Below are 70,223 nucleotides of genomic sequence, written 5' to 3'. Positions count from 1 at the left end.
TACATTAATTCTATGAAACACATTTGTGTGTGTTTCTGTGTGTGTGTGTCTGTCTGTCTGTCGCCTCAGGGCCCCACATAGGGCTGCTAGGTGTCCAATATATAGAGGGCATTTCCTGTATTTAATCATTTTATGCTATGACCTGCATTACCGTTGGCAGGGTGCCCCCAAATCCTGTATTTAGATTTTTTTAAAATGAATTACAAAAAATTGACAGTTGGAGCTATTTTTCTGCCATAGTTATTGGTTCTTAAATCACTAAAATGGCAATACTACTTAATATCATACCTCCTCAAATAAAGATCTGGAATGTCTCTTGTGTCTCCTGCAGGTTTGGTTGAGAGAAAACCAAGAGCGGTGACTGAGAATTAAAAATACATATTGAAAAAAAAATAAAATAAAAATAAAAATACATATTGAATAAAGGAAAAGTCTGTTTCATGGCCAAAGTCCCAAGTTGTGAACAAGTAATCACTGTTTAGAGATAACTTTGGCTGATTTTCAGAGCATGCGTACAGATCCAATCAGTGATAGCCTCACTCCAGTGGCTACACTTCTGAGAGTTTAAAACTAACCACAACTTTAAGCTTGTGAAATTCAACAGACAATGGGGCAGGGGCACCTGGGTGGCTCAGTGGTTGAGCACCTGCCTTTGGCTCAGGTGGTGATTCCAGGGTCCTGGGATGGAGTCCTGCATCAGGCTCCTCTCAGGGAACCTGCTCCTCCTTCTGCCTATGACTCTGCCTCTGTGTGTGTGTGTGTGTGTGTGTGTCTCTCATTAATAAATAAATAACCTTTAAAAAAATAGACAACTGGGCAAAAGATTCCAACAGACAATTACAGAAGAGAATGCCTAAATGTTCAATAAATGTGAAACAGGGGCGCATGGCTGGCTCAGTTGGTAGAACATGCAACTCTTGAACTCTGGGTTGTAAATTCAATCCCCACGGTGGGTATAGAGATTTTTTTTTAAGATTTTATTTATTTATTCATGAGAGACACACTGAGAGAGAGGCAAAGACACAGGCAGAGGGAGAAGCAGGCTCCATGCAGGTAGCCCACGTGGGACTCGATCCCGGGTCTCCAGGATCAGGCCCTGGACTGGAGGCGGCGCTAAACTGCTGAGCCACCCGGGCTGTCCCTGATGAATTTACTAAACAGTAGACAGTTACTAAATGAGGAGATGTCCTTTTGAAGTTCTTTGAGCAGTATGCAATCAGTCATTCAGTATCAAAAATGGTAGGAATTGGGGGATCCCTGGGTGGCTCAATGGTTTGGCGCCTGCCTTCGGCCCGGGGCGTGATCCTAGAGTCATTGGATCGAGTCCCGCATCAGGCTCCTTGCATGGAGCCTGCTTCTCCCTCTGCCTGTGTCTCTGCCTCTCTTTCTCTCTGTGTCTCTCATGAATAAAATTTTTTTAAAAAAAATCTTTAAAAAAATGGTAGGAATTCCAATATAAACCAACATAGTACAGTTAAGTGTAAGGGATATATGATTTCCTCAACTTGTACTAAGGAAGCTAATAAAATGATAATTTTTTTATGATAAAAATTTTTATTAAGAAATTCAAGGGTGCCTGGCTGGCTTAGTCGGTAGAACATGAGACTCTTGATCTCAGGGTTGTGATTTGGAACCTCACTTGAATGTACAGATTACCTAAAAATAAATCTTAAAAAAAAGAAATTCAGTAGAAGAAAATAAATTAATCCCAGCAGACGTTGTAAATGGCTATCCACACTATATCACCATTAATTTTCAGCTCAAATAACTGCTTGGACATATTGCTACCAGAGTATTTTCTGATTCCAAACCTTCAAACTAACTTTTAAGTGCCAGGATGAAATCTACTGTGATAGGGATCCCTGGGTGGTGCAGCGGTTTGGCGCCTGCCTTTGGCCCAGGGTGCGATCCTGGAGACCCGGGATCGAATCCCACGTCGGGCTCCCGGTGCATGGAGCCTGCTTCTCCCTCTGCCTGTGTCTCTGCCTCTCTCTCTCTCTGTGTGACTATCACAAATAAATAAAATTTAAAAAAAAAGAAATCTACTGTGATAATAAAAAATGTAATAGCTCTACTTACTATTATAGATATCATGAAAAATCTAAATGCCTTATCTTTCATGATATAACTGTGAATTCAAGTAATCACAATGCAGAGAAAAAAAATTCCCTCTGCTTAATACAATATTTTTTGCATGAAAAAGGCTTGCAGGGGGATCCCTGGGTGGCTCAGCAGTTTGGCTCCTGCCTTTGGCCCAAGGTGCGATCCTGGAGTCCCAGGATCGGGTCCCATGTTGGGCTCCCTGCATGGAGCCTGCTTCTCCCTCTGCCTGTGTCTCTGCCTCTGTGTGTGTGTGTGTGTGTCTATCATGAATAATAAAAAAAAAGGCTCACTAATTAGTAAAATCCCTTTTGAGTAAAATCCCTTCTAGTTGAGATTTCAGAAATGAGAAAATTTCTACAGAGACTCTCTTATTGATTTAGGAGTTAATGAAAAAATTATACTGCTTTTGGTGGTAGAGACTTTCCATTTTTTAAAAGATTTATTTATTTATTTATTTATTTGATAGAGAGCACAGAGGGAAAAGAAGAAGGCGGCCCTCTACTGAGCAGGGAATCCAAAGAGGGAGTGGATTCCAGGACCCTGAAAGCCTGTCCCGAGCCAAAGGCAGAAGCTGAACTTACTGAGACACCCAGGTGCCCCTAGAAACTTTCAATTTTATTTTTATTTATTTATTATTTATTTTTTTAAGGATTTTATTGATTTATTCATGAGAGACACAGAGAGGCAGAGACATAGGCAGAGGGAGAAGCAGGCTCCCTGCAGGAAGCCTGATATGGGATTCGACCCCAGAACCCCAGGATCATGACCTGAGCCACCCAGGCACCCAAGAGATTTTCAATTTTATTGATGTTTCCCTAAGAACTGGCATTTGGTTCCATGGATATTTTTTCTCTATTTTTTGTGTTTTCAATTTTACTGATTTCTGTTGGTATCTTTATTATTTCCTTCCTTTGGACATAAAATTTCTAGTTTCCTAAGTTGGAAATTTAGATAATTGAGTTGAGAGACCTTTCTTCTTTTCTCTTATAAGCATTTTATTGCTACTAATTTCCTTCTCGTCACCACTTTAACTACATTCCAGAAAATCTGATTCATTGTATTTTTTAAGACTTTCTTCATTTATTCATGAGAGAGGCAGAGACATAGGCTGAGGGAGAAGCAGACTCCATGCAGGGAGCCCAATGTGGGACTCGATCCCTGGACCCTGGAATTATGCCCTGAGCCAAAGGCAGATGCTCAACCACTGAGCCCACCCAGGCATCCCAGATTCATTGTACTTTTATTTTTATCCAATTTACAGGAGTTTCTGATTTCCTTTCGGATTTCCTCTTTGATTCACAGATTATTTAGAAGTGTATTATGTAATTTCCAAATATTTTGAGATTTTCCATAGAGATGTATATGTTTCTGTTGCCAACTTCTAGTTTAATTCCATTATAGTCAGAGAACATATTTTCTGTGATTTCAATTCTTTTAAGTTTGTTAAAGATGGTTTCATGACACGGAATATGGTCTATTTGGTGAATGTTCCATGTGCATTTGTGAAGAATGTGTATTCTGCTGTTGTTCAAAAGACTCTATAAATGTCAGGTTAAATTGTTTAATATTGTTCAGATCTTCTATATCCTTACTGATTTTCTGCCTACTTTTTTTAAAAGATTTTTTATTTATTCTTTCATGAGAGACACACAGAGAGAGGCAGAGACACAGACAGAGGGAGAAGCAGGCTCCCTGCAGGGAGCCTGACACAGGACTCCATCCCAACTTCATCGCCAACCCCGGGGATCATGCCCTGAGCCAAAGGCAGATACTCTACCACTGAGCCACCCAGGTGTCCCTCTGCCTACTTCTTATTACTTTATCCTAGAAGAAAAATTTTGATGTCTCCAACAATAATCAAATTTACCTGATTATCCTTACATTTCTATCAGTTTTTGCTTCGTGTATTTTGGAGATTTGTTGTGAAGTACATATATATATACTTAAGATTGTTTCGGATGGCTCAGTGGTTGAGCATCTGCCTTTAGGTCAGGTTGCGATCCTGGGGTCCTGGGATGGAGTCCCACGTTGGGCTCCCTGCAGGGGTCCTGCTTGTCCCTCTGCCTATGTCTCTGCCTCTCTCTCTCTCTCTCTCTCATGAGTAAATAAATAAGAAACCTAAAAAAAGGAACAAGGAAAATGATCAAGGATAAAGAGGGACAATACGTAATAATAAAGTGGTCAATTCACCAAGAAGATGAAACAATCTTTTACTTTTTTTAAGATTTTATTTATTTATTCATGAGAGACACACAGAGAGGAGGCAGAGACACAGGCAGAGGGAGAAGCAGTCTCCATACCGGAGCCTGACGTGGGACTTGATCCCAGGTCTCCAGGATCACACCCTGGGCCAAAGGCAGTGCTAAGCCGCTGAGCCTCCCGGGCTGCCCCAATCTCTTTCTTTTAAGATTTTATTTATTTATTCATGAGAGACACACAGAGAGGCAGAGACGTAGGTAGAGGGAGAAGCAGGCTCCCTGCGGGAGCCTGATGCAGGACTCGATCCCAAGACCCCGGGATCATGACCTGAGTCAAAGGCAGATTCTCAACCACTGAGCCACCCAGGTGCCCCCATTTTCCTTGTTCTGATGTTTATTTTGTCTCCATCTTTTTTTCATTCTTTTAGTTTTCACCTATCTATACCTTTGAAGTAGGTTTATTATAGAAAGCATGTCACTAGATATTGTTTTAAAATGTATTTATAATCAGACAACCTGTTTGTTTTTTTTAAAGATTGTATTTATTTATTTATTTGACAGAGCACAGCAGGCAGGCAGAAGAGAAGGGAGAAGCAGGTTCCCCACTGAGCAGAGAGCCCAGCGTGGGCCTTGATTCTAGGACCTCAGATTATGACTTGAGCCAAAGGCAGATGCTTAACTGACTGAGCCACCCAGGCACCTCAAACTTCTATCTTTGAATTGATGAGCTTAGGCCAGGAGCCACAAACTAAGGCCTGCAAGCTGATTGGCTGTTTTTGTAAATAACATTTTATTAGAACACATAAAACACCTATGCATTTACTATTGTCTATGGTTGCTCTTCCACTACAGAAGCAGAATTGAGTAGTTTCGACAGAGACTATGTGACCCACCGGCCTGAAATGTTTACTCTCTGGCCCTTGTAGCAAAAATTGGCTGACCACTGGTGTAGATCATTTACATTTAACGTTATTATTGATATGGCTGGATTTAGGGCCAGCATTTGATTATTTTTTATTTTCCCTTTTTCTCTTTTGTTCAGCTGTTCCCCTTGTTTTCTTTTGGATTGTTTGAATATTCTTTAGTATTCCATTTTGATTTAGGTAATTGGAATTTTTTTTGTAATTGGATTTTTGGCTATATTTCTTTGTAGTAATTTTTAGTAATTGCTCTAGAGATTACAAAATATATATTAGTTAGTTCACAATCTTTTTAGAGTTGACATTTTACTACTTCAAGTAAAATGTACAAGCCTTGCAGCCATATAATTCCCTTTGCGCCATCCACTTTTGTCATGATTGTTGTGTGTATTACATTTTCATATGATGAAAACATTAACACGCAATGGTAACATTTTGCTTAGAACAGTCATTCATATTCTGAAGAATTTAAGAGGAGAAAAATAGTCTTTTATGTTTACCCAGATATTTATGATTTCTGTTGTTCTTCCCTCATTCTTGAAGTTCCACGTTTCCCTCTGGTATTATTTTTCATTATCATTTCTTGCATAGCACATCAGCTGTTGACAAATTCTCTTAATTTTCCATCATCTGAGAATGTCTGCATTTGTTTTTAAAGATTTTATTTATTCATTTGAGGTATATATATAGAGAGAGACAGAGCACAAGCAGGGGGAGCAGCAGAGGGAGAGGGAGAAGCAGACTCCCTGCTGAGTGTGGAGCCCAATGCAGGGCTTGATCCCAGGACCCTGAGTTCAGGGCCTGACCCACAGTCAGCTGCTTAACCAACTGAGCCACCCTGAGAATGTCTTTATTTTGAATTAATTTATGAAAATGATTTTCACTGATTGGAATTCTGGGCTGACTGTTACTCCCAGCACTTTAAAGATGTTCTACTGTTTTCTGGCCACTATATTCCTTCTTCTTTTTTTAGATTTTATTTATTCATGAAAGACATAGAGAGAGAGGCAGAGACACAGGCAGAGGGAGAAGCAGACTCCCTGTGCAGAGCCTGATGTGGGATTTGACCTCGGGACCCTGGAAACATGCCCTGAGCCAAAGGCAGACATTCAACCTCTGAGCCATTCAAGCATCCCTGGCCTCTATATTTCTAATGAGAAATCTGTGGAATTTGTATTGTTTTTCTCCTATGCATAATGTGGTTTTTTTGACAATTTGATTATAATATTTCTTGGCATAATTTTCTTTGAGTTTGTGCTACTTGGGGATCACTGCATTTCTTGTATCTGTTAATTTGTGCCTTTCACCCAACTTGGGGGGAGTTTGGGTCATTGTTTCTTCAATTTTATTTCTTTTTTTCTTTTTAAAGATTTTATTTATTTATTCATAAGGGGGCGGGTAGAGACCTTGGCAGAGGGAGAAGCAGGCTCCCAGCAAGGAGCCCGATATGGGACTCGATCCTGGATCCTGGGATCACACCCTGAGCTGAAGGCAGACACTCAACCACTGAGCCACCCAGGCATGCCTTCAATTTTTTTTCCATGCCAATATCATCTTCTCTTTCTAAGACTCCAGTAGCATAAATATTAGACGTTTTAATATTGTCCAAGAGGGGGATCCCTGGGTGGCACAGCGGTTTAGCGCCTGCCTTTGGCCCAGGGCGCGATCCTGGAGACCCGGGATTGAATCCCACGTCGGGCTCCTGGTGCCTGGAGCCTGCTTCTCCCTCTGCCTATGTCTCTGCCTCTCTCTGTCTCTGTCTCTGTCTCTCTGTGTGTGTGACTATCATAAATAAATAAAAATAAAAAAAGAATTTATAAAAAAATATTGTCCAAGAGGTCCCTGAAGTTCTCCTCCCATTTTTCAATCTTCTCTTTGTTTTTCAGGTTAAATAATAGATCTACTTTCTAAGTTCACGGATATTTTCCTTTGTCATATCCATTTTGCTCTTGAGCCCGTCTGGATAATTTTTTATTTCAAATGTTGTATTTTGGGTCCTAGAATTTCAAATTGGTTTTTTAAAAGAAACAACAGCAGCAATATTTTATTTTTAAAAAAATAATCTCTTGGGACGCCTGGGTGGCTCAGTGGTTGAGCATTTGCCTTTGGCTCAGGGCATGATCCCAGAGTCCCGGGATGGAGTCCCATATCAGGCTCCCGGCGAGGGTCCTGCTTCTCCCTCTGCCTGTGTCTTTGCCTCTCTCTGTGAGTCTTTCATGAATAAATAAGATCTTTAAAAAAAATAAAAATAAAAATAATCTCTCTGCCCAACATGTGGCTCAAACTCACAACCCCGAGACCAAGAGTCACATGCTCTCCCAAATGAGCCAGCCAAGCACTCTGGATAGGAGATCCTTTCCCCAGAATATGTGGTCTCTCAGCTCTTTGGGGGTTTTATCTGAATTAGGATTTATTTTAATTATTTGAGCACCTGTGACAGAGAGTTTGAGAACTCTGAACTGTGTGTGTGTGTCTAGTGGGTAAGGTCTCTGAGAACCTTTGATTTCTGTGTCTCATGACGTTAAGATCCCTAGGTTCTTTGGGGGTATATTTCCAGGTGTGAAGTCTGTTCCTTTTGGGGAGATCAGTCCCAACATGTGATATCGTTTCGGGATGCCTGGGTGGCTCAGTGGTTGAGCGTCTGCCTTTGGCCCAGGGTGTGATCCTGGAGTCCCGGGATCGAGTCCCACATCAGGCTCCCTGCATGGAGCCTGCTTCTCCCTCTGCCTGTGTCTCTGCCTCTCTCTCGGTGTCTCTAATGAATAAATAAATAAAATCTTAAAAGAAAAAGATATTGTTTCTACTGACTATGGTCTCTGAGCCATTTATGAGGCAGTATCCCAAGAAATGAGATCTCTAAGGTTTTTGTAGTTTGTGTACTTGTGTGCGAAATCTTTGAGCTGTTTTGGTGTTTGTTAAATTCTCAGAACTATTTTGGTATCTGTCTTGCATGGTGTGAGGTTGGTTCCTGAAGTATTTGGGGTATGCTTTTAGGCCTGATGATTCTGTTCTTTTGGGGAAATCTCACATCCAGGGCTGATGTCTCTGATTACTTTGGGGCTGTGTGATTAAGCAGGGTATTAGTTATCTGGGCCATTCATCAGTCTATATGGCACAGGATATGTGGTCTCTGGAACATTTGGGGTCTGTGTATCAGAGTATAAGGTCTCTGGGATATATGTAAATCTGGGGTGTGAAGCCTCTGCACTGTAGAGGTCTGTGTCCAGGGTGTGAAGTCTCTGGGATGCTTTGTGGTTGCTGTTGCAGCAAATGAGGTTACTTGACGTGTTTGGGGTCTATTCCCCATTGTTGGCGTATGAAATTATGTGTACCAGGCTGTGAGGGTACACACACTTACTGGCTCTGTGCCTCATTTTATGCGCTATCTGAGCTCCTTAGCAATGTGTGTCCAGAGTATAAGATATTGAAATTTTATGCATTCTTTTTCTCAAAGGCTCTTTTTTTTAAAAAAAAAAAAAGATTTTATTTATTTTATTCATGAGAGACACACAGAGAGAAGCAGAGACATAGGCAGAGGGAGAAACAGACTCCCTGTAGGGAGCCCGATGCAGGACTCAATCCCAGGACTCCGGGATCACACCCTGAGTCGAAGTAGACACTCAACCACTGAGCCACCCAGGTGTCCTTCTCAAAGGTTTGAGGCATTTGAACTCTGTGTAGGATTTGGTCCCAGGTTATGAAGTCTCTGAGGTGTCAGGAGTGAGGGCTCTGTTCCAAGGTATGAGGTCTCTGAGTGGTTTTGAATTACTATGTCCCTGGGTGTGTTCCACAGTGTGATCCCTTGGAGGTGGTTCCATGTTTGTGTCCTAATATATGCGGTTCCTGAGTTTCTTTCAATTATGTTTGTTCGTGGTATGAAGATTATGACTTATTTTTTCAGTCTGTGTCCAGGGAGTGAGGTCTCTTAGCTGTTTGGGGACCCGAGCTGTCTGAAGGGTATGAGGTGTCTGAGTTCTTTTGGGTCTGTGTTCCATGCCACAAAATCCCTGTCATTTGAGGTATGTTCCAAGGTGTGAGGTCATTCACATTTTTTTTGTGGTTTCTGTATAAGGATGTGACACCTATGGACTATTAGTGGTCTATTCCTAGGGTATATGGTCTCAGAATTTTATATTTGTGGCTCAAATAGGAGGTTTCTATGCTGATTGGTTTCTATGTAGTTTGTGAGCTATTCAGGAGCCTGTTCCTTGGTAGCCTGTTCAAAACCTGCTACCAAGATAGGAGTTTCTGATTAGTTTTGTGGTCTGTGTCCTAGATGTGAGGCATCTAAACTCTTTGAGTAACTGGTGACTGTTTGCAGGTTGTAAGGATTCTTTGGGGGTCTGATTTTTTTTCTGGATCTGAACCCCAAAACATGACATCTATTGGCTCATGGGTATCTCTGTTCATGGCATGAGATTTCTTTCTCTTTTTTTTATAATTTTTTTTTAAATTTTTATTTATGATAGTCACACACACAGAGAGAGAGAGAGGCAGAGACACAGGCAGAGGGAGAAGCAGGCTCCCTGCGTGGAACCTGATGCAGGACTCGATTCCAGGTCTCCAGGATCACGCCCTTGGCCAAAGGCAGATGCCCAACCACTTAGCCATCCAGGCATCCCACACGATGGAAATTCTGAGCCATGTGGGATGTGTTTCCACGTGTGAAGAGTCTGTTCCTATTGACAGTCACTGTCAAGGTTATGATGGCTGTGACCTCTGTTTCCGAGGAGTGGGGTCTCTGAGCTCTTTAGCCATCTGTATGACTGTGTGAGATCACTGTGTGTTCATGGATCTGGGTTCCAGAGCAAGAGACTTCTGAGCTGTTTGGGGTGTTGTGTCCAAAATGTCATGTCCTCTGAGTGGTTTTGGTTAGCTCTCAGGAGATATGATCTCTGAGGTACTTACTATTTATGCCCTAGGGTGAATTTTTGAGCCATTTTGGGGTGTGCATATGATGAGAATTGTTGGAGTTGTTTTGGGCATGTGTCCACTTCTGAAGGTCTTTGAGGTGTGTGATAGGATGTGAGATCTCTATGTTTTTGAGTTCTTCTGTTCTCTAGAGGTCTGTAAGGTTGGGTGGGAGTTGTGGGGGAGGGGTGGTATGGAGTTGTCAGTGTCCAAAGTTTCAGGCCTCAGATTTGTTTTGTGCTGTGCTCAGAGTCTGATATTTCTGAGCTCTTTGAGACACTGTGTCTTGGGGTGTGAGGTTTCTGCAACAATGACCTGGAAACACTACAGCCTCTGAAGCCTCTGAGCTCCTTGGGGGTCAGCATCCTCAGAATTGTGTTATGTCTGTTATGTCTGAGGGTGTGGGATTTTTGTAGTCTTGGGGTCAGCTATGACAGAATGAGATTGATAAGGAGTTTATATTTCTTTTTGCCTCAATGAATGTTTTCTAAGCTGTCAGGAGGGTCTTTTTCCCAGCATGTGAGATATTTGAACTCTTTGAGGCCGTAGGTCCAGGTCTTAAGGCTTCCCAACTTTGTGGGAGTTTCCATCAAGGATGTGAGACCTCATAGCTCTTGTGGGTCTAGATCCCATTACATGAGATCTTGAAGCCATCTGGCAGATGTTTCCAGGTATGAGGTCTTTGATGTTCGTGTGGGTCTTGGTTACAAGAATGAGGTATTTGATTTATTCTGGGTATATTTCCCAAGAGTCTGATATCTCTGAGGTATTTTTATGGGCATGTATGGCATGGCATGAGGCCACTAAGGGCCACTGAGGGGTTTCAGGATCCGTGTCCTGACCTGTGAGATCTCTGAGCTGTTTGGGGGTATGTGTCTGGGGCCTAAGTTCCCAGAGTTGTTTCAGACTTTGTGTTTCAAGGTATCTGAGCTCTTTGGATTCTGAGTTCCATGAAGTGCTATCCTTGAGCCATTTGGGATGTGAAATCTCTCTCCTTTTGGAGATGTCAGTCCCAGAGTGTGGTGTCTTTGTCCTATTAGGGATTACTTTCTTGATTATGATGTCCCTGCTTTATTTGGGGCTGATTTTCAATGATTTATGGGGGGATGTGTCACAAGGTATGATATCTCTATTCTGTATCCCATAGTATATAATATCTGAAATGCTTTAGAGGTCTGTGTTTAGTTTGTAAAGTCTATGAGGTGTTGGGTATCTGTGTCTGAAGATCTGTGCGTAGTTTGGGGGTCTTGCCCTTAGTGGGCAAGTTGTCCCAGCTCATGTGGATCCCAAGTTCCATTGATGTGAAGTTTTTGAGTAATTTGGGGTTTGTTTCCTGGCATGAGGTTTCTGATCTTTTTGGTGGTCTCAGTTCCAGCAAGGGATGTGTGTGATCTATTAGGGCCTATTTCCAGGTGGCAAGGTCACTTAGCTGAATCAATATCTCTTCTTTTTTTTAAAAATTATTTATTTGAGAGAGAGAGAGAGCATGGGCACTTGAGTAGGGGCAGGGGAAAAAGGAGAAGCAGACTCCCCACTGAGCAGGGAGCCTGATACAGGCTCAATCCTAGGATCCCAGGATCCTGCCCTAAGTAGACACTTAACTGACAGCCACCCAGGCACACCTCAATGTCTCTTTTCCAAAGTGTGAGGTGTTTGCGTTTTTGAGTGTCTGTGTTCTTGAGTGTGAAGTCTCTTACAATATTTGGGGTTTGTTTCTAGGGTCTGAAGTCTTTGATCTATCTATTTGTTTAAACCATGTGCCAAGTTATAAGGTCTCTGAAATGTTTCCAAAATGTTTCCAGGTCTGCATCTAAGGTATGGTGTCTCTATTGTTGTGAACTCCATGTTGCAGATTTTGGGGTGCCTGAGATGTTCTGGGGCCTTTGTTATAGGATGTTAAGTCTCTGCACTGTCTTGAAAACTTTCTTCCAGGGTGTGGAATCTCTGAGCATTTGAATGTCCATGTTTCTAAGTATAAAGTCTCATAAGCTGTTTAGAGATGTTTCCAGAGTCTGATGTCACTGGATTATTTTGGGTGCTGTGTCTTATCCTGGGGTGTGAAGTTCCTGAGTTGTTTGAGAAGTTATGTGCAGAGTGTCACCTTTCTGAGCTGTTTGGGGTCAGTATCCCAGGGAGTGGGTCACAAGGCTTATATCCTAATTCTTTGAGCTGTCTGGGTGTGGGGTCTCAGAATACTTTGCAGGGCTGATGCTCATCTTATCTCTTTGAGCATTTTCCCCCATTTGCTCCCCTTGCCATTAACAGTATGTCCTTTAGATAGTCCCTCCAGCAGATACAGATGTTCACCCTCATTGTTTATATCTAGGCCTCTGAATTATTTTATGGTCTATGTCAACAGTATGAAGTCTTTGCCCAGATGTTTTATTTTTATTATTATTATTTTTAAATATTTTATTTATTTATGCACGAGACACACACACACACACACACACACACACACAGAGGCAGAGACACAGGCAGAGGGAGAAGCAGGCTCCATGTAGGGAGCCCGATGTAGGACTGGATCCCGGGATCCCAGGATCACTCCCCTGGCGGAAGGCAGGCGTCAAACCGACGAGCCACCCGGGGATCCTCTGCCCAGATGTTTTAGGTTATATTCCGGGTGGTGAGATCTCTGAGCTGCTTTGGGGTCCGTGTCCCTGTCTGAGGTATGTAAGCTGTTTGGGGATTGCGTCTCAGTGTGAAAGGTCCCCAGGGTACTTTAGGGTTTCAGGGTGTGAGGTTCCTGTGATGTTCGTAGTAGTCTGTGGCCAGAGGATAAGGTCTATTAAATAACTGGTTGTCTATGTCTTGTTATGTGAGTCCTTGGAGCTTTTTGCCAGCCTTTGGTCAGAGTGTGAGGTGTCTAGGCTGTTCTGTGGTCTGTGTCTACCGTGGGAGACCCCTGAACTCTCTCGGACTCTGTGTCCCATGGTGTCAGGTCTCCAAGGTTTTCTGTGCCCTGTGTCCAGTGCTATGACGTCCCTGAGCTGTCTGCGATCTTTCAGTGGCAAGGTCTCAGTGGCGAGGTCTCCTACTGTTAAACGGCCAGCCTGTACTCCGTAGTATAACAGGAATCACCTTGATCAATTTACCCTTTCCCCTCTAGTCGTTTGCTCCTTCCACGCTTGTGCACACAGACCAGTGAATGTGTATTTTCTTAGAACACATATTTAGAAGTGGAATTGCCAGGTCAAAGAACTTATGCATTCAACAAACTCCCATGTGAGTACCTACTGTGAGCAGGGCAGTTTTAGGTGCTTGTGGAGACGCGGGGGCCTGGAAAGCCACGTACACTCTGGTGGTACTAGCGGAGAGGGCTGTCCATTTTCATTTTGATAGATGCTGCCACACAAATTCACACTGCCATCAGGAGATGCCAGTGCCTTTCTCGGGGCCAGGGCTCTGCAGCAAGGGGGTTGGGACACCTTGGCGACGCATTCAGCAAAATCATCAGGGTATGGAGCTGGGACGGTCCATTGCGGGGTGTGTGAGGGGGAGCCTGGAATGGAATAGGTGCACAGGGAAGAAGACACGAGACTCTGCTTAGGCTTAGTTGTGTTGGTGTGAACGGAAGATTGAATGATTCCTGGGACATTGAAATGGAACAGCCCTTCCTAGGCCACACGCAGGAGAGCTTGAAGGGTGGCAATGAAGAGTTAATGACGAGATGGTGCGACTCTGGGACATACCATTGTGTGACAGGGAGATGGAACGGTCCGCTCCGGGAGGTACCACGGGGGCGCGGGGGGTGTCGTGTGTTTTGGAAGAAACCACCGTAGGCGTAGGGACATGAAAGGTTTTCTCGTTTTGTTTTGCATCAAGCATCTGCCGCACTCCAAACAGAGAAGAGAATGGGGCCGCCCAGACCAAACTGAGCCCCAGGGAGGGGGATGGTGGATCCCACCTCTGGCCTAAAGCCTCCACCCATCTGGAAGCCACCACCACACGATCTTAGGTCTGGTTGGCTCTGACGATTCGGATCAACAGCTGGGGTGGTGCGGGGTGGAAGGCTGCGGAGCTGTGATTGGCTCTGCGATGAATAAGGCGGGATCAAGCCCTGTCCTGAGCGCTGATTGGCTGCCGTAAGACTGCTCACCTAAGCCCTTCCAGGGTACCGAGGTTTTCGGGAATCATTTATAGGCTACGAGCGGGTCGTCTGGCTCCGTGCTGCTATTGGCTGCTGACTTGGCGCAGGCGCTATGGCCCCTGCGTTAGCCTTCCCAGTTGCAGAGGCAGGGGTTTGGCTCCTGGAGACCATAGGTTCGAATCCCGTCTGGGAACATCAGTTTGCGCACCTGTAAAGAGGCTGGCATTATAGGCTGGCACAGAATGTGTCGGGTAACCTTTTCTATTCTCTTCTATCTGTTCTGACTCTTTTGAAAACAATGCTTATTGTGTCCCATTATATTGATTTCAGGACCCACTCACTTCACAGCAGCACTGAGAAAAATTCTTCACTGGGGCTCCTGGCATCTGTATTTCAAGGTACCTATAGGTCTGAGTTCTGCAGAGAAGGTTCAAGGTGATCTTAGGATCCTCTTCTAAGACGTCCCCTCCTCCCCCCAGAGAGGATGACTTGGAGGCTTCTTGCCCCCTCTGGACCAGGCCTGACTAAGGGTGTGTGGAGGGGTGTGTGTGTGTGTATGGAGGAATACGGAGAGGAGATGGGACATAAAAGCAACATAAATGCATGATTTTATGCTCTAGGATGGAGGTGTGTGTGGCATTTAAAAGGGGAATTTTGAAGGGGGCAAAATATAATTGCAAAGATAAACTTTTAAGTGATGGGATTTTAGGCATCAGGCAGGGGAGGTGTTTGCCTGAGAGTAGATAAGTAGGAGGAAAGTGGTTCTGAAGCCAGTCAGCTCATTATAAGGTAGTTACTACATGCTGTTTCCAGTTTGGAGGTCTATATCAGAGATTTAGATCTTCCAGGAGTTTGTTGGTTTCTGTCTCAGAGTGAGAAGGCTCTAAGCTGTAGGGGGATCTTTGTCTTGGGGTGTGCAGGGGTTCCTCCCCCTTAAAATTGAATTTCATTTTGGGTTTTTTTTTGGCATTTCTCTGACCACTGGAGGGGCTTATACTGTTTTCTGAGCTTACAGCAAAATGTGTTTTTTAAGTTTTACAAATTCCCTTTTACATCTTTTCATCTTTTTTCCTTTTTAAAAAAATTTATTTTAAAATCATTTTAGACTTAGAGAAAGTTGCAAAATTGTATACAGAGAGTTCCTGTATACCCTTAGCCCTGCTTTTCCTAATATAAAGAACTTACATAACCATAGTACTACTTTAAAACTGGGAAATGAATATTATTGTTTGTGAACTATTGTTCATCTGTTTCATGTCTGTGACCAAGGTGTGAAATATCTGAACTTTTGGGACCCACAGCTCTCTTGGGTTCTGTGTCCTATGCTGTGATGTCTCTGAGCACTTGGTGTTTGTTTCTAGATGCTAGATCTCTTATTTCCTTGGTGGTTTCTGTGCCAGAAAATGATATCTTTGATCTATTAGGGTCTCTTCAGGGCAGATTTTCTCTGAGCTGTTTGGGCTTCTGTGTTCAGGGTGTGAGGTCTCTGAGCACCTTGGGGTGTCTAAGTTCAAAGCTATGTGTACTCTCAGCTAGTTTCTGTTGGTCTCTGTCAGAGATTATGAGGTCACTCAATACTTTTGGATTTTGTGTCTAGGGCAGGATTTCTCAACCTCAGCACTATTGACATTTTGGACTGGAAAATTCTTTGATATGGAGGGCATTGTAGGATGTTTTACTAGTTTGCTAGGGCTGCTGTAAAAAAAAGTACCACAAAGTGGGGCAGGGTGGGGGGGGGGGGAAGTGGCTTAAGCAACAGAAATTTATTGTCTCACAGTTCCGGAGGCTGGAAGTCTGAGATCCAGGTGTTAGCAGGTTTGTTTCCTTCTGAGGGTGAGAACGAGAATCTGTCCATGCCTCTCTCCTAGCTTCTGGTGGTTTGCTGGCAGTCTTGATGTGCCTTGACTTCTGCTGCATCACCCCGATTTCTTCATCTTCACACAGTGTCCTTTGCGTGTGTGCCGCCTGTGTCCAAACTCCCCCTCCCCTTTTTTAATAAACACACTAGTCACAGTGGATTAGGGGCCCACTGTGTTCCAGGAATATGACCTCATTTTATATCTGCAATGGCCCTATTTCCAAATAAGGTCACACTCTGGGGTCCTATGGATTAGGACTTCAACATATGAATTTGAGGGAGGTGGATATAAGTCAACCCATAAAAGATGTTTGGCATGGGAAAGGAAGGAAAGAGGGAGGGAAGAAGGGAGCAGCCCCCCAACATCCAGAGTTGTCCCTGTACTTACAGTTAGGCCATGTATTCTCCTATTAGACATAAACAGAATCTCACAGAATACTAACCTTAGACAAGGTTACTCTGAGACCATGATAGGGTGAGACAAAGCAAAGCTAATTTATAATGTTGTCACAGCACAGACAAAAACTGGTCATTGTGCCACCTACAAGATACCAAACATCCCCCTCTCTTGGTTAAAACGAGTGACTGCTTTTTTTTTTAATACCAATTTCAGCTTTGTTCTCACTCTAGTCTGCCCTTGCTATAGATGAGATTTATTGAGATACCCAGTCATAAAACTGCCCTCACTTTCTGGCATTATCCAATCTAGAGTGAGCTCCACTTCTTTATGGCCTCCCCCAAACCACTTAACTAAAACCCAGATCCTATAATTGGTTCTTACTTCTTTTAAAAAATATTTTATTCATTTATTTATTTGACAGAGAGAGAGGGGGAACACAAGCAGGGGGAGTGGAAGGCAGAGGAAGAGGGAGAAGCAGGCTCCCAGGGAGACTGACACGGAGATCAATCCCAGAATCCTGGGATCATGACTCAAGCCCAAGGCAGATGCTTAATGGACTGAGCCACTCAGGCACCCCACTTTTTTAATTAAATAATTTTTTAGTAATCTCCCCCTATTTTTTAGTAATCCAACATGGGGCCTGAGCTCACAACCCTGAGATCAAGTCACATGCTCTTCTGACAGAGCCAGCCAGGTGCCCCTAATTGGTTCTTTCTGATACCCTCTTACTAAGGCATCTCTTGGCTCCCAAGGTGTGCATTCTCCCTCACTGAACTGAAATGAATAATGAACCCTACTTGTTCAACTATAGGTATGTTCCTGGGGGGTCTTTGGCTAAAGAGCACTGTCAAATGGCATCCCTGATCTCTACCCACTCTTTGCCAGTAGCACCTCTCCCCTCCCAGCTATGACAACCAGAATGTCCTTAGGTATTGCCAGATGTTCCCTGGAGGGGAGGGAGGAGCAAATTGCCTTCTGTTGAGAGCTACTGGTCCAGGGTATGAAGTGTTTGAGGAGCTTGGGGGTGTTTGTCTGAAGTTCTTGTTCTCTGAGAAGTGTTTGGGTCTGTTTCTCAGGATGTGAGGTCACCAGTCTATCTCAAGGTCTCTGCTCCAATGTTTGAGAGCCCTGAGCTCTTTGGGTTGCTGTATCCAGAAAGAGTGATCTCATCACGTGGCAAAATTCAGCCATGAGGCGTTTGGGGCACACACACAGTGCCCTGGCTATATGCCAGTTGAGAAAGGCAATGAGAAATCAGAGTCGTGTGGTAAGTAGTGAACTCCTCCACATGGATTCATAGCCACCCCAGCTTCCTTGTCTGGACCAGGAAATACAGGTGGCCACTTCCTTCAGAACTTCTATCTTTCCCTTTGTTCTAGAGGTCACAGAATCTCCCTTGATACCATTTGTGGAGACTGTGTTGTGGAGAGGTGGTTGTTGTGTTTCCTGATACCAGCCCCAGAGTGGAGAGCCCTGTCTTGGGATAGACATTGCTCAGATGGATGTTGGAATTTTTCTCCACTCTGGCCTCGTCCACACCCAGTACACATGGGTGTTTGGAGCCTAGTGGAACCTGTTTCAGAGCCTGGAACACAAGTCCCAGTTGGGTGGTAGGAGAGTCCAGCTTTTTGGAGCTGGACCTACTGAGGTTTTTGCAAGACTGCTCTGAGTCGGTAGGGCAATGTACAGTCCACATACTTGTACTCTCCATATTTCAGCCCCCTTCTCCCTAATCACACATCCCTTCTGAAAGCAAAATTCAGGGCTGGGGAAAGGGATGAGATACAAGTAAATGACATTTCTGGCCAGGAGCCAGCATGGGTCTGAGACTGTCTCAGTTGGAACATAAGAGTCATGTGCACATATTGGTTACTATAAATGTCTGTTAGGTTCAATAAAGAGTAAATATTCTCCAGAATTATGTTTCTATCTCTAGTTAACCCACAGTTTTACTTCAGCTGTTCCTTTGAGAACATACATAATGGGCTGTGCATCATAAGGCAAGCCTGCACAGTGAGAAAAAACATTGTTCTTGTGAAAATCCGGTTATAAGAGAGATAGGTTTGTACTTTCTCGCGCGCGTGCGAGAGAGAGAGAGAGAAAGAGAGAAAGAGAGAGGGGTGAGGGGAAGGGGAGAGAGAACGAGCATCTCAAGCAGGCTCTATGCCCAATGGGGAGCCACGCCCAGTGGGGAGCCCAGCACAGGGCTCGATCTTACAACTCTTGAGATCATGGCTTGAGCTGAAATCAAGAGTCAGAAGCCTAACTGACTGAGCCACGTAGGTGCCTCCAGGTTTGTACTTTTATGCAAGAGACGGGGTCTGAGCTCTGGAGAAAGGATTTGGGGGAGGCTCCAGAGCATTGGTGAGTCAAAAAAGTCATAAGAGAAGTTAAAAAAATAGTTGGTATCTTTATTTTTTTAAGTAGGCCCCATGCCCAGCATGGAGCCCAACACAGGGCTTGAACCCATCACCCTGAGATCAAGACCTGAACTGAGATCAAGAGTCAGATGTTTAACTGACTGAGCCACCCAGGCATCCCCAAAAATAGTTTGAACTATTTGAACAAATGAAAATGAAAACTTAAAAAATTTGTGGGATACAGCAAAGCAATACTTATATAGAGGAAATTTTTAAAGGCATTTTGGCTTCTGTCTTGCTTTTTCTTGGATCACTAGTGGAAGCCAGCCATCATGTTGTGAGGACACTCAAGCAGCCACATGGAAAGAGAGATCTATGCACCAAAGAACTGAGGCACCCCACCCAACAGCCATCACTAAATTGCCAGCAATGTGAGTGATCCAACTTGGGAGCAAAGCTTCCAGCCCAACTTGAGCCTTCTGATAACTGCATCCTGAAGGACTTAAAGTCAGAACCATGCAGCTAAGCTGCTCTTGAATTCCTGACTCCCCAAAACTGTGTGAGATGATTAGTGTTTGCTGTTGTCTTAAGCTGCTAAGTTTTGGGTAATTTCTGGCATTTCTGAGTTCTTTGAGGGTCTCTGTCTAGGGTTCGAGATTTCTGAGCTTTTTGTGACCTGTATGCATATCTGGGCATTTGGGGCATTCCCTGTTTTACATTTTTAGGTCTCTGATCTCTTTAGGGATCTCTCTTTGTGTTTTTAGGTCACTGAACTATTTGGGGATCTAAGCCTCAAAGTGTGGGGATTCTGAGCTGTTTTTGGTTCATGGCCAGAATGTGATCATAACTGTTTGGGATCCTTAATCCCCGGGTATGATGTCTCTAAGATACTTTGTACTTGGATACAGAATTTGAAGTCTCTGAGCTCCTTTGCAGTCTGTGTTCTGGATGTGAGGTGTTCTGGGTGTCTTAGTTTTCATAGCCATGAACTCTTTGGAGGGTCACGTACAGGTTTTGTTTGTTCTTTGAAGTGTATGGAGTTTTAAGTCCCAGGAAGAGATATCATGAAGGTGACTGGAATCTGTATCCAGGCTGATAGGTGATGGAGCAGTTTGGGCCAGTGAGTCTCTAGATATAAAGTCTCTGCTGTGTTCAAAAGTCTATGTCCAGATATTCGTATTTCTGGTTTTGAAGGCAGGGGAAATCTGTGTTTCTGGATGTCAGCTCTCTGAACTGTTTACAGCTATACGTCCCACGATACGAACTTCCTGAGTTGTTTGTGGGTATGTGTCCCAAATGTGTGGGGTCTCTGACATGCTCGTGGCTCTGTGTTGTAGTATATGAGGTCTCTGTTCACAGGTATATGTACCAGGGTGTGAGGTATCTGAACTCTTTTGAATGTGTGTACATGAGATTATGAGGTCTCTGATCTGTTTGGGTGTGTGTTTCCCAGGACGAGAGAGGTTTTACTTGTTTGTGGGTGTATATTCCATTATGTTAGTTCCCTAATCTATTTGGATGTGTATGTCTTGGGTATGAGGTTTCTGCTCTGTGGGTGTATGGTCTAATGGTGTAAATGTTTCTGATCCACTTGTGGGTGTATGTCGCAGAGTATGAGGTCTCTGATCTGTTCATCATTGTATTACTCAGGATGTGAGGTATCTCTTCTGGATGCATATCAAGGGTATGAATTCTCTAATCTGTTTTTGGTTTTATGTCCCTGGATGTTAGATCTCTGGTCTCTGTGGGTATATGTGCCAATGTGTGTATTCTCTGACATGTTTATGGTTATATTTTTCAGTATATGAGGTCTCTGAGATATTTGTGGATCTATTTTCCTGGTTGGTATGTTTCTGAGCTTTTTTGGTTATGTGTTCTGGGGGTTTGAGCACTCTGGCCCATTTGTTGGAGGTATGTTGCAGGATATAAGGACTGTTCTGTCTGAGGGTGTATGTCCCAGAGTGTGAGGTCTCTGCTGTGTTTGTGGGTGTATGTCTGAGTTGTGAGGTCTCTAAAATGTTTGTGGGTGCAGTTCCCAAGATGTAAGTTCCCTGAACTCTTTATGGATGTATATAGCAGAAAATGAAATCTGTGATCTATTTGTGACTGTATGTTCCAGAACGTAAGGTCTCAGTGCTGTCTATCCCTATATATGTCCCAATATGTGAGGTCTCTCCTCATGGGTGTATATCAAGGGTACATGTTCTCTGATACTTTTGTATTGGTACTTCCCAGGGAATGAGGTCTCTGAGGTGTTTGGGGTGGGAGAATTTCATATAATGTGAGTTCTCAAATATGTTTGTGGCTATATGACCTAGCGTAAAGGTCTCTGATCTCTTTGGATGTGTATGTTCAATTATTTGAAGTCTCTGAGTTCTTTTTTGACATACATCCTGAGGAGGGAGGTCTCTGATCTGTTTGTTGTTATATACCAGTATATGAATCTGTCTTCACCCATACGTCAAGGTCTGTTTGTGGGTGTATTTCTCAGGTGTGTATAAGGTCCCCTACCTGTTTCTAGGTATATGTTCCAAAGTAAGAAGCTCCTGATATGTCTCTGCATGTGAGATCTCTGACCTTCTCATAACTGTTATCAGGAGCTTGAAGTCTTTCATCCCTATGATTATAATTCCCAGGTATCTTGTCTATGTTTTGTTTGTGGCAGTATGCCCTAGAATATTATGTGTCCATGTTGTTTCTGCAAGTATGTCCCTGTCTTGAGGTCTCTGATCTCTCTGAGAGTACATTCACCAGAATGGGAGATCTCTGATCATGTTTGTGGGTATATATCCTGGAGTGTGTAGGTCACTGATGTTTGTGCATGTAAGCGCCAGAATTTGAGGTCTGTGATGTTTGTCACTATAATTATTAGTGTGTGAGGTGTCTTTCATGAGTGTATGCCAAGGGTGTAAGTTCTCTGATATGTTTGTGGTTGTATGAATGTGGGGGTGAGGTCTGTGGGTGTATGTCTCGGTGTGTAAAGTCTGTGAGGTCTTTTTGGATTTGCATCCTGTGGTGTGAGGTCTCTGATCTTTTCAAGGGTTCATGACCCACAGTGTGAAGTATCTCATCTATTCCTTGTGTGTTTCCAAACATGTGAGGTCTCTCACCTGAGTGAGAGTGTATGTCCCATCATGTGAGGCCTCTTATTTGTTTGTGGGTCTATTCCCAAGATGGGAGCTCTCTCCTCTCTCTTTTTTTTAAGACTTTACTTATTTATTCATGAGAGAGACACAGAGAGAGAGAGGCAGAGACACAGGCAGAGGGAGAAGCAGACTCCATGCAGGGAGCCCGACGTGGGACTCGATCCCAGGTCTCCAGGATCTCCCTCGGCTGAAGGCGGCGCTAAACCGCTGAGCCACCTGGGCTGCCCTTCTCTCCTCTCTTTTGAGCAGTAGGTCCCAATTTGAGAGGACTCTGCTTTGTGTCTAAGTATATTTCCTGCTATGTGAAGTCTCAGGTGTTTGTGGTATGTATTACAGGATTGGAGTTCCCTGATACACGTATGTATGTATGATGTATGTATGTCTCAGGCTGTGAGGTTGTTGATCTCTCTGTTGGTGTATATCACCCAATGGGAGTCTCTGATCTATTTGCGTTTGTCAAAGGTGTAAAGTCTGATCTGGTTGTGCATATATGTCTCAGGATGTAAGGACCCTAGCTGTTTGTGGGTATACGCCCCAGAATATAAGGTCTCTGATCACTTGTGGATGTATGTCCCAGAATGCCTTTCTTTACTTTTTACAGGTATATGTCCCAGGTTGTATAGGGTCTATGATTTGCTAGGAAGGTTATTTGCCAAGATTTGAGGTTTCTGATTTGTTTGTGGGCATATGTCATAGAATGTGAAGTCGTGGATCTTTTAAGGTGTGTATGTCCAGAACATAAGGCTTCTGACTTCTCTGTGGTTGTTTCAGGGTGTGAGGTCTCCTCTCTGTTCCTTCCTGTATGTTTCAGTACGTGCTGCCCGGTTATGAATTTTGTTAAGGATGTAAGTTCTCTGGTCTGTTTGTTGTATATTCTAGGACGTGAAGTCTCTGCTCTGCTTGGGAGTGAGTGTCCCAGTGTGTGAGGTGTCTGAGCTGTGCGTGTGTGTGTGTGTGTGTGTGTGTCCGTCCTAGGGAGTAAGGGCTGTAATGGGCTTGTGGGTATATCCCAGGTTATGAGGTTTCTGCTCTGTTTTGGAGTGAATGACAGCAAGTGCCTTATGTGAACTCTTTATGGGTGTATGTCCCAGGCTTCGAGGGCTCTCATGTGATAGTCAGTATATGTGCTGGGTGCAAGAACCAGAGTCTGTTTCTGGATGTACTACCTAGTTTGTGAGAGGTCTCTGAACTGTTTGTAGGTTTGTGTTGCAGGTTTTGAAGTCTGTTATTTCAGTCTGTTATTTCACCATGGGCTCACACTCATGACCCCAAGATCAAGAGTCACACTTTATGGACTGAGCCAGCCAGACACCCCCAGTCTATGATTTCCTTATGGCTATACTTTACAGGCTGTTAAGTCCCTGATCCATTTGTAGGTATATATAAAAGGTGTAAGCTCCCTGATTGGTCTGTGAGTGTATTTCACATCTCTGTGCCATGTACATCATGTCTGTGGTCAGTTTAACTAAGTACTGGCCTCCAGTGATACCTATGTCCCAATCCCTGGAACCTGTGATTATGTTAACTTTCTGGCAAAAAGACTTTGTCAGTGTAATGAAGTGAAACACTTTGAGACTGGGAGCTTTGTGAGAGTGATACAAGCGCATCAAAGATGGTGATATAAAGATAGAAACAGACTGCAATAAGGAGATACGACAAGTGAAGCCAAGAGAAGAGAGATTAGATTAGCGAGAGGTTTGAAAATGAAACCTGCTGGCTTTGAAGGTGGGGGAAGGGGCCACAAGCCAGGGAATGTAGGCAGCCCTTGGAAAAGGCAAGGAAATGGATTCTGTCTTGGAGTCTCCGGGAGGAAGGCAGGTCTGCTGACAACTTGTTTTTATCTACCTAGGACTCATTTTCAGTGTTCTGGCCTGTAGAAATATAAGATAATAAATGCACGTTGTTTTACAACACTAAGATTGCAGTGACTTATTACAGCAGCGATAGGAAATGAATACAGTGGCCCAGGTCGTGAGGTCTCTCTCTCGTGGTCAGCACACACCCCAGGATGTGAACTCCCCCATCTGTTTGTGAGTGTGTGTCTGATGGCGGGAGGTCTCTGATCTATGTGCAGGTGGATGAACCAGGGTGTGAGGTCTCTGACCTATTTGAGAGTGAGTGTCCCAACATTTGTGGTCTCTGAGCTGTTTGTTGGGGTATGTCTCAGAATGCGAGGTCTCTGATCTGTTTGTGTGTGCCTATCCTGGCATGTGAGGCATCTGAACTGATTTGGGGTATAAGTACAGTATGGGAGGTCTTTATGATGTTTGTATCTAGAATACAACTTCTAGATTATTAGGCCTCTAATGTGTTTCAGATATATTTCTGATGATAATGAACTTTCTACTTTCTTTGGTGATATATATGCCAGAATATAAGGTCTTTACTCTGTTTAGTTATGAGTGTCTAGGATGTGAGGTTGGAAAGAGCTTGCTGTGTGAGTGTATGTCCCTTGACCCTTAATTCTCTGATCTCTTGTTAAGTATATGTCACAGGATATGAACTCTCTGATCTCCTTGTGGATATATATCACAAGGTATTAGTTCTGTGGTCTTTTGTGGCTCTTTCTTCATAGCACATCTGGTCTCAGAAGCATACGTTGCAGGATTTGAGGTCTCTGATCTATTCATGGGCACTTCTGGTTGTATACAGTCTCTGATGCGTTTTGGAGTACATCCCAAGATGAGCCCCCCGATTTGTTTGTTGGCATATTTCTCAGAGTGTGAGGTCTCTGATCTCTTTGCAGGCATATATTGCCAGGTTTGAGGTCTGTGGTCTCCATGGCTACATGTTCAGGTTGTGAGCTCCTGATTCTGTTTGTTGAAGTACACCCCAGGATGTGAACTCTCTGATCATTTGTGTGTGGGAGAGTATATGATGTGAGGATTCTGGTCTGTGTTCTGCTAAGTGAACCAGGCTAAAAGGGCTAGCATGTTTGAGGGGGTTTTCCCAAGATATGAATTCCCTGATCAGTTTCTGAATGCATGTCCCAGGATGTCAGGTCTTAGCGCTATTTGTAAATATACATCCCAGGCATGAGTACCCTGTGCTGATTGAGGGTGTTCATCCCAGCTTGTTAGGCCTCTGATGCAAGTATATGAGATTTCTGGTTTGTATCCTTGAACGTGTAACGGGATGTGAAGTTTCTTATTTGTTAAAGTGTGTATATTCAAGGTCTGAGATTTCTGAGCTCTTTGTGGGTATATGTCTCAGGATTGAGGCTTCTGATCTATTTGCAGGTATGTGCCCCAGGACTTGAGCTCTCATTTCCTTATGGGTCTTATGTTAAGCATCTTTTTTTAAAAGATTTTATTTATTTATTCATGAGACACACACACACACATACACACACACACACACAGAGTTAGAGACACAGGCAGAGGGAGAAGCAGGCTCCATGCAGGGAGCCTGATGCGGGACTTGATCCCAGGTCCCCAGGATCACGCCCTGGGCTGAAGGTAGCGCTAAACCGCTGAGCCACCCAGGCTGCCCCAATGTTAAACATCTTTAATTATTCTGGTTGTATTCCCCAAGATGTGAAGTCTCTAATGTGTTGTGTTTTTTTTTAAGATTTTATTTATTTGAGAGAGAGCATGCATGAGAAGGAGGGAGTCTGGTTCTCCTTCTCCCTCTGCCCCTCTCCCTTCTTGTGCTCTCTCTCTCTTTCTCAAATAAATAAAATCTTTTAAAAAATGTTTTTAGGGATACCTGGGTGGCTCAGTGGTTGAGCATCTGCCTTTGGCTCAGGCCATGGTCCTAGGGTCCTAGGATCGAGTCCTGCCTCAGGCTCCCCAGGGGGGCCTGCTTCTCCCTGGACTCTCTTTCTCTGTCTCTCATGAATAAACAAAATCTTTTTAAAAATGTTTCTAAATTTTTTTAAATCAAAAAAATTATTTATTTATGAGAGAGAGAGAGAGTGCACAGGTGGGGGTAGGGTCAGAGGGAGAGGGAGAAGCAGACTCCCCGCTGAGCAGGGAGCCCAATGTGGGTCTCCATCCCAGGACCCTGGGATTATGACCTGAGTCTAAGACAGACGCTTAACTGACTGAGCCACCCAAGCACTCCGTGTGTTATGGGTTCTTGTTGCAGGGTTTGGGATCTCTAAGCCATTTTTGTTGTATTTCTCAGATGAAGTCTCTGATCCATTTGTGTGGGTATATCACAGTATGTGAGTGTTTTTTTTGGGGGGGGAGTTGTCTCTTTTGCTTGTAAACCAATGGTATGAGGTCTGTTCTATCTGTGAGTATGTGTCCCAATTTTTGAGGTCCCAGACCTGTTTGTGGGTGTATGTCCCCGAATGTGTGTCTCTCTGCTCTCTTTAGATGTGTATCTGAGGGGAGGAGGTCTCTGATCACTTTCTAGATGTATGACTGCAGACAAGGGATGGGAGCTATTTCTAGTGTATATCCCAGGATTTTAGGTCTCTGAGCTTCTTGGAGGTATGGGTTTTGTAATTTGAGGTCTCTTATTGTTTGTGCATGTGTATCTCTACTCTACTGACTTAAGGCCTCTAAAGATGCTTGTGTCCTAATCCTTGGAAGCTGTGAAGATGTAACCTTACATGTTAAAAGGTACTTTGAAGGCATGATTAAATTAAGCATCTCAAGGGGCGCCTGCGCATCTCAGTTGGTTAAGCGTCTGCCTTTGGCTCAGGTCATGATCCTGGGGGGATCTTGGGGGGATCGTGGGATCAAGTCCCACATCGGGCTCCCTGCTCAGCAGGGTGTCTGCTTCTCCCTCTCTCTGCCCCTCCCCCCTGCTCATGCACACTCTCTCCCTCTTTCTGTCTCTTCTCTTTCTCTCAAATAAATTTTTAAAAATCTTAAAAAATATTTAAGCATCTTGAGATGGGAAGATTTTCTTAGATTTTCTAGGTGGGTCCAATGTAATCACAAGAGACCTGAAATGAGGGGATCCCTGGGTGGCTGGGGATCCCTGGGTGGTTTGGTGGTTTGGCGCCTGCCTTCGGCCCAGGGCGTTATCCTGGAGTCCCGGGATCGAGTCCCTCGTCGGGCTACCTGCATGGAGCCTGCTTCTCCGTCTGCCTGTGTCTCTGCCCCTCTCTCTCTGTCTCTGTGTCTCTCATGAATAAATAAATGAAATCTTTATTTAAAAAAAAAGGAGTCCTGAAATGAGAGGGACAAGACACAAGGTAATGACACAAGCCAAGTCACATACAGTGATCTGATGATGGAGATGTTTGTGGGTGTGTGTCCCAGCTTGTGAAGTCCTTGAGCAGTTCATGGGGGTATGTCCTGGGATTTGAAATTTCTAATTGTGCATATATACCTTTACTAGCTAAATAATAGGACTCAAAAGATGTCCAGTGAAGGACATGTGACCAGGGAGCCCTAATTAGGGAAGAGATTGATGATGGAGGCAGAAATCAGAGAAATTTGAAGATGAAGCATGGAGGGCTTTCCCTCCATGTGAAGGGGCCAGGGGCCAAGAATACAGGAGCTCTGGAAACTGGAAAAGGCAAGGAAATGAATTCTCCCCTAGAGTCTCCAGAAGGAACACAGCTCTGCTCACACCTGACATTAATACTGTAAGACCCATTTTTGGATTTCTAACCTACACAAATGTAATATAGTAAATAAATTTGTGTTTTTCCATGACACTAAAATTGTGGTGATTTGTTCCAACAACAATAAGAAATAAATACAGTGTCCTGGGTTGTGATGTTTCTGTCCGGTTGTCTGTTCACATCCTAGGAATGTGTTTGTGAGTGTGTCTGATGGTGGAGGCCTCTGATCTATGTGTGTGGGTGTATGAACTAAGGCAAGAGATCTCTGACCTATTTGAGAGTGTGTATCCCTAAATTGTGGATTTTGTGGGGTGTACATCTTGGGATGTGTGGTCTCTGGTCTCTTTGTGAGTACATGTCCTTGGATGTGAGGTCCCTCTACTGATTTTGTGTGTCTCTTTCTATGAGGTCTGAGGTGGTTGTGAGTTATGTCTAGGTTGTTAGGTCTGATAGTTCATGGGTATTTCCAAGATTTCTGATTCGTTTAGTTATATATGTACCAGGATGAGAGGTTCTCTGATCTGTTTGGATGTGTATATCTAGGTGTGAGGTATACAGCAGGTTGGGGGTGTCCTTAATTTGGCTCGAGTCTCTGATCTTTCTGTGGGTCTATGTCCCAAGATATGAGCACTCTGAACTCCTTGTGGGTGTTTTCTGAAAAAGTCAAGCGTATAATCAGTCTTGAGGTATTTTTCCTAGACTATGAGGTCTCTTACTTGATTGTAGGTATATGTTACAAGACTTGAGATCTCTGATCTGTGAGTATGTTTCTCAGGCTGTAAGGTCTCTCATCTGTGTGTGGTTACATTTCTCAGATTTCACAGGTTTGTATTCGGACCTTTCTATCACGGTATTTTAATTTATTATCTCTTTGTGTGTGTAAGGGTGTGAGGTGTCTTCTTTTTGTGGTTATGTGTCCTAGTTTGAGTGGTCCCTACCTTGTGGGTGGGTACATGACACAGAACATGTGCCTCGTTCTTTTTTTTTTTTTTTTGGATGTATTTCCAAGGATGAAAGGTCTCTGATCTCTTCGGAATCACATGACATGGGACGTGAGGTCTTTGACCTATTTACGGGTGTATGTCTCAGGATGGAATGTTTTTATTTTTTTTAAGATTTTATTTATTTATTAATGAGAGAGGCAGAGACACAGGCAGAGGGAGAAGCAGGCTCCATGCAGGGAGCCGGACATGGGACTTGATCCTGGGTCTCCAGGATCACACCCTGAGCTGAAGGCGGTGCTAAACCGCTCTGCCACTGGGGTTGCCCTATTTTTTTATTTTTAAAGTAAACTTCATGCCTAGTGTGGGGCATGAACTCATCGACTGAGCCAGCCAGGCACCCCAGGATGGGATGTTTTTAATTGCTCATGTATGTATATCTAAGGTTGGTAAAGGTCACTGAAAGACGTCCGTATTCTAATCTCTAGAACATGTGACTATGGGACCTTCCATGTTAAAAGGTCCTTTGGAAAAAAAAAAGCCCTTTGCAGATGTGATAAAGTAATTATCCTGAGTTGGGAGAGATTTTCCTGGATTTTCCAGGTGAGTCCAATGTAATCACAAGGGTCCTTACAGGAGAGAGGCAGGACAATCAGTCGGAGAAGATGACAGATATAGAAATCAGAGAGAGAGATTTGAGGATGAAACACTGCTTTGAAGTCAGAAGGAAGGGTCCACCAGCCAAGAATTGCAGGCAGCTTGAGAAGTAAAAGGCAAGGAAATAGATCCTCTCCCTAGAGCCTCTGGGAGCGATACAGTTCTGCCAACAACTTGATTTTAGCCCTTTGAAACCCATTTTTAGCTTCTGACCTGTGGAAAGGTAAAATTGTAAATTTGTGTTGTTTTACAACACTAAGATTGCAGTGACTTGTTACAGCAGCGATGGAAATGAATTCAGTGGCCCAGGTTGTGAGGTCTATCTGGTGGTCGGTTCGTATCTCAGGATGTGAACTCCCCCCCACCCCCTTATCCATTTGTGAATGTGTGTCTGATGGCAGGAGGTCTCTGATCCATGTGTGGGTGGATGAACCACAATGAGAGGTTTCAGAATGTTTGTGTGTGGGGGGGCATGTCCCAGAATTCGTGGTTTCATAGCTGTTTGTGGGAATATGCCTTAGAATGTGAGGTCTCTGATCAGTTTGTGTGCACATGTCCTAGGATGCCAGGTGTCTGAGCTGATTTGGGGAATACATTCTATTATGTGAGGTTCATCAGATGTGTGTGGGTTATGTGCCAGTTGTTAGGTCTCTGATCTGTTTGGGGGTGCTTCTGGTGATAGGTTTCTGATTTGTTTGATCATGTATATACCACCAGCATGTTATATCTCTGATTTATTTAGGTTCATACGTCCAGAGCATGTGAGGTTTCTGAGCGTTTTCTGGGTCTATGTCCTTTGACTTGAGGCCTCTGATTTGTTTGCTGGTAAATGTCCCAGCACATGAGCTTGCTGATGTGTTTGTGGATCTTCATTGTAAGATTTCGGGTCTTAAAAAAAAAGAGAGAGAGAGAGATTTCAGGTCTATAATCTGTTTCTAGTATTTTCTTAGCCTCTGAGGTATCTGACTTGATTGTGGTTTTGCATTGCAGGATTTCATATCTCTGATCCATTTGTGGGTCTGTGCCTTGGGTACATGAGGCCTCTGCATTGTTTGTGGATTATATCCCAGGATGTGAGCTTTATGATCTATTTGTTACATATGACTCAGGGCTTGAGGTTTCTGATCTGTTTGTGGGTACATGTTGCAGAGTTTGAAGCCTGTGTTTTCTTTGTGTGATTGAGAGTTCTTTAATCTGTTTGTGGGTACGTATCCCAGAATTTGAGCTTCCTGATCTGTTGGATGGTATATGTTACATGGTGTGAGGACTCTGGACTGTTCATGGCGTTTGAAGTCTCTGATATGTCTGTGGCTATGTGAGGTCTGGAATCTCTGTTGGTGGATGTTCTAAGATGCAAATTCCCTGATGTGTTTGTGGGTAGTGTTGGATGGTATGAAATGTCTGATGTATGCCCTGGTCAGTGAACCAGAGTGTGAAGCCTCTGACCTGTTTGAGGGTATTCTCCCAGGGTCTGAGTTCTCTTACCTGCTGGCTTTTAGCATGCCCTAGGAAATGTTTGGTCTCTGAACTCGTTATGGGTGTATGTCCCAGGAAAGGAGTTCTCTGAGCTGTTGGGACATGCATATTCAAATCTCTAGCTTTGGGGGGTATATTTCCAAGAATAAGAGATTTCTGATTTGTTTGCTGATATATATATATGTATCCATGTCAATATATCTGTATGTTGATAAATATCTGATCTGAAGGCGTATGTCTAAGCTGTGAGGTTATAGAGCTCTTGGTGGGTCATTTGCCTTGGTTTGAAACCTCTGACTTGTTTGAGAGCATGTCCCAGAATACAGTGCCTCCAATCTTTCTATGGGTACATGTTGCAAGATCTCAGGTCTATGATGGCCTTCTGGCTCGTTTTCCCAGCCTTGAGGCCTTTGACTTGATTGTTGATATATATGGTAGGATTTGAGATCTCTGATTTGTTTGCAGGTAGCTAGCTATCTCAGGTTGTGAGGCCTCTAGTCTCTGTGTGGGTCTACATCTCAAGGTGTCAGGCCTCTGCACTTACTGTGGGTGTATGTCCTACATGTCAGGCCTCTTTCCTGTTTGTAGTTGCATGTGGTAAAATTTGAGGCCAGTGATCTCTTTTTAGTTGTATTTCTCGCATGAGGTCCCTGATCTGTTTGTGAGTGTGTATCATGGTATATGAGTGTCTGGTCTCTGTGTGGGCTTATCAAGGATGTGAGGCCTATTTGGTTTGTGGTTACATGTCCGAATGTGTGAGGTATGACCTGTGTGTAGGTTTATGTTCAAAAAATGTGTTTCTGGGTGGCTCGGTGGTTGGATGTCTGCCTTTGGCCCAAGGCGTGGTCCTGGAGTCCTGGGATTGGGTCCCACATCGGGCTCCCTGTGTGGATCCTGCTTTTCTTTCTGCCTGTGTCTCTGCCTCTCTCTGTGTGTGTGTTTCTCATGAATAAATAAATAAAATCTTTTAAAAAAAAGAATGTGTTTCTCTTTGTAGTTTGTGTGTGTATGACCTAGATGGTAGGTTCTCTTAGGTTTGTGAGTTTAATTTCAAGTGCTTAAGGACTCGGAGCATTTTTTTAGTATGTGTCCCCAGGTGTGGGTGTGTGTGTGTGCGTGTGTGTGTGTGTGTGTTCTTTTTGGATGTGTGTTAGAGGGTGGAGGGTGTCTCACTTATGTAGAAATGTATGGCTCTGAATGTGAGATCTGTGAGCTATTTGTGCATACATGTCTCTGGTGACCAAATAACAATACCCTGAAGATGTCCACTTCCTAATCCCTGGAACCTATAATTATGTTAATTTACATGGAGAGGGGGACTCTGCAGATAGGATTAAGCACCCTGAGATGGGGAAATTATCCCAGATTATCCAAGTAGGCACAATGTAATCATTCTATGAGGGACACGTGAAGGCAAGAGTCTGAGAACACAATGTAGGAAGAAACACAGAGGCAGAATAACTGACATTATGACAAAAGCAGAGATCAAAGAGAAATAGAGGTGGAGATTGATGGATGCAAAGAGAGAGATTTGAAGATGAAACACTGCTGCCTTTGAAGGTGGAGGAAGGAGCCACGAGTTTAGGAATGCAAGTGTCCTATACGAACTAGATTCTCCCCCAGGAACTTCAGGAAGGAGCAAATACCTTGACTTTTACCCTCTAAGACTCCTTGTCAGTCTTCTGATCTGCAGAAATAGAAAATAATAAATGTGTGTTGTTTTACAACAAGAAGATTGGAGTGATTTGTTAACAGCAGCGAGTCTAGAGCCCTCAGAAGGTAAAAAGGCCTGCATCTTCAAGAAATGGGATCAACGTGGCCTTCTTTTTCTTTCTTTCTTTTCTTCTTTTCTTTTTAGTAGGCTCCAGCCCAGTCACAGGCTCTGCTTGACTAAACCAGCCAGGCACCCTGTAGCCTTCTTTTCTTTAAAAAAAAAAAATTAAAAGGGAGGGGGTTGGGAAGAAAGGACTACAGTGTCCCAGGCTGTGAGGTCTCCATTTGGTTATTGGTACACATCCAAGGATGTAAACACCTCAGTTTATGAGTGTATGTCTAATTGTGGGAGGTCTCTGATCTGTGCGTGGGTGGATGAACCAGGGTGTGAGGTCTCTGATCTCTGTAATACAGAATTTGTGGGCCTAGCTGTTTTCGGGTATATGGCCTAGGAGAGGAGAATCGGATTTTGCAGACAGTTCCCAAGATGTGAATTCTCTGAACTGTAGGGGGTGGTGTTCACAGAGTAAGGATTCTGACTTCTTTGTGGGTACACTTGCTTTTGCTCAAAAACACTGATCTGTTTCTGGGATTCTGTCCTAGAATATGAGACTTCCAGCTGTCTGTTTGTCTCTGTCTCATGGTGTGAAGCCCCTGGTGACTGAAGCAGGAATGAAGCAGGGTGTATATCCCGTGATGGAAATTCCCTCATCTTTTTTGTGGGTATTTGTCTGATAGCATGAAGTGTTTGATCTTTTCACTGATGAATGAATAGGGTATGAGGTGTCTGACTTATTTGATGTTTTTGGTGGTTTTTTTTCTAGGTGAGCTCTTTGGCCAGTTTTAGCACGTGTCCTAGGATGTGAGATCTGTGATGTTTTGTGAATGTACATCCCAGAGTTTTAGGTCTCTGAGCTGTTTGTGGGTGTTATGTTTCAGGTCGTCAGATGTCTGATGTCTTATGTGGATATTGTGAGCATTTCTGATCTGTTTGTTGGTATATACGTGGTGAAGTGAAATTCTTATCTGTTAAGATCTATATATATCCAGGGTTTGAGACTTCTGAGCTCATTCTAGGTGTATGTTTCAGATGTGAGGCCTCTGATCTGGTGGTGCGTATGTGTCCCACATTGCCGGCTCTCTGATGTGACATCTCTGGGTGTATTTCTGTGCACGTGAGGACTTTCACCTCTTTATTGGGAGGATCTCCGTTTGTGGGCATGTATCCTAGGATCTAAGCTCTCTGATATCCTTGAGACTATATGCCCCAAGATTTCAGGTATCTAAATTTATCTGGATGCATTTACCAGTGTGAGGTCCATAACCTGTTTGTTGGTTCATGTTGCAGGATTAAAGGTGTGGTTTTGGTTGTATTTCTCAGATACAGGTCTTTGATCTGATTGTGCATGTGTGTCACATATGTGAGTGTGTTATCTCCTTGGATGCATTGGTAAAGAGCATTGAGGTCTCTTTTTGTTTCTGTGTCAAGTTTGTGAGGTCCCTGATGTTTGTGTGTGTGTGTGTGTGAGAGAGAGAGAGAGAGAGAGAGAGAGAGAGAGAGAGAGAATGTGAGATGCTTTTCTGCTCTTTTGGGTGTATGTCTCATGTTTAGAGGTCTCGTCTGTTTGGGGGTCCTAGAATGTGGGTCCCTGATCTTCGCATAGGTGTATATCACAGCACATCAGGTTCCTGTTTGCTTTGGGTGTGTATGTCCCAGATAGTGGGTTCTCTTATATTTTTGTAGGTCTAACTCCCAGAGTGTGAAGACTCTAAGCATTATCTAGTGATTGTCTCAGAATGTACCTCTCTCACATTATGCATGTATGCTCCAGGGTGGAAGGTCTCTGATCTCTTTGGAGGTGTAGAATTCCAGATGTAGAGTCTTCAAGCACTTCATGTACATATGTCCCAGGAGGTGAGGTTTCTCTTTGTGCACATATGTTCTGTTTTGTCATAATGGATCGCCAAATATGGGCTCACCCCATTCTTGGACTTTGTAAATATGCTGTCTTACTTGGAGAAAGGGATTTTGCAGATGTGTATTCATTAAGCACCATGAGATGGAACAGTTATCCTGTATTACCCAGGAGGACCCATTCTAATCACAAGGGTCTTTATGTTAGGGAGGTAGGAACTTTGGGAACCATAGAAAACTAAGTGACCGTGTATTCTGACGGGTAGAGGGCATGCGATGATGGAAGTAGTCACAGAAAGCAGAATGTGATGGCAGAAGCAGAGGTCAGAGAGCAAGAAAGATATTTGAAGCTGAAACAACGAATCATCTGATCCCCTTGTGGGTTATGCCGCAAGATATCTACCATCTGGTGTATTTTGGGGGTATGCTTTTAAGCATGCAGAGTGTCTAACTTGATTGTGGATTTGAAGTCTCTGGTCTTTTTATTTTGTATGCTCTAGAATGTGGGCTCTCTGAGATGTTTGTCCACGTATGTTACTGGATTGGAGCTCTCTGATCTGTGTGTGGATGCATGTGTGTGGGGCTGTGAAGTCTCTGTAACCTTTTGTCAGTGGACATCCTAGGATATGAGCCCTTTGATCTGTTTTTGCGTGTGTTCCCTTATATGTGAGGACTGATCTGATTCCATGTGCGATTTGTAAGTTTTGAGGTATCTGATCTGTTGGTGTATATCCAAGGATGTGAAGTCTCCAGGGTATTTGTGAGTGTATTTCCCCATACAGGATTCTTCTGAGCTGTTTGTGAGTGTGTGTTTCAGAATGTATGTCTTTCTCCACCTTGTGTATTTTGCTGGTAGGAGGTCTCTGATCTGTTTGTGGCTGTCTTCCCAGGATTTCAGGTCATCAGTATGTTTCCAAGGGTGTGTCTCGGGATCTGTTGTCTGTATTCTTTGCAGGTATAGTCCTGGATATAAGGTCTCTGATTTGTTTGTTGTGTGTGTTCCAGGATGCAAGGTTTGTGAATGATCTGGGGGTGCGTTTTGCAGGTCTTTATGTCTGGACTCTTTGAGGGTGTGTGTCCTAGGATGTGAAGTTTCTGTGCCCATTTCCCAGCATGTGAGGTCTGTGAACATTTTGTCACTCTGTGTCCTGGGATGTGATATTTCCAATCCCTTTATGTGTACTGTCAAACATTTGAGGTCTCTTATCTTTCTGTGGATGTATTCACCAGGATATTTTAGTGTATTTCCTAGAATGTGCATTTCTCTGCTCTCTTTCTATGTATGTCCCCGTGGGCAGTGTTTGATCTCCCTGTGGGTGTACATCCCATGGTGTATGCCCTCTGATGTTTTGCGGGTGTGTCTTAGGATATGAAGTCTCTGTTAGGACAGTGAGTATGTGTCCTAAGACATGAGTTCTCTGACCACTTTTTGGATTTGTGTTGCAGGATGAGAGGTCTTTCATCTAGTTCACCGTGTATTTCCAGCTTGCAAGGTATATTACCTGTCTGCAGATATCCATCCAAGGGTATGACATCTCTGAGGGTCTGTGCCCCACGATGTCAGATTTGTTTGTTGGGTGCACATCAAGATACAAATTGACTGATCCCTCTGTGGTTGTGTGTCTCAGGATGGGAGAATCTGTTCTTGGTCTGTGTGTCAACAGCATGTGGTCTCTGATCTGTTTGTGGCTCTATGTCCCAGGTCATCTTTTTTTTTTTTTAGAGATTTTATTTATTTATTCATGAGACACACACACACAGAGAGAGAGAGAAAGAGAGAGAGACAGAGACAGAGACAGAGACACAGGCAGAGAGGGAGAAGCAGAGGGAGAAGCAGAGGGAGAAGCAGGCTCCATGCAGGGAGCCTGACGTGGGACTCGATCCCGGGTCTCCAGGATCATACCCTGGGCTGAAGGCTGCACTAAACCGCTGAGCCACCCTGGGATCCCCCTGTCCCAGGTCATCTTGCTTTGCCTTTTCTTTGTCTCAGGATGTAAGATCTCTGAGGGGTTTTGGGTTTATGTCCTAGGCTTTGAGTATCTTTGTAGGTATAGGTCCCAATATATGAAGTTTCTGATCCATTCTTTAGTTTATTTCCCAGGATATGAGTACTCAAAAAATGTTTGTGAGTATATGTCCTGGCATGTAAGGTCTCTGGTATGTTTATATGGGGATGTCTCAAGGGATTGAGGTCTATAATCTGTGGGCATACATCCCTGGATGCTATTTCTCTGAAATAGCTGTGGGTGTCTCTCTCCACTCATGTAGTTTTTGATCTTTTTTTTTTGAATTTATATTTTTATTCAAGATTAAGCAAGTATATAACTGGTATATTTGGCCAATAATCTAAAACTATTTTTCCATTATTGAAACATAGGTAAGATTGGTATCTTTTTTTTATAAATTTATTTTGTATTGGTGTTCAATTTGCCCAACATATAGAATAACACCCAGTGCTCATCCCAAGTGCCCCCCTCAGTGCCCATCACCCAGTCACCCCCACCCCCCACCCACCTCCCTTTCTACCACCCCTAGTTTGTTTCCCAGAGTTAGGTCTCATTCATTTGGGGAATATAAAAAATAGTTTTTGATCTTTTTGTGAGTATGTCACAGGATGTGAGGTCTGTTCTTTAGGGGCATGTATTTCCTAGAATTTAAATTCTCTGAGCTATTTTGTATGTACCTCCAGGATGTGAGGTCCCTGATCCGTTTGGGTCTATGTGTTCCAGGATTTGAAGTCTCTGATTGTTGCTCTGCATCCAGCATATTCTCTGAATTATATTTTGAGGTCTATACCGTAAGTCTCAGAAAGATTTCTGAATCCTAGAGCCGAGGGTTCTGAGTTTTTTCTGGTCCTACATACCAGGAGTGAGTTCACAGAGCTGTTTGGGTGGCTGTGTCTACACATGACCTCTGAGCTGTTTGGTCCCTGTGTCCCAGAATACATGGTCCCTGAGCTCTTTTGGTTTGAGAGTTTCTCAACATGTTTGGGGTATATTTTCAGGTGCAGAGTCTCTTCCTCTTGGGAAGTCTCAGTCATAGAGTGTGATACATCAGACTCATTAAGGGTCTATTCCAGGGTCATAGTCTCTGAGCTTTAAATAGGAGGAGGAGGGTACCCAGTTAGTGAGTTTCCTGAGCTGTTTGGAGGTCTTCATTCAGTATGTAAAATCTCTTCACTTTGTGATGGTCTGTGTTGAGTATGGAGTCTCTGAACTACTCAGAACTCTCTCCTTTTAGGTATGAGGTGGCGGGGCTGTTTGGGATCTATGACCCTCAGAACTCAGGTGTGTTTGAGTATCTGTGTTCAACCTCTTCTGTTTTAAGCCCATGTCCCAGGGAATGAGTTATCTATGATGTGGGTTTTGTCCTCAGGTGTGATTTATCGGAGCAGTTTCAGGATCTGTTTCAAGTTTGATGTCTTTCTACTGATGTCTTTATACTTTTGGGGGCCTCTGAGGTGCTTTACCCTCTGTGACCCAGAGTGTGAGCTCTGTATCCCTTGGTGTTGAGATTCCTGTTGTGGTGTGTTTTCAAGGGTGAGGTAGCTCCTGTTGGGAGTGTCTCATCCCAGGGTATGGGGTCTCTGACCCATCAGGGGTTTGTTTTCAGGGTTTGAGTGGTTTGGGGTTCTATTACTAATGACATTTCCTGGGTGTTTGGAGGTCTTTGTCCAGGCATTATGTCCCTGAGCTGGGGGTGGGGGTGCATTTGTGTCCTAAAGGTTTGTTAACTCTTAAGCATTTTGGCATTGTATATCTGATATGTGAGGTCTCTGGCCTGTTTGTGGGTCTCCTTTCCAGACTGTGAGGTTAATAAACTCTTTGAGGGTTTCTGTCCCATAATGGGAGGTGTCGAGCTGTGTGGGCATATATCACCGACATGTACTGTCTCTGAACTCTTTTGTATTTCTCCCCCTACTTGGTTAGAAGTTCTTTGGGTTGTTTGAGAGCCTGTGTCCACAACGTGAGATCCCTAAGCTGTTGTCTGTGTCCATTACTGGATCTCTCCTCTGTTTGTGGCAGACTGAACAGAATGTGAGGTGTCTAGGCCCTTTGGTGATCCGTGTCCGTGAGCGTCTGGTGCCTGAAATCTTTCTGGATATGGGTACAAAGTGGGAGTTCCATAAATGATTTAGGGGTCTGAGTTCAGGGTGTGGTATTTCTGAATCATTCAGAGGTCTGTTGAGAGTGTATACCCTTCCTTTTGGGAAGACCTTGAGCTATTTGGGGATGTGAGCCTATGATATGAGGTTTCTAAGCCATTTGGAGTCTGCATCCAGGATGTGTGATCTGAGTTATTTGTGATCTGTATTCCAGGGCTTGCAGTCTCTAAGCTATGTAAAGGACTTGTGTCCGGATTTTCAGGTCTCTGAGCTCTTCTGTGAACCAGAGTGGAAGGCCTCTGAGCTGTTTGGGGATCTATCTCAGTGTATGAAGGCTCTGAGCTATTTGGGGGAAATCTGTCCAGTACATAACATCTCTGAACAGGAATCTATGTCAAGGGTGCAAGATCTCTGAGCTGGCTTAAGGCCTGTGTTTCAGCCTATGGGATTTAGGAGCTCTCTAGTATCATGTTCAGGGCATGAGGTCTCCGAGTTGGTCTGGTGGTCAGAGAAGAGGGTGTGAGGTCTGTCTGTCCATCTTTATCCCAGTTTGTAAGTTCTCTGTGAAACTGGTGGATCTTTATCCCTGGTTGTGAAGCTTTGCGGGGGTCTGTAATCAGGTTTTCAGGTCTCTGAGCTCTTTGGGTACGTGAGTTACAAAGTGGGAGGTCTCTGAAGTTAGGTAGTCTTTCCTAAGCTGTCCTGACTCTGAACTCTTTTGGGGTCTGTGTCAGAAGGTACAGGAATGGGCAGCCCAGGTGGCTCAGCAGTTTAGCGCCGCCTTCAGCCCAGGGCCTGATCCTGGAGACCCGGGATTGAGTCCCATGTCAGGCTCCCTGCGTGGAGCCTGCTTCTCCCTCTGCCTGTGTCTCTGCCTCTCTCTCTCTCTCTTGAATAAATAAATAAAATCTTTTAAAAAAAGAAGGTACAGGGCCACTGAGCAGTATATAGGTGTTTCCCAGGCTTGGTATTCTCTGAACAAGGTCTGTTTCTGGGCTGAGATCTCTCTGCTTTTTGGGAGTCTGCGTCTAAGACTTGAGTCTCTGAATTGTTTGTGGCACTCTGTTCTAGGGAGAGGCCTCTGGGATGCTTAGGGCTCTACTTTCCAGGGTATCTCTGAGCAATTTGGGGTTCTGTGTCTAAGGTAGGAGATTTCAGGATCATTTAGGGATTGGTGCTCAGAGCATGAGGCCTCAGCATTTGGGCAGTCTATGTCCAGGTGTCACATCTTCACTTCTGAAAAAGGGGGTGTCTACCCCAGGATGTGAAGTCTCATTTGGGAATTGCAAATCATGGTGTAAAGGCTCTGAATAGCTTGGGTGGCAGTATCCCAGGTTGTGAGGTCTGAGATGTCTGTACCTCTCCATCCCAGAAAGCTCATTCTCTGATGTGGTGTGGGGTCTGACTCCCAGAATATAAGGTGACATTCAAGGACTTGGGAGCTCTTGGGGAGTCTGTGTCCCATTGTTCCAGTACAGCCTATGAGTTAGTTGGGGTCTGTGTCCAGGTGCGAGATCTCTGAGCTGCTTGAAGATAGGTATCTCAGAGTATGAGGTCTCAGTGGCCTCGGGTCAACATCCAGGTATAAGATATATGGGCTGTTTGGAAGCCTGTGTCCTAAGTCACAACGCCTGACCCACTTAGGATTCTGTCACCTGTAAGGTCTTCAAAATAGTTGGGTATCTGGGTCGCCACATGTGAGGTTTCCTGAGCAAAGCAAAGGGCTCATATTCCAACAGAGGGGTGATGAAATCAAGTTAATTGGAAAGGTCATCTCTGTTCTTTCTAACCTGGGACATATAGGCACTCAATAAATATTTGCAGAAAAAGCTACCCCCGGCATGCAAAGACTTTTCTCTTTGAATGCAGTAGATAGGCTTTATTGTTGTTTTTTAGATTTTATTTATTCATGAGAGACACAGAGAGGGAGAGGCAGAGACACAGGCAGAGGGAGAAGCAGGCTCCATGCAGGGAGCCCCATGTGGGACTCAATCTCTGGTCTCCAGGATCACGCCCTGGGCCGGAGGCAGCGCTAAACCGCTGAGCCACCTGGGCTGCCCATAGATAGGCTTTCGGTTTAAAGCCTCTAAGAAAAGGGAGGGTCCAGCTCTAATTAGATCATATTTCTGTATTTCTACTGTATTTCTTTTTTGTTTATGGCAAGTGATAATGGTTTGTCCATTAAGGCAGCAAGATTTAGTTTTTTTTTTAAGATTTATTTATTTTAGAGAGCAAAAGTACACGCCAGTGAGCATGGGGGAGGGGCAGAGGAAGAGGAATAGAGAATCTCAAGTAGACTCTGCACTAAGCACAGAGCCCAAAGCAGGACTCGAGTTCATGACCCCGAGATCACGACCTGAGTTGATGTCTAAGAGTCGGACACTCAACTGACTGTACCACACAGGTGCCCCTGATTTAGTTTGCTTTTTCGGTACACTTTAAAAGTTTGGTTTAAAAAGCTTATTTTAGCTCACATTATGTAGATGATGGTGCAAATGGTACCCTATGGGGAACATTACAGCAGATGGCTGCAGTCTGGGGAAAATGTTCCTGGGCCCCAGCACCCACCATTTTCAATGAACCCCCAACCCCCACCTATTTAAGGTCTTCAATCCCCACACCTTGGTTTGTTCAATGATTTGTTTTATTGATGCCCACCCTGGGCTAGGTAGGGCCAAGGGATATACAAGAGGAGAATCAGATTCAGTCCATGCCTGAAGGTCAGTCTGGGGGCAGGGAGCACAGACACAGACACAGACACACAGATCTGGCATCTGGTGGCAGGGCACACAGTCTCACGTAGGGGCACTCTGAGCACATGTAGTCAGGGAAGGCTTCCTAGAGAAGACCTCATGGGGGAAGCAAGGGGCAAGGCAGCCATCAGAGCCTTTGCCTTGTGTATATTTGTGGACAGGTCACTTTTGAGACCAGTGGACCCAAGGTGAGTGCAGAGGGCTTGGGGGCTGAGGCCAGCAGGTGGCAGAGACTTCCCTCTTACCTTACCATACTCTCATGGGTAAACCATGGCTGCCCCCTGCCAGTCTTGGCCTGTACTTTGCCTTCTGCCACATGCACCTTTTCCTGGGGTCCACCTCCATAGTTTTCAAGGCTTCCCTGAGACAATCCACATGGATCAGGTGCTCTGCCCAGTGCCTGGCACCTCATCAACACCCCATCAATGCACATTTTTGTCCTAAGTGCTATCTACAGCCTAGCTAGGTCCTGGTTCCAGTACTAAGAAGTCCCAGCAGTCATCATGCCCCAGGTCAGGGCTCCCAGTACCCTCCACTCTCAAAAGCCCTGGGTGCCTTTTTTATACGCACTCCCAGAGACAGAGTTCAGACCCAGTCCACCTCAAGGGCTGGCAAAGTCTGGACTACGTGGTCAGTGGGCCGTGGGCACCCACTTCTCTTCCAGTGGCATACGAGTGTCCACTTCTCAGATGTGCAACCCTGAAAAAGAGACCCTACAGCTCTTAGGCCCAACACTAGCCGGCACAGGAGCATGAGCAAAAACCAGCCCCAGCCCCAGCCCCGGAGATCCTCTTTCTTTCACTAGCACAAAGTTTCTATGGTAGGGGAAACAAGAGGGCTGGGAACTCAGGGCTCTAATGTCAGCCTGCCCTCAGGCTGCTTCCCCACACCCTTGGGGCAGTAGGGAGAGGGCCTGCAACAGACCTCTCAAGCTCCAGGCAGAAGCAGGTGCAAAAACAAACATTCTTCTGTTCTGGGGCCAGGCTGAGGTTCACCCCTTAGACCTCCTTGATTAGGCCATGAATCAAAAACCGCAAAGTCCTGGTATTCAGAAATTACTTTTGAAGGTGGGTAGGGATTTGTAAGTGCAACCCACAGATAGGGCTGGGATGGGGAAAGGGGACTCCTAGAGTCAGTCCTCACCGTAACCCCACATCCCCAAGCATGGGGCAGGTGGGAACAGGTGGGGGCAGGTAGAGGCAGGCAGGAGGCCCTGGCAGTCATTCCTCAACAGGAGGGCAGCAGTGGGTAGGTGGGTGGGGCAGGCGGCTTTAGGCCCCCACTGTCTGGCCTCAGACTTCAAAGGGCTAGAAGAGGTATTTGCGGCAGGATTCAGTCCCACACTTGCATTCAATACGGACCCGCTTCTTGGGGGAGCCGGGGAGCCCGGCCAGGCCAAAGTTGGAGTCCATGCGGGTGCTCTCCATGTCCACGGGGTCCACTGTGGAGTCACAGCCAGGGAGGGCAGGAGGGGGAGGGGACTTGTTAGAAGGCCAAGGTGAAGTGTCCCGCTGCCCTTTTCACCATGAGACCCAGGAATCTTGGGTGCTGGGAGCACATCTGGGATTTAGGTCAGGAGGGGGTTGTGGGCTTGGTGGTTTGGGGATAGGGCCAGGGATCAGCATTGGAGGGGTATTCAGGTGTTGGGAAGATGGCCAGGAATTGGAGGTTCTGGAGGAAGGCAGGGGTCTGTCAGGGGAAGGGCCAAGTCAGAAGTCAGGAATGGTCACCTAGACATCCAGAGGGGCATCTAAACTCTCCTGTCAAAGATCCCCCCAACCTGGAGTATGTCAGAGGTAGCTAGTTTGTCAAGAAGGGGACTGGCTGGAGGCCACAAGAGTATCTAGATGCTTGGAATGAGCAAGGCCAAGGGGGTTAGGAGTGGGGAGAATTGGGAGGACTAAGGAAATTCAGATGAGTCAGGAGGAGTGTCTTAAGTCTTGAAGCAAACATCCTCCCCCAGGAGTCTTGGGAGAAGTCTGTGTGAGTGTCTCAGGGTTGGGGTCCAGGGGCTGGAAAGGAGGGGACTCCCGAGACAGGCAGAGGTCCAGGAGTCCAGATGGGACACTGGGAATCCGGAAGAGCATCCTAAAGCTCCCTGGGGAGGGGTCCTTGTGTCCCATGTCACTGTGTGCCCCTGCCCCCAGTCCCTTGCCACCCCCACCTTGCATGTTGTAATCAAAGGTGAGCTCCTCGCCTGCCCGGATGGTTCTTGTGGCAAAGAAAGCGATGCGGGGCAGTCGCTCATCAAGGTTGTCTATGAAGACGTTGTACACCTGGAGGTTGGGGTCACACTAGGCAAAAAAGAACAGCGGGAAGGTGAGGAGGGGCCCCAGCCTGCTCCTCCCGACCCCCGCCCACCTGCGGGGTACCCACACTGTGGTTGACAAAATGGGAGATGTTGCCATAATAGGCGGCATCCACGGTGTACACGTCCTCCACGTAGTCCAGGTCGAAGAGGTAGGTGGCGCCCTGGCGGTCGTAGATCTGGCCCCGCCGCTCCGCCTCCTCTGAGGTAATGATCTGGGGAGAGGGCCGTGGGGGAGGGGAGAATGGCCAAGAAGGCTCAGGAAAACCAGCACAGCTCCTGAGCCCAGGCCCAGCGGGGCTAGGAGGTATGGGCACATGGGGATCTGCAATGCAGAGGGTCTCTCAGCGCCCTGAGAGAGGGGCTGGGCCTCAGCTGCCTGTCACCCATCCCTCCTCAGGCCTCCTGATGGCATGGCGTCCCTCAATGGTGGATGGAGGCTGGCCACAAGGTCCAGCAGTGAGAGAGAGAGAGAGAGAGATCCATACTGAGACATAGTGAGGCGATCAAGGGCAAGAAAAGGACCCAGAGCTCACAGGGAGGGGTGGGTGTTAGGGGGAGGAAGAGAGAGGTGCAAGAAAGCCTGAGGTGCCGTGAGACCCAGTACAAGAGAAGGCACCAGTGCTAGACTGCGCACAAGGCGGTGAGGAGGACACAGAGAGGAGAAAGCGGCCTGGACCCGTGGGAAAGGGAGACAGAATGAATGGGAAAGAGACTCAGACAAGAGAGCTCGAGGCAGAGACTTAAAAGCAGACAGAATCTTATTATGAAAGAGCCTGGTCCAGAGAGAAGATCAAGACCCTTGCTGAGAGTCTGAGATGGCAAGAACGAAGCTAAGGCCAAAATCTCAGAAGACGAAAGGAGGCAAGAGCAGGGGTGAGAGCTCTTCCTCGGCCCTAATGCTGAGCAGTGCCAGCAACTGGGACCTAAGACCTAAGACAGTAGTAGAGATTTCCTCCTCCCCAGCTGGATCTCTGGCTGTCCTGGAAAGCCCCCGCCTCTCCGCCCCTCATGTCCCCTCTTCCTCCTTGGGTCCACCACAGCCTTCTGGTAATCCCTAAGAGGAGTCAACCATGCCCTACTCTGGAGGAGGGTCCCACAGGACCCGAGACTGCCCCCTCTTCAGCCTGGAGTGCCTCCAGACCAGGGCAGATCTCATTCTCCACCCCTGGGCTTCCTGCTACCTCTGCCCACCCCTCAGAGACAAGTGCCCACACAGTGAAAAGCAGAAACACCAAAGTACCCTTTATTTTTACTCTGCCGTCTAGCCCAGTGACCTATCCTCTCTTTCAATAGTCCTAGAAGCAACTCAAATACTGTTCCCTCCACACCCCTTCTTCCCTCTCCTTTCATCAGAGACCCATTGGCCACCACCACCCCTGCCACATGACACAACCCCAAACCTGCCCTGGCTTCCCTCCATGCTCACCCTCATGCCAGCTGCGACCATGCTCTTCCTACTTCTAGTCCTGGCCACCCTCCATTTTCTCTAGCCAGGACAGCTGCACTAGTGTCCTCACTGTCTCCTCCCTGCCTCTTAAACCAGCACCTCCACTCTCTGCTCCAGGCCAAATCCTAATCAAGACCAAGGTCTATCCCTCGGGCCACAAGGCTCACTGCCCTGGACTCCGGCTCCACTGAGGAACCTGGCCTCCCCCACACTCCAAATTTGTGCTTGTCATTCGTTAATTTATTCACTGGATTTTTATGAGGCCTACCCTGTGCCTGGTCCCAGCATGCAGGGGACAGTGTCTGCAGGGGGAGACACAGGGACCAGGCCTGGTCCTGGCCCTCTGGGTCACAGCCTGGTGAAAGAGAGATGGACTCAGATACCCTGATGCAAGATGCTGATCAGAATCACTGCTTAGGATTCCCAGGGCAGTAAGAGAGCAATACACTATCTAAAGCAAGCTACAGGTCATAAAAGGGCTTTGACAGCAGGTGAAGAGTGGGGACTCTCTCCTGAGGGTTGCAACAGGAGCCACAGAAGTGGTCTGAGGAGGAGTACATCAAGGTCTGTCTCCCTCCACCTCCTGAAAACACACTCTTTGTGGGGTCAGCACAACAGATGTTACTTCTCTGCAGCCTTCCTGACCCTCCTGATCCCCAGTGGCTATGAGGAAGCTGCTGCCTTTCTGAAGCTCTCTGAAGGCCTGGACTGAAGGGCAGTTTCTGCTGGCTCATGAGCATGCTGGGTAGCATCTAAGCCAGCTTTTCCTTTCTACATCCTCCCCAGTCTCCATCTTCCCGCCTGTTCTGCCTCTACCTGCTCCCTGAGTCTCACCAAGAGTGAGTCACACAGTGAGCCCTCCAGGGCATAAACGGCTCCTTCTCCAGTCTTCTTTCCAGTCCTACTCTGTGAGGGCGGGCCTACCCTGAAAATTTGGGAACAGAGCAAACCATGTCCCTGCTCCCTAGCAGGTCTCCAGAATGACTAGGGAAGACAGATGGGCTAGAAGCTGGCAGCCTGGAAAGGGGGTTGACAGTGAACAGGACTCAGAAGACTCAGGGTCAGGCTGCTGCCCTGCCCCCATTCTGGATTTGGGATCCTGAATGTTCTCTCCTTCTGCCAGTTTCTTCAGCCAAAAACAAAACAAAACAAAAAACCTTCTACCAGGTCTGGCAGCACACCAGTTTTAGACACTTGGGCCCTTTTTTACCCACTTTATTAGCTTGGTGACTCTGAGTCTGTTACTATACCTCTCTGGGCCTCGGCTCTCATCTGTAGAATGGGGATGACAATGACAGTAACATCAACCCAAAAGGAGCCCTTGTAAAGCTCCAACACAATCAGGGATGTGAAAGAGATTTCTGTTCTTGACACTGAGCACTGTTAGGAATGGTTATGAGTACCAGTCTTATCCCAGTAGAACATGCTCCCTTGTTTTTATGTGCCCTTTCCCAAGAAGGGAAATGCTGCTAATTAAAAGATGACACACCGTCATTTAATTAAACTAATTAAGTGGGATGCATGTTCATTTCAGTGTTGGTAAAATATGAAGCAAATGCTTGTCTTAGAATGGATAAACTAGGCTGTTGTTCTCTGCTGGGCAAAGGTGGGGATGTTCTGATGGAACATGGAAGGGTGCAAAGGAGAGGAAGGGCAGCTCACATGGAAGGACTGCTGGTGCAGAGCCAGGAGGGCATATGTCATGTCCAGATTGTAGGAGAGCACAGCAGCGGCCAGACATGGAGTGCATGCCCTCTATTATGTGACACCAGGAAGAGTCTGGGACAGCACCAGTAACTGAATAAATTAATACTTCTATAATGAAATCTATGAATATTCATCCCAAGTAGGATCTCAGTAGGCTACAAACAGGCCTGGATCAGGTCTGGTCAGGTTTTACAGCCAGATGGGTTACAAAAGACTGGGTTTTCTGAGCATTTTGGATTTTCTGAATTTTAGACTGTAATGGCTAATGTTTATCAAAAACTGTTTAAGTGCTTCTTCCAATTGCTTCACATATCACAACTCATTTAATTCTTAGAACAAGTGAATGGTGTGGGTGCTATCACCACTCCTATGCTACAGACTGGGAAACAGACACACAGAGGGTAAGTGCTGCTGAGCAGTGGAGCTAGGCTCCAACCTCAGGCAGTCAGGCTGCAGCGCCCACCCTCCCAACCATCCATCTGACTGTGCTGCCTCCTCATAGGGGATGCACGAAGAGGAGCTTGGCTCTGGCAGTTTTGGGGGGCCTGTGGTGCCATCAGGAGGCCCCGTAGGCCTGATGGTGTCAGAAGGGGGCCTGGAAGTCACAGAATGTGGCAGGAGGGAGGCTGAGAAAAGCTTGAGGAGAATGTGTGTGGAGCAAGGAAGACTGGAGACAGGGGTGAAAAGCCCCAAAAGCCCCCATGTTGACAGCATGAAACACTACAGATACTAAGGAAGAGCAGCCAGAACAGCATCCTGACCAAGGGGTCTAGGGGGCTGTGGACTCTCCCTCCTCTTTACTTGTCAGGATCCTCTGTGTTATAAAGAGCTTTTCCTCGAGAATGTCAGTACAGTGAAGCTGAAGACACTCCCTTCTCTGGACCTCCCCTAGAACTGGCAGGCTCCTGTGGGAGCTGGATGCCTCCTCCTCCAGACTGTCAGGGGCTCTAGAGTGTGCACATGTCCTCCTTCAGACTGGGGACACCCCTCTGGGCTGTTAACGTCTCTTCCACTGTTAGCACCCCTCTCAGATCTAGACACCTCCTCCAGACTGTCAGGATCCTGAGGGTGTGGACACTTTCTCCAGGCTGTCAGAGTTCTCTTAGGTGTAGGCCTGATCTCCTTCAGACTGCCTCAATACCTCTGGGGTGAGGACACTTCTTTTTCCGGACTGTCAGGATGGTATGGGTGTGGACACTTCCTAAGTTGCACTGCCAGGGTCCTCTGGAGTGTGGAGAGCTTGCTCTCTGCCTCCAGGTCACTCTGGGACGTAGACACCTCTTCCCACAAATTATCAGGACCCCTGCCCCAGACTGTCAGGAGCCCTCTGGGGTATGGCCACCTCTTCCTTCCTCCAGACCTTCGATGTGTAGACATTTCTTCCACCAGACCATCAGGATTATCTGAGTGTAGACTTCTTGTCTAGACTGTCAGGGTCCTCTGAAGTGCAGACTGCTCTACCTCTAGATTACCCCTGCCCCCTGGGATTATGACCCTCTCTACTTTATGGTTCATTTCTGGGACTCTCTCCTCTCCCATCAGTGTCATTACAGTGTGGACACCTTCAAGTGTGTGTCCCTTTGGCCAATTTCTGTCACTTCCCAACTATATCACACCTCTAAGAGACCTTTAAAAATATGAAGGTATTTGGGGTTGTCACCATTACAGCACACTCCTGGATTTAAATGGTCAAGGTCCAGGGATGTTAAATGTTCCCCCAATGCATGAGATGGTCCTACATAAAAAGAACTGCTCCACCCCAGATGCACATCACATCCCACCTTAGCACATGACACTTGTATTACAGACACTTGCTGGTTATTCTCACAAACTCGTTTTGTTTTCCACCAGGGCACATGACTCAATCACACTTCCTAGCCTCCCTTGCACCAAGGTAAGGCCAGTCACTCGGTTCCAGTCAGCATGGGCAGAAGTGATGGGTACTGTGTCCAAGCCTGGCCCATTAGCAACCTCCCCTTCTACCACGACTCTCAGCCTACTTGCCAGCAATGCTGAGTGAGGACTGCCAACGGCTCCAAGGCACAGCAAAGGCACAAGAGGGAAGGAGCCTGGGTGGCCACACCATTGGGTGGAAGGATACTACTCAAATAGCCATGTAGGACTGTTACATTTCTAATGTGTAAAGCCACTAAGATCTGGGGGTTATATGGTAGGTGGCTAGTCTGCCTAATACAGCTGACCCTTGAACAACACATTGAACTATGTGGGTCCACTTACATGAACATTTTTTTTTGATAAATACAGTATAGTACTGTAAATGTTACTTTCTCTTCCTTATGATTTTTCTTATTAACACTTTCTTTTCTCTAGCTTACTTTCTTGTAAGAATACAAAATACAATACATATGCTATGTATAATATATATTAAAATACAAATATAAAAAATAAAATACAAATATAAAATAATGTGTATAACAGTATATATAATACATATAAAATATGTATTAATCAACTATGCTATTGTAAGGTCAACAGTACACTACTAGTAGCTAAGTTTCTGAGGAGTCAGAAGTTACATGCAGATTTGACTAAGAGGGAGATGTCAGGGGAGGATAACTGCCCCCCCCCACCATGTTGTTCTAGGGTCAACTGTATACCCTGCCTTTCCCCAGTGTCCTGCAAATCTGGAGGAAGAGGCAGCCAACATAAGGCATGTCTATGTCCTACTCCAGAGTGTTCATGTTCAGATTAGTAATAGATGCTCCTCCTGGTCAAACACTGCTTGGTGGTAAGCTGAGCCCTTGCAAAACAAGTAGTGCCTTTTCAAGTAGTGCCTTTTCAGGTGACACAACCCTATGCAGACCACATGGGCTGTTAAAAGGAACACTCCCTAGATTTCACTTCCTGCTTTCCTATTCAATAGGTACCCTTATGAGGTCAACCAGTCCAGAAGTCTATTTCAGCATGCTTTCAACTACCAGCTGGATATCCGTGCCCCTGCCAGGATGTCCCTATCAACACTCAGGTTAACCGCCCCCACCTTTCCCTGAACAGGAAAAGCAGGAACATGGCCGGCATACAGTGAGGCGAGCTGGGCGCACACAATGGAAACACAATGGTGGGAAGAGCTGCGCGCGCGCACACACACACATTGGGTCCCGGCTCCCTACCTCTCCCACGTACTCCATGACGAAACTGTTCTTGCGGATCTTCTCCAGCGTACGGACGCCCCAGCCACGCCCGTCATCCGTGCGGAAGATGCAGAGGTCATAGCGGATGCCCTTCTGTACCACACGGTTGGGGCAGTCATAGCCACAGCGGCAGCGGGAGTTGCACTCGTAGATGGGCAGCCCGGCACGCAGCCGCACCTGACCCTGGTCATTGTAGGCAAACTTGTGCAGCGATGCCCCAGGGCAGCAGCCTCCAGCGGGGGCCCACAGACAGTCCTGGCACTCACAGCCCACCGCCACCTGGTTGAGGGTGATGCCCTCACCAACACGGTACTCATTGATGTATACGAAAGCCCGCGGGGGGCCGTCCAGGTCCACCTCATTCTCTACAGTGATGCGTCCCAGGTGGCTGCGCTTGGCATTGAGCTCCTGCTCCCAGCGCCGGAGCGCCCGCCTCTGCTTGGCTTTCTGTACCAGGTAGTTGGCCAAGCTTGGGTCCAGGTGCCGGGGGGGCTTTGATCGCTGATGCCGCCGGAGCAGCTCCCTTTCTAAGTCCTTGTGGAACTGCTTGAGAATGCGTACACACTTGAGATTCTGCCGTGGCTCCCAGGTGCTCTCTGAGTCTGGGTATCCACGCCATTTTACCAGGTAATACTCTTGTTCCTGTTGGGGGACCAGGGGATGGGGGCACCATAAGTGGCGATACCCTTGGACCAGCCCTTGTGGGACTTTCATCTCAAAGCTAGTGGATAACACCCAAACTATTCCCGTCGCCTTTTCTGGAATGACTCCATGTGGTGGTTAAAAAAGCACTGGTTTCGGGGCGCCTGGGTGGCTCAGTCAGTTAAGCATCTACCCTCAGCTCAGGTTATGATCCTGGGATCAAGCCCCATATCTGGCTCCCTGCTCAGCAGGGAGTCTGTTTCTCCCTCCCTCCCTGCCCCCCCCCGCCCCCCTAGCTCCTTCTCTCAAAATATTTTTTTTAATTTTTTATTTATTTATGATAGCCACACAGAGAGAGAGAGAGAGGGGGGGGCAGAGACACAGGCAGAGGGAGAAGCAGGCTCCATGCACCGGGAGCCCGATGTGGGATTTGATCCCGGGACTCCAGGATCACGCCCTGGGCCAAAGGTAGGCGCCAAACCACTGCGCCACCCAGGGATCCCCTCTCAAAATATTTTTTTTAATTATTTTTACAAAAAGCATGGGCTCTAGAGTGAGGATCCCTAGGTTCAAATCTCACTCTCCCCCTTATTACAGTCTAAATTCCAAGTTTTAATTTAATCTACTCCCTCCTATCTCTTTCCTCTCATCAGTCCCTCCTTCTAAGCTGTTCAGGCCCGAACTCTTGGAAGTCATAACCTTGACTTCTCTTTCTCATTCCCCACATCTACCCTCAGCAAATCCTGGCAGCCTCACCTTTCAACTACATCCAGAATCCAACCACTTCAAACCACTGTCACTGCTACCACCATCATCACTTGCCTGGATTACGGTAGTAGGCCTCCTCACTGGTCTCCTCCGTTCCACCCTTGCCCCCTACAATCTGTTCTCCACTCAGCAGGCAGAGGGATATTTTCTTGCAGAGAGCAGCTATAGGATACAGTTTAACTACATAGATTCTACAGGTAGAAACCCTGGGTACAAATTCGGAATCTATGGCTCCCTGGCTATGTGGCCTTAGGCAAGTTATTTAACTTTGCTGACCCTTGGTTTCCCCATCTATACATAATGAAAAAAAAAGCTGACATTTTTGTAGCATTCAGTATGTAGCAAGTACTCTTCTAAGTAACTTCTACATCTTATTAACTAATCTAACCCTCACAACTCTTTATGAGCTAGATGCTGTTTATTAGTTGTCTCCATTTTATAAATGAGGAAAATGAACCACAGAGAATTTGGGTAAGTATCCCAGGGCTATAGGGCCAAAATTTGAACCCAACCATACTGGTTCCAATCTGTTCTCTTTATCCTGCCATTGCCTCCTCTGGCAATGGCAACAGTTCCCCACAGAGCTGTTTGGGGGATTAAATGGGTTTCTGAGAGGAAGTGCCAGCATACTGAATGTGCTTCAATAATCACTAGCTATCAACATCTCCATTTCTGCACTCAACATCTCAATCTTTGCACTTGGTTTGTATTCCTATGGAGGTGGGAAGAAAGACTTATTTGGGGATTCATTCTGGCTCCTATCCCTCTGAGAAAGCCACTTAATTTCCTCACCTGCACAATGAGGATGATAAGAAGTCCTACTAAACCTAATTCTTTAAGATCAGAGAACATTCCCTTTGGAAACAGATGCAGGAAGTGGGGGTGGAGGAAAGAGGGAAGTAAGCCAGCTTCCTTGAGACACCCCTGCCCTGGCCATGGGCACCCCAGACTCACACGTATCTTCTTGTAATCACACAGGTACTCGACTTCAAAGTCATAGAGATTCCTCTTGGAGATGCCGAGGGCAGGGCAGGAGAGCTTGGCCAGACGGCACAGGTCCTGTAGCTGATTCCAAGACGACTTGCAACACACACTGCAGCCTAGAACAAGGAGGCCAGAAAGAACTTACTGGGTATCCTGCTGAAGGCACCGATCAAAGGGGACCCCAAATCCTTTCTGGGATTCCAAAGAACTGCCTCAGAGTCAGTGAGATTTAATCCACAGGCTTTCTCCATGCTGAGACCCTTCTACATCAAAAATGTGCCACTTCCTTCAGCCCCAGTGCTCATTCCAAGGCCACCCTCCCCCCCAGCTGTGGCCCTCAAAGTGGGATCTGCTGCAGGAATTGTCCTAAAGGAATCTATTCCTAGAGCTTCCAACTCCCTCCATACTATTCCTAAAACTGCCTGCAAACCTGCAGTTGGGTTCAGGACCTAATCATCCCTCTCCCCACTTTGCAAAATAAAGAGAACAACCCCCCCATCTCAGTAGGGTGCATTGCCCTGAGGGAACTGATGGGGTTGGGATTACAACCCATAGGCCCCAAACAAAGGCTTAACTGGAAAGACAGGTCTGGAATCCCTTATCTGAAACTCCTGGGGCTACTTGTGTTTAGGAATTCAGATTTTTTTTTTTTATTTTTACAAGTGTAGTCCGAGGTATGCACTACCTAACACCCGCTATGTGGTCAGGGGCATCAAGCCATAATCAAACACATTAGTAATTCTGCAGCAAAAAATCTGAATTTTCTATATTAAATAGGAGAAATAAAGAGGCAAGATAGTCCCACTTTATAGTCTAGTTTTGCCCCTAAATGGCGCCAAACTTAAGTTTTCAGAGCTTTTTATATTTCAAAATTATGAATGAGAGACTGTGGAATGGTATTAGATTTCAGGAAGCTTCCTTGAATGATTAGCCTGGGTGCCTTAAACCTACACGGTATATTTTTTCACACCGCATTTTAGCTTGCTGTCTCATCTACATTTCTGTGAAGGGTAAAGCTCACCCAAAGGAGTACGCTCTGAATTCAGGAACCAGCAAAACAGTATAGGTTATTGACGATTCTTTTAAATATACCTGGAATGTTTCTGGTGCTATCAGAAATTTTCAAGACGCCGATTTAAAGGAAAGAAAACGACTTCTGATTCAAGGCACAATGTGCTTTAAAGCCATTTTATCAAATAATTCCATAGAACACTAATTCCAAATGCAGTCAGTACTCATCCTATTTTTAATATTGTCTACCTCCCCTTAAAAACATCAGACATTTGAACTCCTAATGAAATATTGCAGACGTCAACCTGAAAACGTACAAGAGCATTGCAAAATTATTTCGTGTGCACAACCCCCCCTCCACTGAGGCAGGCCTAGTGGAGACTCAGCCTGTGCCCACGCTTTCCTCTCCCTGTGATGCCTCTCCCTTTCAAGCCCCTTAACTTGCATTTGAAACCCCACTAAAGTGGTCCCAAACTAACCTCTCCAGCTGCTGGCTCCGCACTGACCACAGGTGGATTCCTACCTCTCAGAGGTCCCCCCTCACACTGTGGAGGCCATCCTCCCCGCAGCTATCCTCACCCAGAGGAGCCCACCCTCCCCAACATACTGGAAAAGTCACCCCTCTTTCCCTACACACGAGGGAGTCCAGCTCTCCTATCAGAGAAGCCCCCTTTCCCCTCTTCCCTGGGGAGTCTTCTCTACAGCAAACCCTTTCCCCATCACGCGGAAAGGAGATACCCTCACCATGAAGAGTCCTCTGTCCCCCACTCTGAAAAGGAGGTCCGTCCCCTTCCCTTCCCTCCCCTTCCGGCGTCTCGCGTGGACACCAACCGGGTAACGGTCACTGGCGGCCGATTTTCCCGCGCGCGGGTGCGGCCTCCCGGACAAGCCCCCGCGCGTGCGCGCCCCGACTGGTCGCGATCAGAGGCGCGCGCCCCCCTGCCGCGTCCCCACTTAGCCCCGCGCCCGCCGCGTTCGGAGGCACGCGCCCCCTCCCCTCAGCCCCGCCCAGCCCCGCGCGCCAGGCCCGGGTTCCAAGAGCCCCATCCTTTCCGCGCCAAGCTTCCGGCTCCTGGCTCCGTGGCCTCAGACGCCGGGGCCCCAAGCCCGCGACGCCACCCCTCTAGCCCACCCGGCCCGGCCAGCAGGCCGGCGCCGCTACCGCCACTGCTTCACCTTTTAAATTTTCCGCCATCTTTCCCCACGGCTAACGACATTCGGGCCTAACCGGCCTCGCGAGAAGAGAGCTCGCGCGGGCGTGGCCGAGAACGCGCAGCCTATTGGCCGCACGGCGCCGTGAGCATCGCCCGCGCGGACCAACCGGCGAGCCGTGACCGGACCCCTCCCCGCTACCCCGCTCGGTCCCGAAGGCGGGTGCTCGCCAGCGCTTTCCCAGAGTGCGTCTGGGCGGCAGCGGCAGCGGCGGCAACTGAGGTTGCCGGAGGCCCTACCCGTACGCCGGTCTGTCTGTCACGCTGTCAGCCAATCACGTTGTCAGCCGGCCGCACGGGGGATTCTCTGTCCTGTCAGACCCCCAATTACCACCGTCACTCGGTCGTCACCACATTTTAACCCCAAGCGGGCCGTGACTCCCAAGATGGACTGTCACCACGTACAGCTGCTCAGCCAGCCAGTCCCCAGACTTAAATCAGACAATGGGTCCATCACCACAGACAACTGTTTAGTCAGACCCCGGTCCCCCACCCCCATTCACAGGGTCTGTCAGTAAACGGCAGCATCCGTTCGTGGCCAGCTGCGAGTCTTAAGGCAGACACGCGTTCCTAACAACTACACTGTTAGCCGGCCTATCATTCCCTCCGGCTGCCCCTTTTTCACACAGTCAAGCAGCCGGTCTCTCCATCTCTTGCTCTGGGGGCAGCCCTGAATCCCCCTGGGGAAACCCTCTCACAACCACCAGCCGTGGCTCAGGTGGGCCGTGATTAGGTGAGGACAGGCTGTCATTGTCATCTGATGTCGCCCTCTCAGGCAGTCACACTGTCCAGTGTTGGTCAATATTTAATTCCCTCAGGTTACTCCTCATTCACGCCATGATCAGGCAATTATTCCCTCAAAGAAATAGTCACAGCAACTAAAGCCTCCATGCCACCTGACAGTGGGTCAGCAGTCTGTCACTTCTCAGCGAGGTATGCCCACCATTGGTCAGTCATTTGGTCAGTCTCCGTGGGGCTCCCTCCAGGCGGCTGTGATTCCAACCTGATACAGCCATCCAGTCAGGCAGCTACACTGGTATTTCAACTGGTCAGCTGGCCTGTGAGTCGTTCACTGCTCTTCATCGTTTTGTCAGTCGCCAGGCAGCCATTCTCAGCATATGACTGACCACACATGGTCTATGTGGTCAGGGTGGACAGTCACTCACCAGATACAGTTGCCTATCAGGCAGTCACAGATCTGTCCCTCAGTCAGCCCGAAATTCCTTCAGGGTAGCCCTCCTTTACACTGCATCAGACAGTGTAACATCCAGACACTCCCTCAGGCCAGATGTGACTCCTAGCAATAGTCAGCCACGCACAACATCCCGCCGCCCAGGCAGCAGCAACAGCACACACCACCAGTCAGCCAGCTTGTCAGTCCCTTGGGAGGCTGCCTGTCTTCTACACTATCAGACCACCAGTCCCAGCCAGTCCCAGGTGGGCATAATTTAGTGAGATATTCAGTACCTCCTACCATCAGGCAACTGCACTGTCAGTTCCTCAAAGCGCCCCTTTCCCTGTTGGTCCATGAGTTATGTGGTCAACCAAATGATTACAGTTAAGCAGATGGTTGTTCTGTCCACCTGCCAGTCTAGCTCTGAGCTTGCTGGAGAAATAGACGGTCAGTCTGAAGTTCCATCAGCTCCTGCTTACCATGACTGGAACAATCAGCAGCATACGTCCCACCACGCATCCTCTTCCTTCCCCTATTCCTTCTAGAACACAGTCAGATGCTGGTCCTTGCGTGCTCCCAGTCTCCCAAAAAAAGGTAAAACCCTCCTATTCCCAGGAGCCTAGTCCAACCCATAAGAATGGCTTAAGGCCCGACTGAATCTGGAGGGGGTGATGTAGGAGCATGTGGGTGTTGGGCAAACATCCCTTTGCCAGTTTGAAAGATAAAACTGCCAGTTATGTTACCAGCAAAAGATGGGTTTATTCAGGAATAGCTGAGAATTGCAACGCAGAACAAGCAAGTTATGGCAAAACCATATGCAAGTCCAATAAACAAAGGAGAACATTATGTTATGGAGAAGGAAGAGGTTGGGAGAGGTTTGGAACAAAAATCTATTGGACAACAGCAAGAGTTCATACTGATGATGGTTTCTCATTGGCTGAGTTGCAGGAGTAGTCAGTTTCTTAAAGGAGATAGGATGTACATCTTTCCTTTGTTGGGGGCCTATAATTAAACATTCTTTCCTGTTGAGATACTTCTGTTGGGTGTGTAGCTGAAACTTTTTGCAGTAGACATTGTGCTGTAGGCTTCCTCTACCAGCCTCCCCTTCTAACATCCTGAGTCCATTTAAGTAAGGTTTCCCTTTCTTAATTTTCACACCGTGGTCCTCCCCAAACAGTATATATAATGTAATGAGTAAAGGCATGGATCTTGGAGCCTAGCTACCTGGATTCAAATGGTAGCATTTGCTAAATTGTGTGACCTTAGGCAGTTTCTTCATCTGAAAATGTCAGATGAGTGGCCTTGGGGTGGGTATCTCCCACTCATCTGGAAATCAATCTTTCTGGACTAGCATCTGTCCAGGAGACCTCAAAAGGAAGAGGCCACCCTATTATTACTGTGTCCCAATCCCAGCCATTTGTTCATTCAGCACTACTTTAGTGCCAACTGTGTATATTGCCTTGCCCAGTGCTGGGGCCAAATAAGGTCTTCTCCATTCCAAGCTGTATAGGTTTGACCTGTTTTCAATGCAAACTCCATCTTTGAGTGTACCACACATTTAGGAGAGGTCACAGGCCATGGGTGATCAGTGTCATGCGTTTTCACAAGCAAACATAACTGTGGGACCAGAACAAAGGTTAAGAAACATCTCCAGCCAGAGATCCAGGAACACTTAATTCTGGAACATCTCTGAATTCTGGCTGCATCTCCCAAGCACTGGTGAGTCATAATTTAATTCGCAGTACCTTTTTGGTCTTCCTTGGTGATACATACAATAATGGTGCATTTTATGATCAGTGGTGACTCAGGATCAACCAGTAGTAGGAAGATTAATAGCAGCAGTGGCATCTAATGTTTGTAGTCGCCTCAAGGAGCCAGGCACTTTGCAGACACTTTAATTCTGCAACCTTGCAAAGTATGCATTTTTTTTGTCTCAAATTAAAGATGGGGAAAACTGAGGCCCAGAAGGGTCAAGCAACTTGCCCATGGTCAGTACTGGTTTGCCAAGCCCATGCCTGCGGTAGGCAAGTGCTCCTGAAGATTCAGGGGTTGTAGGATACAAGGTCTTCTCCATGACAAAGCCTGCTGAGGGGGTCCCAGCACACTGGATTTCTAGAGTTTCCTAGCAGGGAGTGGGGAGGTCGGTGAGTGATGCTGACAGGCCCTTCCTAGACTCAGCTGGCCCCTGGTGACCTGGCTGAGGTGGGGTGGGGAGTGGAGTGGAAGGTGAAGAACCATGAAAGAATTAAAAGGAACTTGAGACTCCCTCCTTCTTCAGCTTCTGTGACTTCAGGGCAGTTCTTAAGGAGCAAAGTCAGCCCCCACTTCCCACACCTTCACCCTCACCGTGGCTCTCCTTTGCTGCTTCTCCTAGCCCCCAGCCTGCACCTCTGATATTTCAGAAATTCATCCACTGGTCTTGCAGATGAATGAAGCCTGATCTCTCCAGATTCCTCCTCACTGTTCTCTTTCTCCCCCACTCCCCTCTTCCTCCCATAAAGCTAGGATACCTGAGATCTCCTTATCCACCAGATTTCAGAAATGAGAAGGAGGAGATACCTCTTCCAAGGCTCTGATGTGCAAGAGCGTCTAATCACTCCCCTTGGAAATAGCTTTATACACCAGGGACAGTTTTGAGTTGCTCCTTTTTTTCTGGTGAGTAATTTCCTAGAAGAGGAGGGGGGAATCAGTTACATACTGTTATCCGGCCCATTGTATAAATGAAGAAACAGGCTCAGAGGTGGGGGGTCTCGGCCAGGTTCTAGAGCAGATCTATCTTATTACCAAGTCTTTGCCTCTTCGGTTGCCACTGGTCAGGACTTGGTTTGCTCTGAGAACTGGGCAGAACCAAATTTTAAAATTGGGAAAGGGATCCTGCCCATCAAGATCCTGGTGTGTGAGTTGTGTACATGGAGAGTAAGTCTGACCATCCAGTATTCTCTTGATCTAATATTGTGTTGATTAGACTTTTTTTAAATAAGTAAGTAAAGGAATAAATAACTCCTGATCATTCACCATGCTCAACCTCACACCAAGCTTTCCCTACCTCAAGGCTTTGCACAGGCTGTTCCCTCTGCCTGGAATGCCCTCCCCACAAAGGTTTATTGGTTGACTCCTCTCTCTTTAGATTCTTCACAACTGTCACCTCCTCCGGGTGGCTTTCCCTAAATGTTCCATCTGAAACTGTTCCCCCTCAGCCTATCACAGCACTTGTCATGATCTGAAACTATCTGTTGTTTCTGTTTGATTCCTGGTTTTGTATCTGTCTCCTCCAATAGAATGTTGGCCTCACTAGGTTTTCTTCCCACTGGTTTAGCTCCAACCCCTAAAGTAGTGCTGGGCAACAAATGTTTGTGGAAAGAAAGGCAGAAGGAAACAAAGAAATAAATGAGGGAACAAATGAGTGAATGTACACGGGTAAGGCTAAATAAATGAAATGGGATAGGTGAATAAAAGACACTTTGGGGGAAAAGGACCCCAAATTTCCACATTTGGAATATAAACCAATTTGAGATTAGAGAAACAAAAAGACAGTTATTTTATTTTGGTTTAAAACTCATTATGTGAGAAGCACTGAGAAATTCTGTATAAAAAGGGGCCCTGGCTACTGCTAGGGTGAATGTTTGGGGACCAGTCAGAGATAACTGCATTGGAAGGGTTGGTGGGGAAGAAACGGGACCTGAGGGCCTGGAGGCCAGGAGTGGAGGACAGCAAGCAGCAGCTGCCAGGGGAGGGGAGGAGGCTCAGAACAGGTGCGGAAGGTGACTCAATCATCCCATTCATCGTCGTCATCCTCGTCGCCGGCCTGGTCCTCCCCTTCATCTGAGAGGGAGAGAAAAAGCGGAACTCAGGATGGGCAGAAGGGTTCAAAGGCCCTGGGTGATGTAAGGTTCTTGGGGTCTGAGAGGTCAGGACTCAGGGTCTGGGGCAGGGGGCTGAGATCTCCTGCTGGGAAGTCAGATCTGGGGGCCTGTGCAGTTGGATGAGCAAGGGGGCCACCCAGAGGAGGGAGAGTTAGGGTGTAGGTTGAAGTTGGAATCAAAGTTAATACCATTGTCAGAAATGTAGTTAGGTGGGTTACTGCCCAACTATGTGGTTACTGCCACACAAGGGTTAATGTTATTAACAGGCTTGTTATTTACTGGGATGAATTTTAAGTATTATAAACAAAGGTGGAGTACATTACAATAGTGCTGTTTCATAACAGGCTAATGTTAATATTGTTGACCTATAATGGGTTATTGATATCACTGTCAAAAGAGGAAGTTATAATATTGTCATATAATGGATTCATATTAATCTGTGGGCTTACTCTGGGATTAATGTTAATACTGTCAGTAATCTGTTGAGGTTCACATTACCCTCATCTAATTGTCATATAATAGTAATATTATTGACACAATTAGGGGATGAATGTTATTATGATAGATTGGGTTGGTTATGATATTATTATCACATTACAAGCTAATGTTCATCTATTGACACAGAGTTCAAGTTAATATTATTGTCTATGGTGGGGTCCTTTATAATATCATCACATATGGGCTAATGTTATACACTACTGGACATACAGGATTAATATTAATATTGTGGCCATGCCTTGGCATTAATGTTAATGTTATTGTCAAAGAGTGAATTCTATTATTGTTCCATAATGACAGTGTTAATATTGTCACAAAGAAGACAAACGTGAGAGTCATGATGGGGTTAATGTTACTATGGATACAGGACACCTGGGTGGCTCAGAGGTTGAGCATTTGCCTCCTGATCAGGGCAGGAATCAAGTCCCACATCGGGCTCCCTGTGAGGAGCCGGCTTCTCCCTCTGCCTATGTCTCTGCCTCTCTCTCTGTCTCTCATGAATAAATAAGTAAATCTTTAAAAGAAATGTACTATTAATGGTAACCGGTAGGGTTGTTCTTAGGCCAACACTAGCCCTAGGAACTGGGCTCACTGTCCTGGCAAAGGGCAGGCTCTCACCTGAGGAGTGGATGGCTCTGCTTCTCTTCTGCATCACGTGCATCAGGGCTCCCACCAACCCTTCTGAGCTCTGAGGTGGAGGCTGCAGTGCTGAGCTCTCTGGGGCCCCAGGGGTCTGGAGCAAGCAGGATCCAGCATAGAGGGCTCAGGGCCCATGATAGGAGCACACCTCCCTGCCCCTTCCTCATTATTTCCCCTCCCATATTCTCAAGTCCCCTTCTAGGTTCCCAGCCTGTCTCTCCCCTCCAGCCTCCCAGCCCTATCACTGAAACCCAAGAGCCTGGGACCTCCATCAGTTTGGCCCTGGCCCCCTAATATCCAGACATGCCCAGCACACCCAAGTCCCAGATCCCCAATCCTCCATCTTGCCCGTCTTCACCTTGTTAAGCTGAATTCCCTGCCGGATTTGATCCAAAAGCGCCCCCCGACCTCCACCAGGAGTCGGTCCCACAGAAGGCCCCAGAGCAGGAGGAGGGGGAGGGACTGGCCCCTCCCCAGAGCTGGGTGGTGGTGGTGGTGGTGGTGGTGGTGGTGGTGGTGGAGGCACAGGAGGCCCTCCAGCTCCAGGGGGTGGAGGGGGCAGTGGTCCAGAACGTCCAGTGGCTGGCGGGGGTGGTGGTGGAGGGCCCCCTCGGCCTGAGGGTGGGGGTCCCCGGGGAGTTGGTGGGGGTGGAGCATTTCCCAAAGGAACAGGGGGCAGTGGACCAGAACGACCCTTGTTGCTCCCTATAGTAGGGGGCCGGGGAGCCTGGTTTCCTCCTCTGGATGGTGGTGGGGGTGGTGGAAGCGGCTCTGAGGGGGGAAAATAACATAGCTATTGTTATAATTATCTTCAGAGCCTCAGTTTTGCTCATTTGTAAAATGGCACCCCAACTGACCAACTCCTGATTCAAGCACTATAAGCGTTTCCAAAAGAACTGAATGACTAGCAGTGTATCTCTTAGAAACCAGCTACTAGGGCTGGAGAAGATGGGGGGGGGTGCTCACCCTGGCGCCTCATCTCTTGCCGCACAGCCTCCAGCCCACCCTGGTCCTCAATGAAGTCATAGATAAGTTTAGAGGTCTCGGCATCTGTGAGCTGGGCCTCACTGATTCCTGCCCTGGAGAACAGTCTCCGCAGATCCGGGTCCAGGTTGTTTACCTGCCCAGGAGGAGAAAGGCCAGGGCAGGAGTGGGGGAATAAGGTGGATAGGGGAGGGGCACCGATTATCACTGGGTCCATCTCAGAGGGAGACCTGAGAGGAGTGTAGAAAGGGTGGGGTCTGTGGGTAGGTCTGAGCCAGGGGACTTTGGATGGGTAGGTGGGTATTTAAGCAGGTCAAGGGGTCTTTGGAATTACTCACGTCAAATCCATTCTGGGGGTCCCACCCCACGTGGCTGACATGTCTGGGGAGGTGAGGAGATCCCAGTGAAGCCCCACTGCCCTTCCTTCCCTCCTTTTCTAGTGAAGCCCTCTTGCCCTCCCCTGCCCAGAGGGACTCGGAAAGGCCAGAATTAATGGATGAGTCATAAGTGAATGAATGAATGAGTGACTGAATGAGAACAGTTCATAGCTTGTAGTGCACATCTATCCATCCATCCCTTTTACTACTATCCATCAACCCATCCATTTGTCCACCTAGCCATTTGCATTCACCTGTCAGACCACCAGTCTATTGTATATTTGTTTTTCCACTCATCTGCCCACATATATTTGTTTACCCAGTTGTCTGCCAATCTGTCTTCACACACCTTTGTCCATCCACTCATGTGCCCGTCTTTCAATCCATCCACTCTTTTGTCTACCCATTCAACCACACTTCTATTTATCCACTGAACTGTCCATTCATCCACATATCTGGCCACCTATCCATCCCCATCCACCTTCTCTGTGAATCAACCAGATATCCATTCGTCTGTCCACATACTCATCCACTCACCCATCCATCTATCCACCTACTTCCCATTTACCCATCTATCCAACCACCTATCCATTCATTCCCCAACCGACTCATTCATTCATTCATTCATCCAACCATTTATCTATCTACCCACCCATTCACTCACCCACCAACCCACACAGGGCAGGACCAGCCCACACAGGGCAGCCCACACAGGGCAGGACCAAGGTGAACCAAGTGAGGTGACTAAGGTGCAAAATTTAAGGAGGTCCTTACTCTCAGAGGCATGAATTGCAGTTGTGGGACCCTTAGAGTAACTGCCTCTGTACATTTTGCAACCTTGGAACCTCACTTGCCTTTCCCTAGGCCTGGCCTTGCACCTACCCAACTCTCCACTCATCTGCCTACCCACTCACCCATCCATCTGCCCAACCTTCCATCCACCCAGCTCTCTTCCTGTCCAACTTTTCATCTGCCCCCCCAACAGGGACCTGTGGGACTAGTGGGGAGAGGTTCTCACTTGAATCCACTAGGTGCCCCAATATCAGCCTTGCTGATCTTCTTCTTCCCTGAGCGTTTCTTATCAGCTGGGCCAGGCCCAAGTGCTGGGAGCCCACGGTACCGTGAACTCGTGATGTCCGGGTTCTGGATGTCCACTGTTACTAGCCCCAGGGACAGTGGGCCAGTTGCTGGGCCTGTGGGGATAATAGGGTGATTGAGCCATTGACCTACTTACCTACCAACCAAAGCGTAGGGGCAGAAGACAGGAAGAGTGTTGGGGGAATCTGCATGTATGTTTGATGGTCATGGAGGGAGTAGATGAGGGGTCCAATTAGGGTTTATGGAGAAGTGGATGAGTGGGTCCCACAAACCAGTCTTACCTTCACCAATTCATTTATTTATTCATTGACTCCTGCTTATCACTTAAGTATTGATTCATTAATTCTGGCTCATTGACCAAAATTTGTTAAATTATTCAGTCATTGCTTTCTTCACTGATTGAAATGTTACATCACTTATTCATTTATTTGCTGTTCAGTCACTCATTAATTTAGTCAATCATCCATCCATCCATCCATCCATCCATCCATCCTTCCATCCATATATCCACATACTCATTCACCTATACATCTGTACACTCACCTATACATCTATACATCTATGTTTCCATCTTCCCATCAATTCATCCTCCACCCATCTATCCATCCACCCACCCACCCATCCATTTGCCCACTTATCTCTGCACTCACCCAACTCACCCAACTACTCGCCCATCTCCACCCATCTATTCATTACTCCCCCATCCATCTGTCCACCCAGAGACACAGGGAAGAATCAGCACTCACCCCCTTGGTCTCCGGCTGGGTGTGGGGGCAAGGGTGGGGGCCCTCCTCTTCTCTCTGGAAAGATGGAATGGGTAGAGAACTATTACAACTCTGCCACAGGTTCCCGGACCAGCCCCTTCTTATCCTCCTTGAACTTGAGGACTCACCTTCACTGACTGGTGCTGGGGGTGAGGGTAGCTGGCGTCTGTCTGTGGAGAGACAGGTGGACTGAGAACCAGAACCATCAAGAGGGGCTTTTCCAGCTCGCTTCTCTTGCATACCCTTCTGCCCCACTTCCTTTCTTCCCCCAAGGCCTCCTCACCTCCACTTTGCCTCTGATTCCTTTTTTGTATCTTCTCCTGCACCAGGGCTCGGAAGGCCTGGGCCTCGCCCTCGTCTGCAAAGTTCAGCCCTGCTTGGCAGTCCTATACACATCTTGGGCTCAGTAGCCTTCCAGCCTCCCCTTACCCATTTCATCCCCACACCCCAACTGAGGCCCAACGGTTGAGTCATCACTCACATCTCCAGCAAAGGTGTGGAAGAAGGGGGTAGGAGTGGAATAGACCAACTGTGAGTACAGCTCCTGTTCCCAGAGCAGCCGGCCAGCCTGGAAAATTTGGGGGGAAGCACACTGGTACTGAGGCATGCCCTGGGTGGCAGGCCTCTGTATCTGGACAAGGAGAATGGTGGCCTAATTTGGGGCACCGGGATCAGATTGGAGATTTCCAGCTTATCAGCAGAGAGTTGGGAATCCATATGTCAGATGTGGAGGGTTGGGGTACTTAGGACTTAGGGGTATAGGGCTTAGATATTGCAGTGAGAGATTTGTATTTGGGGTTCAGAGCCCAAGATGTGGGACTTAGGCTCGAATGTGAGGATCTAGGACTCCAATCCTAGGAAACTGAGACCATACATAGACTCCATCTTACATCTTTTCTTTATGGGGCCTTCATTTGGGCAGGTGGGGCTCCAGTACTGGGAGTTGGGGTTGAGATTTGAGATTCAGACATACAGACTTGAAAGTTGAGGGGTGGAGAATTCAGTCAAGGGATATACAGTTTGATGTTTGTGAAGCAGAACTATGGCTTAGGAGCTAGGCAAACCTTTAGTGTCCAGGAGTTTTGATGGGGGATTTCTGGGACCCAAAATGCGGAGTTTAGAACAGATTTGAGGTTCAGGTAAAAATACAGTGCACATTTTTTTTTTTTTAGTTAATGAAACAGACTAGATTTAGGAACTATACTAATATTTTTTGTGGGGGGGGGGTTATGGATCTTGACAAGGGTCAGTCATCAAAGACAAAGAAAGCCAAACCAGGGATGCCTGGGTGGCTTAGAGGTTGAGCATCTGCCTTTGACTCAGGGCGTGGTCCCAGAGTCGCGGGATCAAGTCCTGCATCGGGCTCCCTGCATGGAGCCTGCTTCTCCTCCCTCTTACTATGTCTCTGCCTCTCTCTGTGTGTCTCTCATGAATAAACAAATAAAATCTTTAAAAAAAAAAAAAAGAAAGAAAGCCAAACCACAGTTTGACATCTGGATGAAATCTTTGGTCCTGGGACTCAGGGGTTCACTGATCTCTCTAAGGCCTTGGGCTATGGACACAGATCTGGGTTTGCGGGTTGAACACTGGTTTGCATGTCCAGTGGGGGGACGGGGGTCACCTGAAGGCCATAAAGACGGATGAAATAGGACTTCTGGGGGTTATCCTTCACGAAGCACACAGCCCCACAATGCTCCTTGGTCCAGTGCTCAGCTCCAGGAGGCAGTGCCAGGTACAGCTGAACAACAGCGGTGGCCAGTGTCTGGGAGGGAAGAGCAGGGCTCAGTGGAATCTGGTCAGCCAGAGGGTCCAGTTCTTCCTTCTCCATGGCTGTCCTGATTCCAAAGGAAGAGCCACAGCCAGAGGGAAAGCAGACAGATACTAAAATCAAGATCTTCCTGGGACTGGTGAATGGGGGTAAGTGGATTTTCAGAGAGGAGGTGATGGAGAAGAGAAGGAAGAGGGGGAGAGGAAGAGAGAAGGACAGAAGAAGGATGGGGAAGATGAGGAGTCAGAAGAGGAGGAGAGGAAGAGGAGGAAAAGGAGGGAGACAGGGAAGGCCAGGAGATTCTCCAGCTCACCCAGCATTTCCGACCCAGCATCTCGAAGAGTCGCTGGTTCTCGTGGTCCTGGAGGAGTGTGGAGGGTATGTTCTGCTGAACCCCTGGTCCTCCGCGACCACCAGACCTGCCTCCCACAGGGCCCCCACTCATGGTGCCTCCTGCCCTTGTCCTCTCCGGCTAGGCTCTGGGTGCAGGGTAAGAAGAGGAACTTCCGCAGTGTGCAGGGGAACAGGAAGTACAAAAAACCACAAGGGAAACAAGTCCTCTAGGGGCCCCTGGGTGGGCCCAGTTGCCTCCTCCCTCCCTCGGACAGGCTTGGACCCTCCTCCTTCAGAATGGGGCCCTGCTCCATTTGACTAGTCAAGACCCATCTTTTGGACCAGCTCATGTCCTCCTCTTTTTACTCCCTGAGGCCCATCTCCCTCTGACTGGCTCAGATCCTCCTCCCTCTGATTAGCTGCAAGCAAGACGTAGGCCTCTGCTGTACTTCTGCCTGAGGACACCATGGCAGGGAGCAATCAGCGGGGTGGGGGGTCTCATTCTTCCCCAAAGCATCCAGTTGGTCTGGGCCTGAAGCCCAAGGCCCCTCATGCTGAAGGGTTACAGTGTTAAAACTTTTCCTCTGGGGTGCCTGAGTGGCTCAGCTGGTTAAGCGTCTGCCTTCACCTCAAGTCATGATCCCAGCATCCTGAGATGAGCCCACCACCCCCACCCCTCCAGTCGGATTCCTTGCTCAGCGGGTAGTCTGTTTCTTCCTTTCTCCCTCCCTCTGCTCTTGTGCTCTTCCCTCACTCATCACTCATCACTCATCGGGCTCGCACTCTCTCTTTCAGAAAAGAAAGAAAGGAAAGAAAAAGAAAGAAAGAAAGAAAGAAAGAAAGAAAGAAAGAAAGAAAGAAAGAAAGAAAGAAAGAAAGAAAGAAGAAAAGAAAGAAAAGAAAGGAAAAAAGAAAGAAAGAAAGAAAGAAAGAAAGAAAGAAAGAAAGAAAGAAAGAAAAAGAAAGCAAGCTTTTCCTCTAATGACACTGTGAGTGCCTGGGATCCCACCCCTCTCCTGAGACTCCCAACAATGCACGTATACCCAGCTCACTTCCCCATCCCTCACCCCTGCCTCCCAGTAGTTCCCAGATCACTTTCTGTTTATCATCCCTTGATAGCATATATGTACACCTTGGCAACGTCTTGTTTAATCCTCATTGCTTTTGAACTTTTAAAAATCTGTAATCTCTAGAGTCTTGCTTTTTTCCCATGCAACATCCTACTTTGATCCAACATTCGTGTACCTACTGAACGTGTGTGCCAGACAGGGTTCTGACCTCTGTAAATACTGACCCATCTAAATCCCCCTAACAGCCTATGGGACATACACTCTTACCATGTCCATTTGATAGTGGGAAACAAGGAAACAGAGGCACACTGATTTTCCCAGTAGCTCTCAGTTAACAAGTGATGGGGCCCGATGGATCCCACACCAGGTAGGCTGGGTCCAGAGTGCACACTTCCCATTACTGGGCTCCAAGGCCTTCTCTCTGGTAAAATCTGGATCTGCCTATAACAGTGGCCACTCCTTTTCGCTGCTACACGATATTCTTTTGTTTGACTGTATGATCTGTTTATTCATATTCTCCTGTTAACAGATATTTAGGCCATTTTTGGCTTTCGCTGTGAGGAGCTACACTGCTGTGTGTACTCCTGTACACATCTCCTGATCCACGTGGGCGCACACATACACTTGGGAGGGGAATTGGGGGACCTATAGGGTTTGCCCATCTCCAGAATGACCAGATCATTCCAGATTGTTCCCCCAAATGGATGCTAGCTCAGTCCTCATACCTCCCTAGGCCTCAGTTGCTTTACCGTTTGCAGACATGAAGCTCTCGGCTTCATACAGCAGTCCAAGGGAGCTAACATCTCCCTGGGGTGTGACTGACATTTCTGGGTACCTGAAGGGAAACAGCACTTAGAAAGATGGCACCCACAGTCCTGCCAGGAAACCTGGCTTGAAGCTCCCTTCTGGTGTGGCAATTCCCTCCCCTCCCCTCCCCTCCCCTCCCTTCCCCTCCTCACAATTTACCTTTTGGCACCCACAATTCACCAGGCAATTTTGTACCTCCAAGCCTGGAGTGCCTTCCAGCCTGTTCTTGGGGCAAGACCCTGCTTTATTCCTTAAAAAGCCATTGCATTCATTTTAATACTGCTCATTGTGCTCTTGCCAAGTGCAAAGCCTATCTCCGGTATCTGGCACAAACTAGACACTCAATAAATGTTTACTGAAGGCATCAATGAGGGCTTAGTGTCTAATTTGATTCAGTGTTTTCTGAGCTTTTTCTAAGGGCTTTTTGTTTATTAACTCATTTCATATTCACAGGTGACCCCATGAGGTAAGTACTACTCTTATCCCCATTTTACTGATAGGGAACCTGAGGCCCAGAGAAATTAGCTAACTTGCCCAAGATCACCCAGCTCGTAAATGGTGGTGCTGAGGCCAAATAAATGACAAATGATTCCTAATCTGTCATGTGCCACATGGGGGTAGAGAGAAAATTCTTCTGCTCCTTCTGTGTCTTTTGTTCTCCACCTTCCTCCTCCTTCTTTCTCTGCCCCTAGATCTGTCTCCCTTAAGTCTATACCAGTGGGCCTTAAGCCTTTGCTACATTTGCTGGCTATTTATTTTTTAAAATATTTTATTTATTTATTTGAGGGAGAGAATGAGTGAGAGAGAACAGGAGCAGTGGGGAAGGGGCAGAAGGAGAGGGAGGAGCAGACACCCCGCTGAGCAGGAGAGCCCCTTGCAGAGCTCCATTCCATGACCTGAGCCAAAGGCAGACACATAACTGGCTAAGCCACCCAGAGGCCTCACTAGTTGTTTTTTAAATTAACAATTAAAAGTTCTATATTTCCAGGGCACCTCAGTTGAGCATCTGACTCTTGTTTCAGTTCATGATCTTACGGTCATGGAATTGAGTGGCTTCTAGCTCAGTGGAAGGTCTGCTTAAGTTTCTCTCTCCCTCTGCCCTCCCCTCAAATAAATAAAGAAATCTCTTTTAAAAAGGGTTCCTGGGGGGATCCCTGGGTGGCGCAGCGGTTTGGTGCCTGCCTTTGGCCCAGGGCGTGATCCTGGAGACCCGGGATCGAATCCCACATCGGGCTCCCGGTGCATGGAGCCTGCTTCTCCCTCTGCCTGTGTCTCTGCCTCTCTCTCTCTTTCTCTCTGTGACTATCATAAATAAATTTAAAAAATTTAAAAAAAAAGGGTTCCTGGGACTCCTGGGTGGCTGGGTGTTTGGCGCCTGCCTTCAGCCCAGGTCATGATCCTGGGGTCCAGGGATCGAGTCCCACGTCTGTCTCCCTGCGTGGAGCCTGCTTCTCCCTCTGTCTCTGCTTCTCTGTGTCTCTCATGAATGAATAAATAAAATCTTTTAAAAAAATAAAAAATACAAAGGGTGCCTGGGTGGCTCAGTCAGTTAAGTATCTGCCTTCAGCTAAGGTCATGATCTCAGGGTCTTGGGATGGAGCCCCAGATTGGGCTCCCCGCTCAGCTGGGGGTCTGCTTTTCCTTTCCCTCTGTCCCTCCCCCTGCTCATGTTCTCTCTCTCAAATAAATAAATAAAATCTTTAAAAAAGTTATATATTTCCTGTTCTTCTAAGTAGCAGACAGCTTTAAAATTTATATTTTTCTCTAAGTAAAAAAACCTAAAAAAAAAAAAAACCTAAAGTAGGGTTTTGTTGTTTTAGTCCCTAACGGAATGAGTTTCCCCACCCTGGAATACAGTGATTTTGTAATCATTTTTCATATTATCCAGATTCTTTTTTTTCCAAGATTTTATTTATTTATTCATGACAGACACACAGAGAGAGAAGCAGAGACACAGGCAGAGGGAGAAGCAGGCTCCACGCAGGGAGCCTGATGTGGGACTTGATCCCAGGACTCCAGGATCACGCCCCAGGCTGAAGGTGGCACTAAACCGCTGGGCCACCGGGGCTGCCCTATTATCCAGATTCTTGAATCACTTTGTTGACCTGCATAAATACTTGGGAGCTAGCTTATTTCACTTTTATGCAGCCCCATTGATTCTTGCTTTTCTGCACTGGATGACAGTATTTGCTGATGAGGTAACCTCAAAGGTAATTTGCTCTCCAGGACCTTCACAGAGATTTAAAAACAAGAACAAGGCAGCCCTGGTGGCTCAGTGGTTTAGTGCCTCCTTTGGCCCAGGGCGTGATCCTGGAGACCCGGGATCAAGTCCCACATCAGGCTCCCTGCATGGAGCTTTCTTCTCCCTCTACCTGTGTCTTTGCCTTTCTCTCTCTCGAATAAATAAATAAAATCTTAAAAGAAAGAACAAAAATCTTAATTTAGCTTCTATGGTTCTCAGCAGGAGGGTGGGTCCAATATGAGTCAGTCTACCACAGCCAGGAGCAGCAGTTCAAGTTTACTTCTTAGGGGGATCCCTGGG

At 46.6% G+C, this 70,223-nt stretch overlaps 2 protein-coding genes and 1 long non-coding RNA gene across 4 annotated transcripts; 1 reads left to right on the top strand and 2 right to left on the bottom strand.

Annotated features, from left to right (window-relative positions):
- Positions 1-14,292: 14,292 nt before the first annotated feature.
- On the top strand, positions 14,293-52,582 carry LOC129517747 (uncharacterized). Its single transcript, XR_008666092.1, has 2 exons — positions 14,293-14,473; positions 52,079-52,582. It is a non-coding gene; the product is annotated as an uncharacterized LOC129517747 (long non-coding RNA).
- On the bottom strand, positions 40,516-54,414 carry SUV39H1 (SUV39H1 histone lysine methyltransferase). Its single transcript, XM_055337796.1, has 6 exons — positions 54,272-54,414; positions 52,055-52,200; positions 49,670-50,332; positions 43,450-43,596; positions 43,238-43,367; positions 40,516-42,514 (listed from the first exon to the last, which is right to left on the bottom strand). Exons 1-6 carry the CDS (start codon positions 54,288-54,290, stop codon positions 42,381-42,383), a joined length of 1,239 nt encoding a protein of 412 aa, XP_055193771.1. The 5' UTR covers positions 54,291-54,414; the 3' UTR covers positions 40,516-42,380.
- A 4,601-nt stretch (positions 54,415-59,015) lies between these two features.
- Positions 59,016-65,946, bottom strand: WAS (WASP actin nucleation promoting factor). 2 transcript variants are annotated; one of them, XM_055338315.1, is made up of 12 exons: positions 65,785-65,946; positions 65,325-65,465; positions 64,185-64,271; positions 63,987-64,089; positions 63,832-63,873; positions 63,686-63,739; positions 62,860-63,034; positions 61,803-61,845; positions 61,447-61,600; positions 60,839-61,251; positions 60,460-60,574; positions 59,016-59,302 (listed from the first exon to the last, which is right to left on the bottom strand). In XM_055338315.1, exons 1-12 carry the CDS (start codon positions 65,914-65,916, stop codon positions 59,247-59,249), a joined length of 1,515 nt encoding a protein of 504 aa, XP_055194290.1. In that variant the 5' UTR covers positions 65,917-65,946; the 3' UTR covers positions 59,016-59,246. The 2 variants fall into 2 exon arrangements, with proteins under 2 accessions (XP_055194290.1, XP_055194289.1); XM_055338314.1 differs by having other exon boundaries at positions 60,839-61,095; positions 65,785-65,936.
- Positions 65,947-70,223: the final 4,277 nt, after the last annotated feature.

Source organism: Nyctereutes procyonoides, unplaced genomic scaffold (assembly GCF_905146905.1).
Source record: "Nyctereutes procyonoides isolate TBG_1078 unplaced genomic scaffold, NYPRO_anot_genome, whole genome shotgun sequence".
Taxonomy (NCBI): Eukaryota; Metazoa; Chordata; class Mammalia; order Carnivora; family Canidae; genus Nyctereutes; species Nyctereutes procyonoides.
This window is presented reverse-complemented; position numbering and strand designations above follow the sequence as displayed.

What these genes read in the sequence shown, in the direction of transcription:
- WAS (XM_055338315.1), bottom strand. Translation starts at nt 65,916, where the DNA reads ATGAGTGGGGGCCCTGTGGGAGGCAGGTCTGGTGGTCGCGGAGGACCA. An exon ending in TCCACACCTTTGCTGGAGAT is followed by an intron (nt 64,090 to 64,184) that starts GTGAGTGATGAC and finishes AGATGTGTATAG; the next exon opens with GACTGCCAAGCAGGGCTGAA. An exon ending in AGGGAATTCAGCTTAACAAG is followed by an intron (nt 60,575 to 60,838) that starts GTGAAGACGGGC and finishes TGCTTGCTCCAG; the next exon opens with ACCCCTGGGGCCCCAGAGAG.
- SUV39H1 (XM_055337796.1), bottom strand. An exon ending in GTGATTACAAGAAGATACGT is followed by an intron (nt 50,333 to 52,054) that starts GTGAGTCTGGGG and finishes GTCCCCCAACAG; the next exon opens with GAACAAGAGTATTACCTGGT. An exon ending in CTTTGATTACAACATGCAAG is followed by an intron (nt 42,515 to 43,237) that starts GTGGGGGTGGCA and finishes GTGACTCCACAG; the next exon opens with TGGACCCCGTGGACATGGAG.